Source organism: Lactuca sativa, chromosome 3 (assembly GCF_002870075.4).
Source record: "Lactuca sativa cultivar Salinas chromosome 3, Lsat_Salinas_v11, whole genome shotgun sequence".
Taxonomy (NCBI): Eukaryota; Viridiplantae; Streptophyta; class Magnoliopsida; order Asterales; family Asteraceae; genus Lactuca; species Lactuca sativa.
Window position 1 is genome coordinate 8,123,623 of NC_056625.2, and position 72,089 is coordinate 8,195,711.

General features: G+C 41.7%; 3 protein-coding genes across 3 annotated transcripts; 2 read left to right on the forward strand and 1 right to left on the reverse strand.

Moving 5' to 3' along the window:
• Positions 1-24,583: 24,583 nt before the first annotated feature.
• On the forward strand, positions 24,584-25,611 carry LOC128132715 (protein FAR1-RELATED SEQUENCE 5-like). Its single transcript, XM_052769631.1, has 2 exons — positions 24,584-25,513; positions 25,582-25,611. The coding sequence occupies exons 1-2, from the start codon at positions 24,584-24,586 to the stop codon at positions 25,609-25,611; spliced, it is 960 nt and encodes a 319-aa protein (XP_052625591.1).
• Positions 25,612-28,329: 2,718 nt separating this feature from the next.
• On the forward strand, positions 28,330-32,455 carry LOC111920779 (phospholipase D gamma 1). The gene is made up of 9 exons (XM_023916339.3): positions 28,330-29,900; positions 29,985-30,101; positions 30,182-30,376; positions 30,471-30,719; positions 30,812-30,880; positions 30,997-31,293; positions 31,376-31,555; positions 31,661-31,858; positions 31,952-32,455. Exons 1-9 carry the CDS (start codon positions 28,968-28,970, stop codon positions 32,243-32,245), a joined length of 2,532 nt encoding a protein of 843 aa, XP_023772107.1. The 5' UTR covers positions 28,330-28,967; the 3' UTR covers positions 32,246-32,455.
• A 1,669-nt stretch (positions 32,456-34,124) lies between these two features.
• Positions 34,125-37,707, reverse strand: LOC111920780 (hydroxymethylglutaryl-CoA synthase). Its single transcript, XM_023916340.3, has 9 exons — positions 37,452-37,707; positions 36,299-36,405; positions 36,027-36,159; positions 35,472-35,924; positions 35,298-35,353; positions 35,133-35,220; positions 34,908-35,048; positions 34,587-34,736; positions 34,125-34,509 (listed from the first exon to the last, which is right to left on the reverse strand). Exons 1-9 carry the CDS (start codon positions 37,515-37,517, stop codon positions 34,327-34,329), a joined length of 1,377 nt encoding a protein of 458 aa, XP_023772108.1. The 5' UTR covers positions 37,518-37,707; the 3' UTR covers positions 34,125-34,326.
• Between the last annotated feature and the right edge of the window lie 34,382 nt (positions 37,708-72,089).

Here is a 72,089-nt window from a genome sequence, read left to right on the forward strand (position 1 = left end):
ATGGTCATTTTACCCAAAGGTCAGTGAGCAGTGTTTGATTGGGTATATTGTGGGAATTGCAGCCGGAGGGTTTCCGGAGCAGCAGCAGCAGTAGTAGGTGATCAGTTCCCACGCAGACCAGCAGCTATTTCGAGGTGAGTTTCCTTCTCAGTAGGAACGGGTCTAGGGCACCAAGGCCGACCCGTGTAGACGAGATGCTAGTACTAGAGTGTGGGCCGAGCCCGTATCTCTGTTGTAGTTAAGTACGGTATATGTGTTAATAAGATAGTATTGCTTATACTTGTTGTCTGCGTGATACTTGTATGTTATGGGTTAGTGGTTGAGTGTGGGCAGGGCCCGTATCTCGCCAAGGTCGGAGTGTGGGCTAGGCCCGTATCTCCCAGATAGCGAAGTGTGGGCAAGGCCCGTATCTTCACGAGTGTGGGCGAGGCCCGTATCTCCCGGCTAGCGAAGTGTGGTCAGGGCCCGTATCTTCCCGAGTGTGGGCAAGGCCCGTAACTCCTAGCTGAATAGTGGTTGTTACTTGTTGCATGGTATGTGGTATTATGGGGGAACTCACTAAGCTTTGTGCTTACAGTTTTCAGTTTTGGTTTCAGGTATCTCCTCAGCTAGGGGAAAGGAGCCGGCGCGGTAGCGGCACGTCACGCACACACTCTCCGGTTTCCGCATTTACGAGCTTTTCTGGGATTTGTACTCTGATATTTTAATTGAATGTATGAATTGGCTTTTAGACATGATTCACTGGTGTGATATTCTGATCAGACAATGTTCTAGCCTTTTATATTTTCTAAAAGTAATGTTCTTTTAAAACGAAATTTTTGGTCATGAAAATTGGGTCGTTACTAGTTGGTATCAGAGCCCTGGTTTGAGGGATTCGGACACACCTTCGGGGGTGTCTGAACTCAAATCGAGGGATTAAAAGATTTTCTGAAAGAAAATGTTTTTGAAAAGTGAGAAAAGAATTTTGAGAAAGAACGAAGTGTGTGTGATGTGCGCGACCGGCCGAGCTCGAGTAAGTATTCCCCAAAGTACCCATACAAGTTTATGTTATGTTTATCAGCTTTCGTAGAACAGCATGCTAGAATAGGACTAAGGATCTAGGAGTGATACCTTATGTGCCTGCTATTTGTGTTTTAGTTGTATGAAAATTGCATGCTAGTTTCGGGTAGACAGTAAGTAGGATAGCCTGATTAGGTTATGCCTGGTAGTATGAGCTTAGCACTTTATGCTAGCTCAGTTCCTGAAGTTGATGGAGTTAGTTGAGATTGTTACCCTTTATCTGAATGCTGCTTGCTTTGTGCTTCGTGGGGCTCTGAATAATGGGAGTTAGCCATTAGGCGAATGCGTCACGCCACGTGTGACAAGGGTTGAATAATCTTAGAGTGCCGGATTTGATCCTACTGCGCAGCTCTTGTTTGAGTCCAACCGTTGTAGGGACGAGTCGGATACTCGAAGAATTATTTGGGCCTCGTCACATGTGATGGTATTCGGGTAATGGCTAACTGGCATTACAAGGAGGCCTGTAGCAGCTGAGGACTGGTTAGAGTGGAACTAGAGATTTCCCTAGGGCAAGCCTAGGATGAGTATAGCAGTGATCAGCGATAGTGAAAGGGATCTGGTGGAGTCGAGGCAATCCTTGAAGAAGGTACGGATAGATGTGGAAGGTAGTATGGGCCCGTACTACTGAAAGCAGAGGATCTGTACCCGAACCAAGGATGGCCAAGATAAGACCAGGGAACTTGTAAGTAGATGTGATCCCTCAGGGAGTATCAGTATCACTAATGATTGTTGTGATGTATTGCAGAATGGTGGTACTCCGATCGAGGCCGGTAGATGGCGGCTCAGGAGAGGGGTCAGGTTCGGGATCAGGTTCCGAGCCAATTGATGAGGGGCTACGTGAGTTCATCGCGTCAGAGATCACCAGGGGTATCCTTGAGTCGACTCCCATTATCTTTGGGTTGATCAAGGAAGGGATCATGGAGTTGATGGAGGATCGCCTTCGGGCATTCAGGAGTGATATGGCATCTAGCCAGTCAGGATCTCGCACGCTGTCCTTCAAGGACTTCAGGGGCAGCGGTGCGCCGGATTTCCATGGGGTGAAAGACCCCATTGTTGCCAGGCGATGGATTGCAGACATCGAGTCTGCCCAGTTGACCAGCTTCTGCCCCGAGGGGTCGAAGGTGAGGTATGCAGCGAGATGTCTACGGGACCGAGCCCGGGATTGGTGGGAGTCAGTGGGTGACTCGTTGGGAGCCTCAGCTATCGAGGCTATGACCTGGTCGGACTTTGTGACCAGGTTCAGGGCAGAGTTCGCGCCGGCGGTCGAGCTTCAGCAGCTGGCCAGGGAGTTTCTTGACATGAGGCAGACGACGGAGGCTGTGGCGGAGATCACCGCCAAGTTCAGGGAGAGGGCTTTGTTGGTGCCCCAGTATGCCGGTGACGAGGACATGAGGAGGACTCGTTACCATGATATGCTACGAGCTGACATCCGGGAGCATGTTAGCTTTTCGGCTTGCCCTACCCTGGACTCCATGATTGCCAGGGCAAGGGAGAGGGAGATAGATTTGGAGCACATCCGGAAACGGAAGCTAGAGGAGGGTCAGGCAGGAGGGGCTTCGGGGAAGAAGCCCAAGGGATCAGATGGTAGGCCGAAAGGTCAGTCAGGACCGAGCCGCTGCGGGAAATGCGGCAGGTCGCATGTGGGGGCATGTAGGATGGGTTCAGTAGGCTGCTACAAGTGCGGCAAGGCAGGGCACTTTAGCAGGGATTGTACTGCTCCAGTTTCAGCTATTCAGACATCAGAGTTGCTATGTTTTCACTGCAATCAGTGGGGCCACAAGAAGGCCAATTGCCCCCAGTTGACAGTTTCAGCGCCAGTGAAGGCGCCAGCTCCAGCGACCCTGCGGATCACGGATGGTCGGCAGGGCAAGGTAGAGGCTCCAGTGGTGAGAAGCCGGGCATTTCAGCTGACTACCGAGGAGGCACGCGCCGCACCCGATGTGGTGACGGGTATGATTCTTTCCTTCTGTCTTATTTTTATGATGTTATGATATTGATATGTGCTCTGTATGCTTTAGGATCGTTCCATGTGAACGGCATCCCAGTTCAGGTATTGTTTGATTCGGGTGCATCCCGATCGTTTGTTTCTCTTGCGCTTAGCAAGAGGTTTCATGAGGCTTCAGGAGAGTTAGATTGTCCTTTAGAAGTAGAGATTGCTGATGATCGTTCGGTGCGAGCATCGATGGTATTCCGAGATTGCGTTCTGCGGTTGTTCGAGGAGCGTTACTTGGTAGACTTGGTTCCCATACCGTTGCGTGGGAACAAGGTGATTATTGGCATGGATTGGTTGAGCCCTAATGGGGCGGTGATAGATTGCGCGCAGCAGCTAGTGCGGGTCAGGACCCCAAGTGGGGGAGAGTTGGTGATTCATGGAGAAAGGCCGCAGTGTGGACCCGCTGTATGTTCAGCAGCGAGGGCTAGGCGCTATCTCCAGCAGGGATGCGCAGGTTATGTCGCGTATGTGATGGATACCCGAAAGGCGGGTAATGCATCGATGAGCGAGGTTCCGGTGGTTCGGGACTTTGTAGACGTCTTCCCAGAGGAGCTTCCTGGGATACCTCCGGAGCGACAAGTGGAGTTCAGGATCGACCTTGTTCCTGGTGCGGCTCCGATAGCCAAAGCGCCGTATCGGTTGGCTCCTCCCGAGATGCAGGAGTTGTCTACGCAGCTGCAGGAGTTGCTAGACAAGGGGTTCATTCGTCCGAGCAGTTCGCCCTGGGGAGCCCCGATTCTGTTTGTGAAGAAGAAGGACGGGTCGCATCAGATGTGTATAGATTATCGGGAGCTGAATAAGGTAACGGTGAAGAACCGTTACCCGCTTCCGAGGATTGATGACCTCTTTGACCAGCTTCAGGGCGCATCTTGGTTCTCCAAGATTGATTTGCGTTCGGGTTATCATCAGATGAGGGTCAGAGAGGAGGATATGCAGAAGACCGCGTTTCGGACGCGCTATGGCCATTATGAGTTCGTGGTGATGCCGTTTGGGCTCACCAATGCTCCTGCCGCGTTCACGGACCTCATGAACCGTGTATGCAGACCGATGCTGGACCGGTCTGTGATAGTCTTTATCGACGATATCTTGGTTTATTCCAAGACCCGGGAAGAACATGAGGAGCATCTGAGAGAGGTGTTAGAGACCCTGAGGAGGGAGAGCTTGTATGCCAAGTTCTCCAAGTGTGAGTTTTGGTTGCGCGAGGTGCAATTTCTGGGACACCTCGTCAACCAGAACGGGATTCTGGTCGATCCGGCCAAGGTCGAGGCCGTGATGAGATGGGAGGTTCCGAAGTCTCCATCTGAGATTCGGAGTTTCCTGGGATTGGCAGGCTACTATCGGAGATTTATTCAGGATTTCTCCAAGATAGCCGTGCCCCTGACGCGGCTGACAAGGAAAGCCGCGGTCTTTCGGTGGGGACCCGAGCAGCAGGCTGCATTTGAGACGCTGAGACAGAGATTGTGTGAGGCGCCGATCTTAGCCCTGCCAGAGGGCGTAGAGGATTTTGTGGTTTATTGTGATGCGTCCATTTCTGGGTTGGGCGCGGTGCTGATGCAAAGGGGGCATGTCATTGCTTACGCTTCGAGGCAGCTCAAGCCTCACGAGGCGAACTACCCGACGCACGATTTGGAGTTGGGGGCGGTGGTATTTGCCCTCAAGATTTGGCGACATTACCTCTATGGGGTTCGGTGTACCGTCTACACGGACCACAAGAGCTTGAGGTACCTCATGGATCAGCCGAATCTGAACATGAGGCAGCGTCGGTGGTTGGATGTGGTGAAGGATTATGATTGCGAGATCCTTTACCATCCGGGGAAGGCCAATGTGGTGGCCGATGCGCTTAGCCGCAAGGCGGCGCCGATCAGGGACGTTTGCATGCGGATGACCGTGGTGACTCCCCTGTTGGAGCAGATTCGGGAGGCTCAACAGGAGGCTATCAAGGAGGAGCATCGGAAGAGCGAGCGGGTAGTAGGTCAGGTTTCCTCCTTCGATTATGATAGCCGAGAGTTATTGACACTACACCATAGGGTGTGGGTGCCGTATCGCGGAGGCGTGCGCCAGATTTTGATGGAGGAGGCGCACAAGTCCCGATTCTCTATTCATCCCGGGGCGACGAAGATGTATAGGGATCTTCGTCTAGACTATTGGTGGCCCTGCATGAAGCGGGATGTGGCATGGTATGTCGAGCGATGTTTGACCTGCAGGAAGGTCAAGGCCGAACATCAGAGACCGCATGGCAAGATGCAGCCGTTGGATATTCCACTGTGGAAATGGGAAGATATCACGATGGATTTTATCACGAAGCTTCCCAGGACCGCACGTGGAGTGGATTCGATTTGGGTCATCGTGGATAGATTGACCAAGAGTGCTCACTTTATTCCGATTCAGGAGAGCATATCGGCCGAGAAATTGGCCGAGATCTATATCAGGGAGATTGTGGCACGGCATGGGGTGCCAGTATCGGTGATCTCGGACAGGGATGTGCGTTTCACTTCCAGGTTTTGGAAGAGATTCCATGACGAGTTGGGCACTCGTCTGCATTTTAGCACTGCCTTTCACCCGCAGACGGATGGGCAGAGCGAGCGGACCATCCAGACTCTGGAGGATATGCTGCGGGCGTGTGTGCTAGATTTCGGTGGTAGCTGGGATACCTATCTTCCCCTGGCCGAGTTCTCTTACAACAACAACTATCACGCGAGTATCGACCGCCCTCCCTTCGAGATGTTGTACGGACGGAGGTGTAGGACCCCGATATGCTGGGGTGAGGTTGGCCAGAGAGTCATGGGAAGCACCGAAGTGGTGCTCAAGACGACTGAGAGGATCCAGCAGGTCCGGAGCAGGCTTCAGACTGCTCAGAGTCGGCAGAAAAGTTATGCCGACAAGCGTCGATCCGATTTAGAGTTCCAGGTCGGGGATATGGTCCTCCTGAAGGTGTCGTCGTGGAAAGGCGTCATCCGATTCAGGAAGCGGGGCAAGTTGGGCCCGCGATTTATCGGACCGTTCAGGGTCTTAGCCCGGGTGGGCAAGGTAGCATATAGGCTGGATCTGCCAGCTGAGCTTAGCCAGATCCACAGCACTTTCCATGTTTCGCAGTTGCGAAAGTGCCTCGTGGACGATTCTGCAGTAGTTCCCTTGGAGGATATTCAGGTGGATGACAGCCTGAACTACATTGAGCGCCCAGTCGCAATCCTCGACAGGAAGTCGAAGGATTTGAGGAACAAGAGGGTGGAGCTGGTGAAGGTGCAATGGCAGCACCGCAAGGGTTCGGAGTGGACTTGGGAGCCGGTTGATGAGATGATGGAGCATTATCCCGAGCTGTTTCAGGATCGAGCAGCAGACTTCGAGGACGAAGTCTAAAATAAGTGGGGGAGATTTGTAGCACCCGGTTCCTGGTACGTAAATGTTATTTGAGTATTTCCTTTCTTTTAGCCTTGGACTCGGCGAGTCATAGGTCCGACTCGCCGAGTGGATGCGGGACCCGGGACACGTTTAAGTTGTTGACTCGGCGAGTCCATATCCTGGACTCGGCGAGTCACAGCTGTTGGATGAAACCCTAAGTTTCAGGGGTTTGCACCCTATTTAAGCAGCTTATCTGCCCAAGGCCAGCCCCCATTCTCTCCCCAGAGCTCCCAACCCTCGTTTGTGCTTGTTCTTTGAAGATTGAAGTTTTGTTGTGTACTTTTGAAGGCTTTGAAGGAAGGAAGGAAGTAGATCCAGAAGATAGAAAGCCATCCAAGCATTATTTGTGTCCTTCCAGCAGTTCCTTTGAGGTATAACCCGTTTTCCCCTTGATTCTATGCTTAAAACTTCATTTGGGTCCTTCTTGGTCATTTCCCCAAGTTTGTATGTGCATTATATGTCGTAATAAGGCGTTTGGCCTTTGGATCTATGCAAGATTGAGCTCCAAGAGCTCAGATCTGTTAGCTTTTTGGCCCCATGTGGCTTGTTAGCCCTAGATCTACCCTTTTGAGACATTTTGAGCCCTATAATCCATATTGGTGAATATCCACACGTAAAGTTGGAAACTTTACGTGTGATTCGTGTCCTAGGAGTCCAGATCTATGAATGGCATGGACTGGAATCGAGCAAATCGGTATATTTTAGGAGTGCATGGCAGCGACTCGGCGAGTCTGCTCGCGAGTCTTCGAGTTTGTCCCCTTTCCGTAGTGTCGAGTGAGCAGTGAGTCACAGGGTGTGACTCAGTGAGTCGGAAGCTTAACCCATCTATGGAGGTACTCGGCGAGTCAATGCCCTGACTCGGCGAGTTCAAGGCAATCTCCTTAGATCAAGAACAGACTCGACGAGTTGTTCATACAACTCGGCGAGTCTTAGCATGGGTGTTCTTCGGATGAAGATGGACTCGACGAGTTGTTCATACAACTCGGCGAGTAGGATGAACGACTTGAGTATTGGTCTTGAAGTCGAACCCGTCGAGTCGTCGCCTAACTCGACGGGTAGGATCGGGATTCAGGGCAGTCGTTTGCGTAGGGACTCGGCGAGTCGGAAAGCCAACTCGGCGAGTCGAGGTCAACTGAAAGTTGACTCTGACTTTGGCTTGGGGCAAGGTCAGGGGTAAAATGGTCATTTTACCCAAAGGTCAGTGAGCAGTGTTTGATTGGGTATATTGTGGGAATTGCAGCCGGAGGGTTTCCGGAGCAGCAGCAGCAGTAGTAGGTGATCAGTTCCCACGCAGACCAGCAGCTATTTCGAGGTGAGTTTCCTTCTCAGTAGGAACGGGTCTAGGGCACCAAGGCCGACCCGTGTAGACGAGATGCTAGTACTAGAGTGTGGGCCGAGCCCGTATCTCTGTTGTAGTTAAGTACGGTATATGTGTTAATAAGATAGTATTGCTTATACTTGTTGTCTGCGTGATACTTGTATGTTATGGGTTAGTGGTTGAGTGTGGGCAGGGCCCGTATCTCGCCAAGGTCGGAGTGTGGGCTAGGCCCGTATCTCCCAGATAGCGAAGTGTGGGCAAGGCCCGTATCTTCACGAGTGTGGGCGAGGCCCGTATCTCCCGGCTAGCGAAGTGTGGTCAGGGCCCGTATCTTCCCGAGTGTGGGCAAGGCCCGTAACTCCTAGCTGAATAGTGGTTGTTACTTGTTGCATGGTATGTGGTATTATGGGGGAACTCACTAAGCTTTGTGCTTACAGTTTTTAGTTTTGGTTTCAGGTATCTCCTCAGCTAGGGGAAAGGAGCCGGCGCGGTAGCGGCACGTCACGCACACACTCTCCGGTTTCCGCATTTACGAGCTTTTCTGGGATTTGTACTCTGATATTTTAATTGAATGTATGAATTGGCTTTTAGACATGATTCACTGGTGTGATATTCTGATCAGACAATGTTCTAGCCTTTTATATTTTCTAAAAGTAATGTTCTTTTAAAACGAAATTTTTGGTCATGAAAATTGGGTCGTTACTAGTTGGTATCAGAGCCCTGGTTTGAGGGATTCGGACACACCTTCGGGGGTGTCTGAACTCAAATCGAGGGATTAAAAGATTTTCTGAAAGAAAATGTTTTTGAAAAGTGAGAAAAGAATTTTGAGAAAGAACGAAGTGTGTGTGATGTGCGCGACCGGCCGAGCTCGAGTAAGTATTCCCCAAAGTACCCATACAAGTTTATGTTATGTTTATCAGCTTTCGTAGAACAGCATGCTAGAATAGGACTAAGGATCTAGGAGTGATACCTTATGTGCCTGCTATTTGTGTTTTAGTTGTATGAAAATTGCATGCTAGTTTCGGGTAGACAGTAAGTAGGATAGCCTGATTAGGTTATGCCTGGTAGTATGAGCTTAGCACTTTATGCTAGCTCAGTTCCTGAAGTTGATGGAGTTAGTTGAGATTGTTACCCTTTATCTGAATGCTGCTTGCTTTGTGCTTCGTGGGGCTCTGAATAATGGGAGTTAGCCATTAGGCGAATGCGTCACGCCACGTGTGACAAGGGTTGAATAATCTTAGAGTGCCGGATTTGATCCTACTGCGCAGCTCTTGTTTGAGTCCAACCGTTGTAGGGACGAGTCGGATACTCGAAGAATTATTTGGGCCTCGTCACATGTGATGGTATTCGGGTAATGGCTAACTGGCATTACAAGGAGGCCTGTAGCAGCTGAGGACTGGTTAGAGTGGAACTAGAGATTTCCCTAGGGCAAGCCTAGGATGAGTATAGCAGTGATCAGCGATAGTGAAAGGGATCTGGTGGAGTCGAGGCAATCCTTGAAGAAGGTACGGATAGATGTGGAAGGTAGTATGGGCCCGTACTACTGAAAGCAGAGGATCTGTACCCGAACCAAGGATGGCCAAGATAAGACCAGGGAACTTGTAAGTAGATGTGATCCCTCAGGGAGTATCAGTATCACTAATGATTGTTGTGATGTATTGCAGAATGGTGGTACTCCGATCGAGGCCGGTAGATGGCGGCTCAGGAGAGGGGTCAGGTTCGGGATCAGGTTCCGAGCCAATTGATGAGGGGCTACGTGAGTTCATCGCGTCAGAGATCACCAGGGGTATCCTTGAGTCGACTCCCATTATCTTTGGGTTGATCAAGGAAGGGATCATGGAGTTGATGGAGGATCGCCTTCGGGCATTCAGGAGTGATATGGCATCTAGCCAGTCAGGATCTCGCACGCTGTCCTTCAAGGACTTCAGGGGCAGCGGTGCGCCGGATTTCCATGGGGTGAAAGACCCCATTGTTGCCAGGCGATGGATTGCAGACATCGAGTCTGCCCAGTTGACCAGCTTCTGCCCCGAGGGGTCGAAGGTGAGGTATGCAGCGAGATGTCTACGGGACCGAGCCCGGGATTGGTGGGAGTCAGTGGGTGACTCGTTGGGAGCCTCAGCTATCGAGGCTATGACCTGGTCGGACTTTGTGACCAGGTTCAGGGCAGAGTTCGCGCCGGCGGTCGAGCTTCAGCAGCTGGCCAGGGAGTTTCTTGACATGAGGCAGACGACGGAGGCTGTGGCGGAGATCACCGCCAAGTTCAGGGAGAGGGCTTTGTTGGTGCCCCAGTATGCCGGTGACGAGGACATGAGGAGGACTCGTTACCATGATATGCTACGAGCTGACATCCGGGAGCATGTTAGCTTTTCGGCTTGCCCTACCCTGGACTCCATGATTGCCAGGGCAAGGGAGAGGGAGATAGATTTGGAGCACATCCGGAAACGGAAGCTAGAGGAGGGTCAGGCAGGAGGGGCTTCGGGGAAGAAGCCCAAGGGATCAGATGGTAGGCCGAAAGGTCAGTCAGGACCGAGCCGCTGCGGGAAATGCGGCAGGTCGCATGTGGGGGCATGTAGGATGGGTTCAGTAGGCTGCTACAAGTGCGGCAAGGCAGGGCACTTTAGCAGGGATTGTACTGCTCCAGTTTCAGCTATTCAGACATCAGAGTTGCTATGTTTTCACTGCAATCAGTGGGGCCACAAGAAGGCCAATTGCCCCCAGTTGACAGTTTCAGCGCCAGTGAAGGCGCCAGCTCCAGCGACCCTGCGGATCACGGATGGTCGGCAGGGCAAGGTAGAGGCTCCAGTGGTGAGAAGCCGGGCATTTCAGCTGACTACCGAGGAGGCACGCGCCGCACCCGATGTGGTGACGGGTATGATTCTTTCCTTCTGTCTTATTTTTATGATGTTATGATATTGATATGTGCTCTGTATGCTTTAGGATCGTTCCATGTGAACGGCATCCCAGTTCAGGTATTGTTTGATTCGGGTGCATCCCGATCGTTTGTTTCTCTTGCGCTTAGCAAGAGGTTTCATGAGGCTTCAGGAGAGTTAGATTGTCCTTTAGAAGTAGAGATTGCTGATGATCGTTCGGTGCGAGCATCGATGGTATTCCGAGATTGCGTTCTGCGGTTGTTCGAGGAGCGTTACTTGGTAGACTTGGTTCCCATACCGTTGCGTGGGAACAAGGTGATTATTGGCATGGATTGGTTGAGCCCTAATGGGGCGGTGATAGATTGCGCGCAGCAGCTAGTGCGGGTCAGGACCCCAAGTGGGGGAGAGTTGGTGATTCATGGAGAAAGGCCGCAGTGTGGACCCGCTGTATGTTCAGCAGCGAGGGCTAGGCGCTATCTCCAGCAGGGATGCGCAGGTTATGTCGCGTATGTGATGGATACCCGAAAGGCGGGTAATGCATCGATGAGCGAGGTTCCGGTGGTTCGGGACTTTGTAGACGTCTTCCCAGAGGAGCTTCCTGGGATACCTCCGGAGCGACAAGTGGAGTTCAGGATCGACCTTGTTCCTGGTGCGGCTCCGATAGCCAAAGCGCCGTATCGGTTGGCTCCTCCCGAGATGCAGGAGTTGTCTACGCAGCTGCAGGAGTTGCTAGACAAGGGGTTCATTCGTCCGAGCAGTTCGCCCTGGGGAGCCCCGATTCTGTTTGTGAAGAAGAAGGACGGGTCACATCAGATGTGTATAGATTATCGGGAGCTGAATAAGGTAACGGTGAAGAACCGTTACCCGCTTCCGAGGATTGATGACCTCTTTGACCAGCTTCAGGGCGCATCTTGGTTCTCCAAGATTGATTTGCGTTCGGGTTATCATCAGATGAGGGTCAGAGAGGAGGATATGCAGAAGACCGCGTTTCGGACGCGCTATGGCCATTATGAGTTCGTGGTGATGCCGTTTGGGCTCACCAATGCTCCTGCCGCGTTCACGGACCTCATGAACCGTGTATGCAGACCGATGCTGGACCGGTCTGTGATAGTCTTTATCGACGATATCTTGGTTTATTCCAAGACCCGGGAAGAACATGAGGAGCATCTGAGAGAGGTGTTAGAGACCCTGAGGAGGGAGAGCTTGTATGCCAAGTTCTCCAAGTGTGAGTTTTGGTTGCGCGAGGTGCAATTTCTGGGACACCTCGTCAACCAGAACGGGATTCTGGTCGATCCGGCCAAGGTCGAGGCCGTGATGAGATGGGAGGTTCCGAAGTCTCCATCTGAGATTCGGAGTTTCCTGGGATTGGCAGGCTACTATCGGAGATTTATTCAGGATTTCTCCAAGATAGCCGTGCCCCTGACGCGGCTGACAAGGAAAGTCGCGGTCTTTCGGTGGGGACCCGAGCAGCAGGCTGCATTTGAGACGCTGAGACAGAGATTGTGTGAGGCGCCGATCTTAGCCCTGCCAGAGGGCGTAGAGGATTTTGTGGTTTATTGTGATGCGTCCATTTCTGGGTTGGGCGCGGTGCTGATGCAAAGGGGGCATGTCATTGCTTACGCTTCGAGGCAGCTCAAGCCTCACGAGGCGAACTACCCGACGCACGATTTGGAGTTGGGGGCGGTGGTATTTGCCCTCAAGATTTGGCGACATTACCTCTATGGGGTTCGGTGTACCGTCTACACGGACCACAAGAGCTTGAGGTACCTCATGGATCAGCCGAATCTGAACATGAGGCAGCGTCGGTGGTTGGATGTGGTGAAGGATTATGATTGCGAGATCCTTTACCATCCGGGGAAGGCCAATGTGGTGGCCGATGCGCTTAGCCGCAAGGCGGCGCCGATCAGGGACGTTTGCATGCGGATGACCGTGGTGACTCCCCTGTTGGAGCAGATTCGGGAGGCTCAACAGGAGGCTATCAAGGAGGAGCATCGGAAGAGCGAGCGGGTAGTAGGTCAGGTTTCCTCCTTCGATTATGATAGCCGAGAGTTATTGACACTACACCATAGGGTGTGGGTGCCGTATCGCGGAGGCGTGCGCCAGATTTTGATGGAGGAGGCGCACAAGTCCCGATTCTCTATTCATCCCGGGGCGACGAAGATGTATAGGGATCTTCGTCTAGACTATTGGTGGCCCTGCATGAAGCGGGATGTGGCATGGTATGTCGAGCGATGTTTGACCTGCAGGAAGGTCAAGGCCGAACATCAGAGACCGCATGGCAAGATGCAGCCGTTGGATATTCCACTGTGGAAATGGGAAGATATCACGATGGATTTTATCACGAAGCTTCCCAGGACCGCACGTGGAGTGGATTCGATTTGGGTCATCGTGGATAGATTGACCAAGAGTGCTCACTTTATTCCGATTCAGGAGAGCATATCGGCCGAGAAATTGGCCGAGATCTATATCAGGGAGATTGTGGCACGGCATGGGGTGCCAGTATCGGTGATCTCGGACAGGGATGTGCGTTTCACTTCCAGGTTTTGGAAGAGATTCCATGACGAGTTGGGCACTCGTCTGCATTTTAGCACTGCCTTTCACCCGCAGACGGATGGGCAGAGCGAGCGGACCATCCAGACTCTGGAGGATATGCTGCGGGCGTGTGTGCTAGATTTCGGTGGTAGCTGGGATACCTATCTTCCCCTGGCCGAGTTCTCTTACAACAACAACTATCACGCGAGTATCGACCGCCCTCCCTTCGAGATGTTGTACGGACGGAGGTGTAGGACCCCGATATGCTGGGGTGAGGTTGGCCAGAGAGTCATGGGAAGCACCGAAGTGGTGCTCAAGACGACTGAGAGGATCCAGCAGGTCCGGAGCAGGCTTCAGACTGCTCAGAGTCGGCAGAAAAGTTATGCCGACAAGCGTCGATCCGATTTAGAGTTCCAGGTCGGGGATATGGTCCTCCTGAAGGTGTCGTCGTGGAAAGGCGTCATCCGATTCAGGAAGCGGGGCAAGTTGGGCCCGCGATTTATCGGACCGTTCAGGGTCTTAGCCCGGGTGGGCAAGGTAGCATATAGGCTGGATCTGCCAGCTGAGCTTAGCCAGATCCACAGCACTTTCCATGTTTCGCAGTTGCGAAAGTGCCTCGTGGACGATTCTGCAGTAGTTCCCTTGGAGGATATTCAGGTGGATGACAGCCTGAACTACATTGAGCGCCCAGTCGCAATCCTCGACAGGAAGTCGAAGGATTTGAGGAACAAGAGGGTGGAGCTGGTGAAGGTGCAATGGCAGCACCGCAAGGGTTCGGAGTGGACTTGGGAGCCGGTTGATGAGATGATGGAGCATTATCCCGAGCTGTTTCAGGATCGAGCAGCAGACTTCGAGGACGAAGTCTAAAATAAGTGGGGGAGATTTGTAGCACCCGGTTCCTGGTACGTAAATGTTATTTGAGTATTTCCTTTCTTTTAGCCTTGGACTCGGCGAGTCATAGGTCCGACTCGCCGAGTGGATGCGGGACCCGGGACACGTTTAAGTTGTTGACTCGGCGAGTCCATATCCTGGACTCGGCGAGTCACAGCTGTTGGATGAAACCCTAAGTTTCAGGGGTTTGCACCCTATTTAAGCAGCTTATCTGCCCAAGGCCAGCCCCCATTCTCTCCCCAGAGCTCCCAACCCTCGTTTGTGCTTGTTCTTTGAAGATTGAAGTTTTGTTGTGTACTTTTGAAGGCTTTGAAGGAAGGAAGGAAGTAGATCCAGAAGATAGAAAGCCATCCAAGCATTATTTGTGTCCTTCCAGCAGTTCCTTTGAGGTATAACCCGTTTTCCCCTTGATTCTATGCTTAAAACTTCATTTGGGTCCTTCTTGGTCATTTCCCCAAGTTTGTATGTGCATTATATGTCGTAATAAGGCGTTTGGCCTTTGGATCTATGCAAGATTGAGCTCCAAGAGCTCAGATCTGTTAGCTTTTTGGCCCCATGTGGCTTGTTAGCCCTAGATCTACCCTTTTGAGACATTTTGAGCCCTATAATCCATATTGGTGAATATCCACACGTAAAGTTGGAAACTTTACGTGTGATTCGTGTCCTAGGAGTCCAGATCTATGAATGGCATGGACTGGAATCGAGCAAATCGGTATATTTTAGGAGTGCATGGCAGCGACTCGGCGAGTCTGCTCGCGAGTCTTCGAGTTTGTCCCCTTTCCGTAGTGTCGAGTGAGCAGTGAGTCACAGGGTGTGACTCAGTGAGTCGGAAGCTTAACCCATCTATGGAGGTACTCGGCGAGTCAATGCCCTGACTCGGCGAGTTCAAGGCAATCTCCTTAGATCAAGAACAGACTCGACGAGTTGTTCATACAACTCGGCGAGTCTTAGCATGGGTGTTCTTCGGATGAAGATGGACTCGACGAGTTGTTCATACAACTCGGCGAGTAGGATGAACGACTTGAGTATTGGTCTTGAAGTCGAACCCGTCGAGTCGTCGCCTAACTCGACGGGTAGGATCGGGATTCAGGGCAGTCGTTTGCGTAGGGACTCGGCGAGTCGGAAAGCCAACTCGGCGAGTCGAGGTCAACTGAAAGTTGACTCTGACTTTGGCTTGGGGCAAGGTCAGGGGTAAAATGGTCATTTTACCCAAAGGTCAGTGAGCAGTGTTTGATTGGGTATATTGTGGGAATTGCAGCCGGAGGGTTTCCGGAGCAGCAGCAGCAGTAGTAGGTGATCAGTTCCCACGCAGACCAGCAGCTATTTCGAGGTGAGTTTCCTTCTCAGTAGGAACGGGTCTAGGGCACCAAGGCCGACCCGTGTAGACGAGATGCTAGTACTAGAGTGTGGGCCGAGCCCGTATCTCTGTTGTAGTTAAGTACGGTATATGTGTTAATAAGATAGTATTGCTTATACTTGTTGTCTGCGTGATACTTGTATGTTATGGGTTAGTGGTTGAGTGTGGGCAGGGCCCGTATCTCGCCAAGGTCGGAGTGTGGGCTAGGCCCGTATCTCCCAGATAGCGAAGTGTGGGCAGGGCCCGTATCTTCACGAGTGTGGGCGAGGCCCGTATCTCCCGGCTAGCGAAGTGTGGGCAGGGCCCGTATCTTCCCGAGTGTGGGCAAGGCCCGTAACTCCTAGCTGAATAGTGGTTGTTACTTGTTGCATGGTATGTGGTATTATGGGGGAACTCACTAAGCTTTGTGCTTACAGTTTTCAGTTTTGGTTTCAGGTATCTCCTCAGCTAGGGGAAAGGAGCCGGCGCGGTAGCGGCACGTCACGCACACACTCTCCGGTTTCCGCATTTACGAGCTTTTCTGGGATTTGTACTCTGATATTTTAATTGAATGTATGAATTGGCTTTTAGACATGATTCACTGGTGTGATATTCTGATCAGACAATGTTCTAGCCTTTTATATTTTCTAAAAGTAATGTTCTTTTAAAACGAAATTTTTGGTCATGAAAATTGGGTCGTTACTAGTTGGTATCAGAGCCCTGGTTTGAGGGATTCGGACACACCTTCGGGGGTGTCTGAACTCAAATCGAGGGATTAAAAGATTTTCTGAAAGAAAATGTTTTTGAAAAGTGAGAAAAGAATTTTGAGAAAGAACGAAGTGTGTGTGATGTGCGCGACCGGCCGAGCTCGAGTAAGTATTCCCCAAAGTACCCATACAAGTTTATGTTATGTTTATCAGCTTTCGTAGAACAACATGCTAGAATAGGACTAAGGATCTAGGAGTGATACCTTATGTGCCTGCTATTTGTGTTTTAGTTGTATGAAAATTGCATGCTAGTTTCGGGTAGACAGTAAGTAGGATAGCCTGATTAGGTTATGCCTGGTAGTATGAGCTTAGCACTTTATGCTAGCTCAGTTCCTGAAGTTGATGGAGTTAGTTGAGATTGTTACCCTTTATCTGAATGCTGCTTGCTTTGTGCTTCGTGGGGCTCTGAATAATGGGAGTTAGCCATTAGGCGAATGCGTCACGCCACGTGTGACAAGGGTTGAATAATCTTAGAGTGCCGGATTTGATCCTACTGCGCAGCTCTTGTTTGAGTCCAACCGTTGTAGGGACGAGTCGGATACTCGAAGAATTATTTGGGCCTCGTCACATGTGATGGTATTCGGGTAATGGCTAACTGGCATTACAAGGAGGCCTGTAGCAGCTGAGGACTGGTTAGAGTGGAACTAGAGATTTCCCTAGGGCAAGCCTAGGATGAGTATAGCAGTGATCAGCGATAGTGAAAGGGATCTGGTGGAGTCGAGGCAATCCTTGAAGAAGGTACGGATAGATGTGGAAGGTAGTATGGGCCCGTACTACTGAAAGCAGAGGATCTGTACCCGAACCAAGGATGGCCAAGATAAGACCAGGGAACTTGTAAGTAGATGTGATCCCTCAGGGAGTATCAGTATCACTAATGATTGTTGTGATGTATTGCAGAATGGTGGTACTCCGATCGAGGCCGGTAGATGGCGGCTCAGGAGAGGGGTCAGGTTCGGGATCAGGTTCCGAGCCAATTGATGAGGGGCTACGTGAGTTCATCGCGTCAGAGATCACCAGGGGTATCCTTGAGTCGACTCCCATTATCTTTGGGTTGATCAAGGAAGGGATCATGGAGTTGATGGAGGATCGCCTTCGGGCATTCAGGAGTGATATGGCATCTAGCCAGTCAGGATCTCGCACGCTGTCCTTCAAGGACTTCAGGGGCAGCGGTGCGCCGGATTTCCATGGGGTGAAAGACCCCATTGTTGCCAGGCGATGGATTGCAGACATCGAGTCTGCCCAGTTGACCAGCTTCTGCCCCGAGGGGTCGAAGGTGAGGTATGCAGCGAGATGTCTACGGGACCGAGCCCGGGATTGGTGGGAGTCAGTGGGTGACTCGTTGGGAGCCTCAGCTATCGAGGCTATGACCTGGTCGGACTTTGTGACCAGGTTCAGGGCAGAGTTCGCGCCGGCGGTCGAGCTTCAGCAGCTGGCCAGGGAGTTTCTTGACACGGAGGCTGTGGCGGAGATCACCGCCAAGTTCAGGGAGAGGGCTTTGTTGGTGCCCCAGTATGCCGGTGACGAGGACATGAGGAGGACTCGTTACCATGATATGCTACGAGCTGACATCCGGGAGCATGTTAGCTTTTCGGCTTGCCCTACCCTGGACTCCATGATTGCCAGGGCAAGGGAGAGGGAGATAGATTTGGAGCACATCCGGAAACGGAAGCTAGAGGAGGGTCAGGCAGGAGGGGCTTCGGGGAAGAAGCCCAAGGGATCAGATGGTAGGCCGAAAGGTCAGTCAGGACCGAGCCGCTGCGGGAAATGCGGCAGGTCGCATGTGGGGGCATGTAGGATGGGTTCAGTAGGCTGCTACAAGTGCGGCAAGGCAGGGCACTTTAGCAGGGATTGTACTGCTCCAGTTTCAGCTATTCAGACATCAGAGTTGCTATGTTTTCACTGCAGTCAGTGGGGCCACAAGAAGGCCAATTGCCCCCAGTTGACAGTTTCAGCGCCAGTGAAGGCGCCAGCTCCAGCGACCCTGCGGATCACGGATGGTCGGCAGGGCAAGGTAGAGGCTCCAGTGGTGAGAAGCCGGGCATTTCAGCTGACTACCGAGGAGGCACGCGCCGCACCCGATGTGGTGACGGGTATGATTCTTTCCTTCTGTCTTATTTTTATGATGTTATGATATTGATATGTGCTCTGTATGCTTTAGGATCGTTCCATGTGAACGGCATCCCAGTTCAGGTATTGTTTGATTCGGGTGCATCCCGATCGTTTGTTTCTCTTGCGCTTAGCAAGAGGTTTCATGAGGCTTCAGGAGAGTTAGATTGTCCTTTAGAAGTAGAGATTGCTGATGATCGTTCGGTGCGAGCATCGATGGTATTCCGAGATTGCGTTCTGCGGTTGTTCGAGGAGCGTTACTTGGTAGACTTGGTTCCCATACCGTTGCGTGGGAACAAGGTGATTATTGGCATGGATTGGTTGAGCCCTAATGGGGCGGTGATAGATTGCGCGCAGCAGCTAGTGCGGGTCAGGACCCCAAGTGGGGGAGAGTTGGTGATTCATGGAGAAAGGCCGCAGTGTGGACCCGCTGTATGTTCAGCAGCGAGGGCTAGGCGCTATCTCCAGCAGGGATGCGCAGGTTATGTCGCGTATGTGATGGATACCCGAAAGGCGGGTAATGCATCGATGAGCGAGGTTCCGGTGGTTCGGGACTTTGTAGACGTCTTCCCAGAGGAGCTTCCTGGGATACCTCCGGAGCGACAAGTGGAGTTCAGGATCGACCTTGTTCCTGGTGCGGCTCCGATAGCCAAAGCGCCGTATCGGTTGGCTCCTCCCGAGATGCAGGAGTTGTCTACGCAGCTGCAGGAGTTGCTAGACAAGGGGTTCATTCGTCCGAGCAGTTCGCCCTGGGGAGCCCCGATTCTGTTTGTGAAGAAGAAGGACGGGTCGCATCAGATGTGTATAGATTATCGGGAGCTGAATAAGGTAACGGTGAAGAACCGTTACCCGCTTCCGAGGATTGATGACCTCTTTGACCAGCTTCAGGGCGCATCTTGGTTCTCCAAGATTGATTTGCGTTCGGGTTATCATCAGATGAGGGTCAGAGAGGAGGATATGCAGAAGACCGCGTTTCGGACGCGCTATGGCCATTATGAGTTCGTGGTGATGCCGTTTGGGCTCACCAATGCTCCTGCCGCGTTCACGGACCTCATGAACCGTGTATGCAGACCGATGCTGGACCGGTCTGTGATAGTCTTTATCGACGATATCTTGGTTTATTCCAAGACCCGGGAAGAACATGAGGAGCATCTGAGAGAGGTGTTAGAGACCCTGAGGAGGGAGAGCTTGTATGCCAAGTTCTCCAAGTGTGAGTTTTGGTTGCGCGAGGTGCAATTTCTGGGACACCTCGTCAACCAGAACGGGATTCTGGTCGATCCGGCCAAGGTCGAGGCCGTGATGAGATGGGAGGTTCCGAAGTCTCCATCTGAGATTCGGAGTTTCCTGGGATTGGCAGGCTACTATCGGAGATTTATTCAGGATTTCTCCAAGATAGCCGTGCCCCTGACGCGGCTGACAAGGAAAGCCGCGGTCTTTCGGTGGGGACCCGAGCAGCAGGCTGCATTTGAGACGCTGAGACAGAGATTGTGTGAGGCGCCGATCTTAGCCCTGCCAGAGGGCGTAGAGGATTTTGTGGTTTATTGTGATGCGTCCATTTCTGGGTTGGGCGCGGTGCTGATGCAAAGGGGGCATGTCATTGCTTACGCTTCGAGGCAGCTCAAGCCTCACGAGGCGAACTACCCGACGCACGATTTGGAGTTGGGGGCGGTGGTATTTGCCCTCAAGATTTGGCGACATTACCTCTATGGGGTTCGGTGTACCGTCTACACGGACCACAAGAGCTTGAGGTACCTCATGGATCAGCCGAATCTGAACATGAGGCAGCGTCGGTGGTTGGATGTGGTGAAGGATTATGATTGCGAGATCCTTTACCATCCGGGGAAGGCCAATGTGGTGGCCGATGCGCTTAGCCGCAAGGCGGCGCCGATCAGGGACGTTTGCATGCGGATGACCGTGGTGACTCCCCTGTTGGAGCAGATTCGGGAGGCTCAACAGGAGGCTATCAAGGAGGAGCATCGGAAGAGCGAGCGGGTAGTAGGTCAGGTTTCCTCCTTCGATTATGATAGCCGAGAGTTATTGACACTACACCATAGGGTGTGGGTGCCGTATCGCGGAGGCGTGCGCCAGATTTTGATGGAGGAGGCGCACAAGTCCCGATTCTCTATTCATCCCGGGGCGACGAAGATGTATAGGGATCTTCGTCTAGACTGTTGGTGGCCCTGCATGAAGCGGGATGTGGCATGGTATGTCGAGCGATGTTTGACCTGCAGGAAGGTCAAGGCCGAACATCAGAGACCGCATGGCAAGATGCAGCCGTTGGATATTCCACTGTGGAAATGGGAAGATATCACGATGGATTTTATCACGAAGCTTCCCAGGACCGCACGTGGAGTGGATTCGATTTGGGTCATCGTGGATAGATTGACCAAGAGTGCTCACTTTATTCCGATTCAGGAGAGCATATCGGCCGAGAAATTGGCCGAGATCTATATCAGGGAGATTGTGGCACGGCATGGGGTGCCAGTATCGGTGATCTCGGACAGGGATGTGCGTTTCACTTCCAGGTTTTGGAAGAGATTCCATGACGAGTTGGGCACTCGTCTGCATTTTAGCACTGCCTTTCACCCGCAGACGGATGGGCAGAGCGAGCGGACCATCCAGACTCTGGAGGATATGCTGCGGGCGTGTGTGCTAGATTTCGGTGGTAGCTGGGATACCTATCTTCCCCTGGCCGAGTTCTCTTACAACAACAACTATCACGCGAGTATCGACCGCCCTCCCTTCGAGATGTTGTACGGACGGAGGTGTAGGACCCCGATATGCTGGGGTGAGGTTGGCCAGAGAGTCATGGGAAGCACCGAAGTGGTGCTCAAGACGACTGAGAGGATCCAGCAGGTCCGGAGCAGGCTTCAGACTGCTCAGAGTCGGCAGAAAAGTTATGCCGACAAGCGTCGATCCGATTTAGAGTTCCAGGTCGGGGATATGGTCCTCCTGAAGGTGTCGTCGTGGAAAGGCGTCATCCGATTCAGGAAGCGGGGCAAGTTGGGCCCGCGATTTATCGGACCGTTCAGGGTCTTAGCCCGGGTGGGCAAGGTAGCATATAGGCTGGATCTGCCAGCTGAGCTTAGCCAGATCCACAGCACTTTCCATGTTTCGCAGTTGCGAAAGTGCCTCGTGGACGATTCTGCAGTAGTTCCCTTGGAGGATATTCAGGTGGATGACAGCCTGAACTACATTGAGCGCCCAGTCGCAATCCTCGACAGGAAGTCGAAGGATTTGAGGAACAAGAGGGTGGAGCTGGTGAAGGTGCAATGGCAGCACCGCAAGGGTTCGGAGTGGACTTGGGAGCCGGTTGATGAGATGATGGAGCATTATCCCGAGCTGTTTCAGGATCGAGCAGCAGACTTCGAGGACGAAGTCTAAAATAAGTGGGGGAGATTTGTAGCACCCGGTTCCTGGTACGTAAATGTTATTTGAGTATTTCCTTTCTTTTAGCCTTGGACTCGGCGAGTCATAGGTCCGACTCGCCGAGTGGATGCGGGACCCGGGACACGTTTAAGTTGTTGACTCGGCGAGTCCATATCCTGGACTCGGCGAGTCACAGCTGTTGGATGAAACCCTAAGTTTCAGGGGTTTGCACCCTATTTAAGCAGCTTATCTGCCCAAGGCCAGCCCCCATTCTCTCCCCAGAGCTCCCAACCCTCGTTTGTGCTTGTTCTTTGAAGATTGAAGTTTTGTTGTGTACTTTTGAAGGCTTTGAAGGAAGGAAGGAAGTAGATCCAGAAGATAGAAAGCCATCCAAGCATTATTTGTGTCCTTCCAGCAGTTCCTTTGAGGTATAACCCGTTTTCCCCTTGATTCTATGCTTAAAACTTCATTTGGGTCCTTCTTGGTCATTTCCCCAAGTTTGTATGTGCATTATATGTCGTAATAAGGCGTTTGGCCTTTGGATCTATGCAAGATTGAGCTCCAAGAGCTCAGATCTGTTAGCTTTTTGGCCCCATGTGGCTTGTTAGCCCTAGATCTACCCTTTTGAGACATTTTGAGCCCTATAATCCATATTGGTGAATATCCACACGTAAAGTTGGAAACTTTACGTGTGATTCGTGTCCTAGGAGTCCAGATCTATGAATGGCATGGACTGGAATCGAGCAAATCGGTATATTTTAGGAGTGCATGGCAGCGACTCGGCGAGTCTGCTCGCGAGTCTTCGAGTTTGTCCCCTTTCCGTAGTGTCGAGTGAGCAGTGAGTCACAGGGTGTGACTCAGTGAGTCGGAAGCTTAACCCATCTATGGAGGTACTCGGCGAGTCAATGCCCTGACTCGGCGAGTTCAAGGCAATCTCCTTAGATCAAGAACAGACTCGACGAGTTGTTCATACAACTCGGCGAGTCTTAGCATGGGTGTTCTTCGGATGAAGATGGACTCGACGAGTTGTTCATACAACTCGGCGAGTAGGATGAACGACTTGAGTATTGGTCTTGAAGTCGAACCCGTCGAGTCGTCGCCTAACTCGACGGGTAGGATCGGGATTCAGGGCAGTCGTTTGCGTAGGGACTCGGCGAGTCGGAAAGCCAACTCGGCGAGTCGAGGTCAACTGAAAGTTGACTCTGACTTTGGCTTGGGGCAAGGTCAGGGGTAAAATGGTCATTTTACCCAAAGGTCAGTGAGCAGTGTTTGATTGGGTATATTGTGGGAATTGCAGCCGGAGGGTTTCCGGAGCAGCAGCAGCAGTAGTAGGTGATCAGTTCCCACGCAGACCAGCAGCTATTTCGAGGTGAGTTTCCTTCTCAGTAGGAACGGGTCTAGGGCACCAAGGCCGACCCGTGTAGACGAGATGCTAGTACTAGAGTGTGGGCCGAGCCCGTATCTCTGTTGTAGTTAAGTACGGTATATGTGTTAATAAGATAGTATTGCTTATACTTGTTGTCTGCGTGATACTTGTATGTTATGGGTTAGTGGTTGAGTGTGGGCAGGGCCCGTATCTCGCCAAGGTCGGAGTGTGGGCTAGGCCCGTATCTCCCAGATAGCGAAGTGTGGGCAGGGCCCGTATCTTCACGAGTGTGGGCGAGGCCCGTATCTCCCGGCTAGCGAAGTGTGGGCAGGGCCCGTATCTTCCCGAGTGTGGGCAAGGCCCGTAACTCCTAGCTGAATAGTGGTTGTTACTTGTTGCATGGTATGTGGTATTATGGGGGAACTCACTAAGCTTTGTGCTTACAGTTTTCAGTTTTGGTTTCAGGTATCTCCTCAGCTAGGGGAAAGGAGCCGGCGCGGTAGCGGCACGTCACGCACACACTCTCCGGTTTCCGCATTTACGAGCTTTTCTGGGATTTGTACTCTGATATTTTAATTGAATGTATGAATTGGCTTTTAGACATGATTCACTGGTGTGATATTCTGATCAGACAATGTTCTAGCCTTTTATATTTTCTAAAAGTAATGTTCTTTTAAAACGAAATTTTTGGTCATGAAAATTGGGTCGTTACATACACCTACAAAAGTAATGAAGCATCGTTCTCATGGGAAGCTTCATCGTTCATTGGCATGTAAATCTCTTATGTTGGAGCTTGGTCAATCAGGATTAAAGCATTCCCAAATAAAAAAGGCTGTTAATGCAATGAAAACTCCACAGGATCTTGATGTTACTTCAAAACAATGTGTGGATATATTATCTGAGCAACGAAGACAATACAAAGGTAAAGAGTTTTACGGGCTTATCAAACATTTCCAAGATAAAGCATTAGTAGATGATAACCAGTATTTTGTTGTGGATTTATTTGAGGACGGGTCTCCTCGAAATATTTTTTGGGCCGATGGAAGATCAAGGGATGCCTATACTAAATTCGGAGATGTTGTTGTCTTTGATGTTACATATATGACAAACAAATTTAAGATGCCATTTTCTCCATTTGTTGGGGTGAATCATCATGGTCAAACCATACTATTTGGTGGTGCATTGCTAGAAAATGAAAAGGAAGAAACTTTTTGTTGGTTATTTGAGCATTTTTTAAAGTGCATGTTCAACAAGCACCCATCTGCAATGATAACCGATCAAGATAAAGCAATCGGTAATGCAATAAAAAAGTGTTTCCAAACACTCAACATCGCTACTGTGCATGGCATATTAAGAAGCATGAGCTTGAACATCTCCGACCGCTTGTAGCCCATTATAGTGATTTTAAGGAGTCTTATAGATGGTGGGTAAAAAGTGATACAATTGAAGAATTTGAAACAGAGTGGGAAGTTATGCGTGGTAAGTATAACCTTGAAAATTGTTGTTGGATCATCGATATGTATAACCAACGAAAACATTGGGTCAAAGCCTACTTAAAGGATGTTTTTTTTGCCGGCATGACAACCAGTGGACGAAGCGAGAGCATTCATTCCTTTTTTGATGGATTTGTAAATTCCAAGACAATGTTGAATGAGTTTGTAGTTCAATATGATAAAGCAGTTGAATCTCGAAGAGCCGTTGAAGAAGATGAAGACTTTAAGACTATGAACTCAAAGCCAATTCTATCTTCTGTTCATCCAATAGAAGCAAAAGCAGGTGAATGTTATACCAAAAAGATTTTTGACATTTTTAAAATAGAATGGATAGAAGCTACACAAAATTTAACTCATGAAACATTAAGCAAATGTACAGAAGAAATCAAATATAGAGTTGGCCAAGTGGATATTGATAAAGCGCATTGGAGATTTGTTAGTTATCGTTTCACGAATCAAGTGGATGTCAGATGTTCGTGTGCTAAGTTTGAAACATATGGCATATTATGCAAACATAGTCTATACGTGATCAAGAAGAGAAATGTTCAAACCCTTCCTGACCATTATATTTTACCTAGGTGGACACTTGATGCAAGGTTTAGGTTGGGTAGTCATAGCGTCGGAATGCATGAGATCAATACCGAAAAGGAAGTTAGTGCCTTAACCCTATGGTATGTCCGTGCAAACTGTAACAAAGCAATCGAACATGCAAAAGACTCCCCTTCAAAGATAAAAAAGTTCAACAATTTAGTGATAAAGTTTTTAGAAGATGAAATTATTCAGAAAAAGCCAAATGGACCTCAAAACGTACCTCAAGATTCTTGTGTAGGAATTTCCCAGTTAGACATGATGCCTCATATATCTATTCAAGATCCAATTTTTCTTACTAACACGAAAGGGCGTCCTAAAAATGCAAACATGATTAAATCTTCTTTGGAGCTGGCAAAGAAAAAGAGAACTTGTTCTCATTGCAAGGGTCTGGGTCATTATGCTACTGGTTGTCCAAGCAGAAAGGTATTTTTTTTTAAGCTTTATGATTTTTGTAATCTAATGCTCATTTTTTATTTTTCTTTTTGGTATAGGCAGAGGAGGCTTTACAAGAGAAACAATGAAGCTATTTTTTTAAAGTTATTCTAAGGGTGGTATAGAATAAGAGAACTAGCTGAATTTTTTTTATTTGATTTACATAAACCAATGAAATTGGTTATTTGAGAGTTTTCATTACTATAATAAAATAACAAAATTGGTTATTTGATACTTGAGTTTTCTCCACTCACAATGTACTTTATACTGTTTATTTTAATTAGTGATTTAGTATCATGGGCTCTCATTTCTTATTGGTATTTACTGTTTAATAATTGTTTCATGTTTGTGTATAAGATCCGATCACCAGTCTTTGATTCTGTTATTATAATATATTTTATGCACCAAGTGTACCTTCTATGATACAATGCACTAATGAAACAAAGTGTAAGTACAATGCAATAATAGAAAAAAAAAATAGAAAGTAAAATGCTATAATAAGAAAAAAATTACTATAAATCATTACTTTAATATAGTCATAATCAATTTAAAAAATAAATTTACAACAAGAATTTTTCTTGACATCAAGTCTAATAATTGGCATTTGCAATCGGATGCAAAGTCTGACATTTGCAATTGAATGTGGGCGTCCTGAATAAAGATAGAGAGCAAGCAATAACAAAAGCATTGATGACCCTTTAATAAAAATTAGTTGCATAAATTGCAATATATACTATTATATATTGTAGCTTTGTTGTTGGTTTGTGAACTAAGCCATATTAGATGCATCCATGTTGATCTGTGTACACAAAACCAAAAAACCAAAAAGAAAGGCTTAAAAAGGTTTTAAAGTAAACATGATGTATCAACCAGCATGCCATCCCACTCTTGTACCTTTACCACTCTTATTTGATATATTTGACATCAAAAAATATGCAAATCTGTAAAGGTTAGAATATGTGCTCAATAATTCTGATGCTCTTGCTGACAACACTAGAGTTCCTGGAACATCATGCCTCTGTTGAGTAAAAAAACTACATACTAACTTTGTTAAACATGTTTTTTTGAATCAATATCAAATAATTAGTTATAATATCAAATGTGTGTATGCAGATTAATATGAATTTATGACTTAAGCTTTCAACCATAAACATGCTGATCTCATGAAGAAACTATAATTTGGTTTTTTTTTCCAACTGGTTTCCGGTACATCTAACGTGAAAAGATATACATCAAATTGAACTAATGAATTAGACTTACAACAATTTGGAATACTATCATACTAAATCCCAAACCTCAAATCGGTAAAAAAGAGAATTAAGAAAATCCCAACAGGATTAAATTGAGAAATCAAACCTGAAATTCTACTGTGATCAAGCACTGACAGCTTATACTGAACAAAATAGAAATACCCACCAACTAGATGACCTAAATACGTAGTGAACAGTGTAGTTCAATTAGTGGGAAACAACACGAAATTGACGACTTTAAGACACTGGGTACGTCTCTGTATTGTATGGCTTTGCTAAAATTCGATAGAGAAAGGGAATTTAGGATAAAAAGTAAGCCTATTTCAGTTCTGATCGTCTTCAATCTGTAATATGTTCGTCGTATTTGACTCTTCGGTAAGAAAGGTTCCGACAAAATTCTTCATATTCAATTTTTTTTGCCTATCCCAATGATTGGAGTAAAACGATAAGGAAGAAGGAAGAAGCACGAGAATGGAATTAACGGACAATCTGGGAGGTGTAGATCGATACGTCAGAAAATGATCACATGAGTATTTGAGGAAGAAAATCAGCTGAAAACGGTGGTGGGTCTATTTTTATATGAAACGACAGGGTTTTGGAGGTTCTATGCGTAAAGTTGGCTATATAACAGCCATATATTCCCAAAGCCATATATATATATATATATATATATATATATATATATATATATATATATATATATATATATATATATATATATATATATATATATATATATATATATATTAGGGCCCATCTTTTAATTTTGGCACAGGGCACTCAAAATCAATGGACTGACGACCCTATTTGTCCCAATGCCTCTTTTCTACTATTAGACTCTTGAAATTTCTTTTAGGAAAGTAGATTTCATTAGGTTTTGAAGGATTCATTTTCTATCTTGAAAAATTGCTTAATGTGAAGTGTAGTGACGTCTCAAAGCCTATTATGTTAGTTTGCTCATGCTGCTTTTGGTAATGATGCAAGGATCAATGTGTATGTTGATCGTCACAATGAACCGATGCCTTACTAGATTCAGGAAGATGTATGATCCCAATTGAACGACAAACAAGTGCAAAATAATAAATATCATGAAGTTTATCTGATAATAAAACTAATAAAGAACTATGAGTAATATAATAGTTTCATAGATAGAAAGAGAGATTTTCAGTGATGACAACGTTTCCGGATAGAAAAAAATGACGTTGATCATAGTGGTTTGAATGGTTTCGGAAAGAAAAAGGAGGTTGATAACTAGGCGGTGAGTTTTTAGGGAATTGGTGGATTATTTTCTAACAATTAAAAAAAAAAAAAAAAAAAAAAAAAAAAAAAAAAAAAAAACATGAGTAAAATGGAGAATTTTGATAAACTGAAACAAAATGAAACCAATATGCAACAAATTGAAAAGGCGGAGGCTAACAAAGAAAAGATAAAGCGTTGACGCCCACGACTAAATAAATATTTATTCTTTCACCTGTTTTGCTTCTTTTTAGATTCTTTTATCTCATATTCTCACTATCCATATTCATTATTCAAGGACGGAGTTCTCGTACTTTTTAGATTTTTTACGCCCGAATTTCGATTCTTCGGACAAGTCACAAGAAAGAAATATTTTTTTATTAATTTGATCGGAAGGGTTCAATTTCGATACGCGTCAACCACATTGTTTCAATCTCCCCCAATTTCTTTCTTTGCGTTCTCTTACCAGTCATACACGTTGTTTTCAGCAGCCTGCATTTTAAATTTTTTAATTGGGCAGCCTTGGACTTCAAGACTTGAATAGGATTCGTTTTTTTTATAATTACTGAATGGAAGTGGATAATTTTACCTTCCCCATTATTGTAATCCGATTTCTCCATCTTCTCCTGCATTTCGCAAGTCCCATTTCTTTTACCAGTTCAAATCTTGTGGGTTTATCAGCACATCCTATTGAACCTATTCTTTCAAGTCGTCGATCCATTAGAGCTCTCCATAGATCAAATTCCTCAAACGGATAGTTTTTGATTTGCCATTTTAAGCTTCCAATTTCTCAGATATAAGTTGACCCACCATTTGTTTGATCTAATGTCTCTGTGAAATCAAGACTTGGAAAAACTTGATCTTTCACAATCTTGAGAAGTGGGTATCCATCACAGTTCTTTGATCTATAATTCCTCTCCAACCTCTCCATAAAATTGAAGCCTGATCTTCTTTTTAAGATGGCCGAAACACCTTACGACGGATCGCAACATGGACAAAGTGTACAGATCATCCCATTCAAGACCTCCAATGCATCTCTCAGAGTTCTATTACTACACGGGAACCTAGATATATGGGTAAAAGAGGCGAAAAACTTGCCAAACATGGATATGTTTCACAACAGATTAGGTCAAATGTTTGGGAGGTTGCCATCTCTCACCGGAGGAAAGACCAAGACCGAGGATGGTAGACCGGAAAAGGTCACCAGTGACCCATACGTCACCGTTTCGATAGCTAATGCTGTAATCGCAAGAACCTTCGTCATAAGCAACAGCGAGAACCCTGTGTGGATGCAGCACTTTTATGTCCCTGTCGCACATTATTCCGCTGAAGTACAATTTGTAGTCAAGGACAGTGATGTCGTAGGTTCCCAACTCATAGGGGCAGTTGGTGTCCCAGTTGAACAGTTAATTTCTGGTGCAGTTGTCGAAGGCACCTTCCCAGTTCTTAACGAAAGTGGGAAGCCATGTAAACCTGGAGCTGTATTGACTCTTTATCTTCAATACATACCAATGTCAAGAGTACCCTTAGACCTAGAGTTTAATGGTGTTTTAGGCACATATTTTCCTCTAAGAAGAGGAGGCAAAGTTACCCTTTATCAAGATGCTCATGTGGATGATGGTTACCTTCCAAATATGCAACTGGATGGAGGTTTGATGTATGGAAATGGAGATTGTTGGCATGATATTTGTGAAGCTATCAAGAATGCACGCAAGTTGATTTACATTACAGGGTGGTCTGTGGTTCATAGTGTTCAACTTGTTCGCAATGGTGAAGGTGGAAAAGATAGCATATTGGGTGATCTTTTGAAAGCTAAGTCTTCAGAAGGTGTTAGAGTGCTTCTTCTTATATGGGATGATCCTACTTCTAGAAGCATTTTGGGAATCAAAACTGTAAGTGTGTTTATTTTATTTTTCACTACATCACAATAACACTTACATATTACACCTATTATTAAGGTAACATTTTTTTTATAGCAAGGTGTCATGGGAACTAACGATGAAGAAACTCGGAGGTTTTTTAAGCATTCTTCTGTGAAAGTACTACTTTGCCCCCGTTCTGCTGGGAAGGGTCATAGTTGGGCCAAGAAACAGGTATTAACTGAATTCATATATAATTAATCTTTTATCATTTTCTAGTATTTTGTATTGAATGTGTGTTACAACTTACACAGGAGGTTGAAACCATATATACACATCATCAGAAAACAGTGATAGTGGATGCTGATGCTGGAAACTACAGAAGAAGAATAATGGCATTTGTTGGAGGTCTTGATTTATGTAATGGGCGTTATGATACACCTGGACATCCACTTTTCAGCACTTTACAAACTTTGCATAAAGATGACTATCACCAACCTAATTACACTGTAACAATCTCTTAAATCATTTCATTTTTATTTTCTTTGAATTTAGAGTGTTTATATAAGGATTAAGGAGGAGGTTTGATTTGATGTGAAACAGGGACCTACTTCTGGTTGTCCAAGAGAGCCATGGCATGATTTGCATAGCAGAATTGAAGGTCCAGCAGCATATGATGTGCTCAAGAACTTTGAGGAAAGATGGTTGAGAGCTTCAACGCCACATGGGATTAGCAGAATCAAGAAATCTTCAGATGATTCGTTACTTCAAATTGATAGGATTCCTGATATAGTAAGAATTGATGAAGCCCATTGCACAAATGAATGGGATCCAGAGGGCTGGCATGTCCAGGTATAAATATATATCTTCTTCTTCATCAACTTCAAAACTTAAGGCCTGTGTTTTTCCTTTTTCATCATTTTAAATGTTTGAATGATGTGTAGGTGTTTCGTTCAATTGACTCCAACTCTGTTAAAGGCTTTCCTGATGACCCCAAAGATGCCACAAGCATGGTATATGATAATAGGAAGAAATTATATTTATTTATAATTATAATAAACAAATCAATGAAAGTAAATTCCTATTTCTTTGATTTAACATTTTTTTTTATTTTGCTACACTGAAACAGAACCTGGTATGCGGGAAGAATGTGCTGATAGACATGAGCATACATACAGCATATGTGAAGGCAATTCGTGCAGCTCAACATTTCATATATATTGAAAACCAATACTTTCTTGGATCTTCATTTAATTGGAGTAATTACAAAACTTTGGGTGCAAACAATTTAATACCAATGGAAATCGCTCTAAAAATTGCAAATAAAATTAGAGCAAACGAGAGATTTGCTGTATATGTCGTCATTCCAATGTGGCCAGAAGGTAGCCCTACAAGTACAGCTGTTCAAAGAATTCTTTTTTGGCAGGTAAGATAGGTTTTTAAACTTTATACTTATCAAAATTAAGTAAATATGGAGTATAATAATAATAATAAACATTTTGTTACAGAATAAAACAATGCAAATGATGTATGAAGTAATCTACAAGGCTTTACAAGAAGTTGGACTCGATAATGTCTACGAGCCTCAAGATTACTTGAACTTTTTCTGTCTTGGCACTCGTGAGTCCTCCAATGGCGTCGAACCAATTTCGGAAGAAAAAGGGTCAAATTCCGCAAACACCCCTCAAGTACATTCCTTTAATCTTTGTCGTGTCACTTTTTCTTGATTTTTTTATTTGTGACAACTGATAATATATTTTTTTTTATTTGTACAAAAAAAAAAAAAAAAAAAGTCGCTTAGTAGGAAGAGTCGGCGATTTATGATATATGTACATTCGAAAGGAATGATAGTGGACGATGAGTATGTGATATTGGGATCTGCAAACATTAATCAACGGTCATTAGAAGGTTCTAGAGACACTGAAATCGCAATGGGTGCGTATCAGCCTTACCATACATGGGCTCACAGACGATCCAGCCCACATGGCCAGGTAACTAAACGTTTCTTTATTTTCATGAAAATCAGAATATGAAGAAGAGACGAGTTGTGAAAAATAAAATGTTTTTTTGTTTTGTTGTTGCAGGTATTTGGATACAGGATGTCGCTTTGGGCAGAGCATGTGGGTGGATTGGAGAGTGGTTTTGAGAGACCAGAGAGCATCGAGTGTGTTCGGAGGGTGAGAATGTTGAGTGAATTGAACTGGAAACAATATGCGGCGGATGAAGTGAGTGATATGAAGGCTCACCTTCTCAAATATCCGGTTGAAGTTGATCGGACCGGCCAGGTCAACCCGCTTCCCGGTTGCCCAACTTTCCCTGATTTGGGTGGTAATATTGTCGGCACTTTTTTCGCCATTCAAGAAAACCTCACCATTTGAATCTCGTGAAAAAAAAAACCCCTCACTTTTTTTTTTGTTGTATATCTGTACTCTCATATAGTAATAAAATAATCTTGGCCATTAGATTTAGCTAGTTTTGGTGGTTCTTGAAATTCTATATGGAAGGATTAGAATTTTGGATATGTGTGATGTTTCTTAAAGATTTGGATTATATGATTATGAGTAGTAATCTTTTTAACTTTTTTGATATTTTTATTTTGTGAGCTTGATGTTATATGTAGTTCTTAAAGTTTTGGTGACTCTTGATATGTGTGAATTCTTAAAAATTTGGATTATGTGCAAAGCTACAATTAGGGATGAGCTATGGATTGGGGAACCGGCCGGAACCGGTACTGGAACCCAATGGAATCAGTCGGGCCGGGACCGGAACGTTATTTTTGTGGATTTTTGGAACCGGGAACCGGTAGAAACCGGAACCGATATAACCGGAACCGGTAGAACCGGCAAAAACTGGAACCGTATGATGCTATTTTTCAATGACCGGTTCTAACATTTGATGACACGACAAGAACCGGTAGAACCGCCGGGTCGGTTCAGTTCTTGATTTGGCCGTAGCCGGTTCCCGGATCCGGTCCGGTTCGGGCCAGTTCGGTCCTTTTGTTCATCCTTAGCTAAAATCAATGACTTCCACTAATTATACCCTGCTCATGAGAGCAAACATGAGTTTCTTGGAATGCTAGCATCAACTGTATGCATTAGCCTTGAGCATTATGCCTTTATGCATGTTGTGTTTAATACATACGAGGTGATCATAAATAACCAACCGTATATTAAATATACGGTGTGTAATTATGTAAGGAATTTAAAATTTAAAGGGTATCTAATTGAAATTAGATGAGATACATAATATTTTGTCATATTAATATAGTTATATATGCATGTAATCATTCAAGATTTTCAAAGCACTACAGCAAAATACTTTTTGATTTTCATTTTTTTAACAATTTGCTTTCTGTTATACCATGCAATCATTCAAGATGGGATACAGACTTTCTTAAAATAGTTATATGCACACGATCATTAAAGTATTTTCTATTTTTCCTTTTTATCGTGTAACATATTTTATTATTTTCGTTTTTTTTTATTGCAACGTACTTTTTGTTTTACACTTTATACCAACATATATTTTTTAAAATTTATGGTTAACTGATATTAACCATTAACCAATTAAAATCGTTAACCAAAACCAATAGTAACCGATACCCAATGGATACTAAATCTATTAACCAACTATATGGTGCAGTTTTTAATAGTGTGAAACACTAAGGCGGTTTTGAAAAAACACATATGGTTTGGTTTTTTGTTTTTAGAAAACCATTTTTTTACAGACGGATTTATGAAATTATAATCATGTTTGATGAAAGTCATTTGCTCACATATGTTACATTGTGTGACATGTTATATAAGCATTTTTTGTACATAATGATTTTATCGTGTTTCATGAAATGCATGTTTTACAGATTATTAATGCAATATTTTCCTATAACAGAAAAAGAAACCAATGAACCAACCAAGTATAAAGCTATCTCCACATGTATCTCAGGAAGCTTCTAAATCTGTGATGCAATGAGAAGGTGTAAAAAACCTTCAAAGAGTATTTAGTCGAGTTTTAAGAGTACATAGTTATTACTTTGAAATTGTTCAATTCAGACTTGTACACTTTTAATATTATGTATATATCATTTAGTTATGACTTCCACTTTTTAATTTCATTGTTTATGAATGCCGGATTTGTACTAAAATGTAATATGTATTGGGGATTTTTGGGAGTGACTAGATTCAATTAGTCCGTACCACTGCACAGCCTTAGGTTTTATCTTTAAAATAAATAACTCGTTTAACATTCCTCAGTCAAATATGAATACCAATAATCATAAACTTTTATTAATAAGATAGATTAAAAATACATTCCTTAAGAATTGACATTAGTTCTCAAGTAACAAACTTAAATAAATAGAAGCAGATTATTATGTGCTCTTACAACATCACCCCTTACCAAAACCATACTTGTAGAGCTAAAAGCTTTCAATAATAACTGACTCCGTGTCGGTTCTCACTCTTCAGTGACCATTAGCCAACTCGGTTGTCTTCTTGGCATAAAATCTCCTGTACTTGGAGTCAACTTCAGTCAAATAGTAAGTGCCTGGAGCCAAATGACTAGTGTCCTTGCTTGTCACAAAGTCCTTCCCACCATATCTGTGCTCCATCAAGTGCATCAATTCGACAAATTTTTCTGGCACAACCTGCACATATAATGATTTAGTTACAACCAAAACAGAACAGAACAGAACAGAACAGGATACAGTGTTTAATAGCATACCTCTGTCCTGGTCTTTAACTTATGGTCAATATTCAGGACCTTTGCGATGTTTGATAAACTAAAAGGTCCTTTTCCCTCGCTAAGATGTAGCGAAAACATTGTAGCGGATAATCCACTCCCGTATGAGAACATCATTACACGGTTTCCATCCTGAAAATTAGAAAGAAAAAAAAATATACACTTTAAGTATTTGATTCTTTTGTTTTCTTCTCTTGTTTTTGAGTGTAGAAAAGGAAAATGGCCTCAGAGATTTTTTAACAGAAAAAAATTTGAAATCCGTAAATAAAAGCATTTAGCAAGAAGTGTAAAAGCAATGCATACCAGAGAGTCACTCTTGTTGTGAATGAGTGAAGCAAAAGCAGCATAAATAGATGCAGTGTACATGTTTCCCAGTTGCTTGGGGATCAAAGTTGCTGGCTTCACTTTTTTATCATAATCTGGTTTTGCCACTTGCTGGGCTGCCTGTAGATCATCATAAACCTCCTTGATTATTTGTTTTTTTTTTTTTTTTTTTTTTTAATTTATTTATTAAAAATAAAATGTTACCTTTTCAAGATCACGGCTTTGGTAGCTCTCGTCGCCCTTTAGAGACGTGAATTGACCTAACTTCTCTTTAGCAGACTCATCAACAGAGCTGAAAATATAAATAATTATTAAGAAATAAAAATAGTATTAATAATAGTGGTTTAAAAGAGCAAATTCGTTAATCACCTGACATTTCTGGCAACATCATCGAACACCAAACGAGCAAAACTCTTCTGTACAAGCTGCATAGATTCAAATAAAACATTTTAATTCAAACACACCAAATGACCATTTTACCCTTGCAATCCAAAAAAAAAAAAAACAAATTTCAGAATTATGTTCAAGAACTAATCTACCTACCTTGTTATACGGACTGTGAAACACAAAATAATCAGCATCCACCATTGAAAATTGTTTCCCTTGAAGTTTCTCATACTTTTGACAGTATCCTTTGTAGCAAGAATCAAGAGCCATGAGATAACAAGTTTGGGACAATTTTCCATCAACAACTGGATATTCACTTGCAAGGTCGGGTTTGTAAAAGTCATAAACATGTGACATATGACTTGCCCTAAATTTGCTTTCGAATGCGATTGGTGCATCGGGTCCAATCAGCATGGCAACAGCACCTGCCCCTCCTGTTGGTCGGGCAGCCCCCTCGGCATAAACCGCACTGTCTGTGGAGACAACTAATCCATACCTTCCATCCCATGAACTGCTTTCCACCCAATTCACACAGTTGAATAATGCTGCAGTTCCACCATAGCATGCATTGGTTGAATCCACACCTTCAATGTCTGTGTTTCCACATTCCTGTATAAAAATATCTTATTATTTTAGTATAATCACTATAATCCAAAAAAGATAATGATATATTATCAGTTATGTAACGAGTTTTTGAAGATATATGAATACCTCAAAGATTTGCATCAAGAAGGTCTTGATGGATTTGCTCTTGTCTATTACAGTTTCACTACCGACTTCAAGGCGACCGATTTGTTTTGGGTCGATTTCATACTTCTCTAGTAGTGATGTGACAGCTGTCAATCTGAAAATTAATGTGATGTTTATTGTCATGCTACTGATGATAAAAGCACTACACATGAGTAAGGAGTGAGTTTCTTTTTTTTTTTTTTTTTTTTTTTTGTATGTGGAAAAGCATAGATATTGAAGAAAAAGGTACTAACCCCATAGAGATGACATCTTCAACCTCTGAACAAAATGCCATGCAATCTTGTCCGAGTCCAATGGTGTATTTTCCTTTACTAACACCATCAAAATCTTCTAGGGTATCCTGTAAATTAGTTACCCAATAAGAATTAAACCACAGATAAGAGGAAAACACAAATACAGTGTATAAAGTGAAAACAGGTCAAGTAGAAGTCTAGAAGATAGATTTATTAACATGCTCTGGTTTGTCACCTTAGCAACTTTAACTCTGTCATTGAAATAATTTTAAGCTTCAAGTAGCAAAAACATACTAGCATAGAAGAAATTTTTTGATGCAAAAATGAGCACAAGGTTTCATATTTCCTCATGCTAGCTATGATTAAGTTTATATCTAGGGTTATAGCTGTGAATACTTATTGAGTCCTCCAATACTCTAGTAATGCTTCAGTTGTACATTAATGGAAACAACACTCTAGTATCATATCCCATGTTCTTCTATACTCTCTCGGACACTCTTGTATCTTATGGAAACTTTATGATGTTCGTAGTGGTCTTGCAGATAATGTGCTAAGACCTAGAAGCAGAACCTTCATATAATGAGAAACTAATACAAGTGTTGCGTGTAATACGTATGTGATTCTAAGCAAAAACAGTCCAGAACTCAAAAAAAGTTCCAACTTTCTTCCCAAAAGCTCAGAATATGGATCTATATTGTTGGATCCAGTCATCAAGTTTCTTGGAGGTCAAATAGAATAAAGTCAAACTTAGTACAGATAAGGCTACATAGATACCAACCATTTATGTCAAACAATGGTGCATATGACTACCAGAAAACAACAATATTCATGAGCTTATAGTATTATATTTGATAAATAGATTACGCATGTCCAATCCAACCGCCGATCTTCACTCTATTTCCATTTAACTCGTAGTGAAATAGAACTTCGTGTATCCCAAAATGTGTGGTTCTTTGCATAATCCCAACACAAACAATAAATTTGCCAATAACAATAAAGATTCATAGCTATTATGGTGTATGGAAACAGCAGGTAAACTTATTGAAGAACGAGTTTAAACCGCTCGAAGAACACAGGCTTTTAGTTGTGCCGTACAAGCGTACCGATGTATAATAGATCATCAAAGTAAAAAAGAAAAGAAGAACAACCGTACCTGTTTGATACAAGTAGGAGGGAAGTAGATTTCCATGGCGAGAATTCCAACATTTTGAGGAGCCATCTCTGTTTCAAACTCTTCTTCGATCTTCAATACAGTTTTAATCAGAGATTAACTGAATCACAAACACAACTACGATAATCAGCAGATCGAAAGTCGAAAGGATGAATTAACGATCTCAACTTCTGTTATCAATTGCTGATTTCACGCCGTTAGAATCTTTTCTCGGAAAGTCGAGAGAGAGGGATGAGGAGGCGTTACATGCTGATGCTACATATTTATAGCAATCACAAGAATTTGCTGACTATGGATCTCACTGCCACTTTACCCTCACTCTTTCGTTAATTTACATTTTTTGCCATTACGAAAAAAATACAATAATTTGGTGCTTAAACCGCTTAAAAACAACATAAAGGTCCCCTGCATAATTAATAGTATTCACCTAATTAAAGAATTCCGATTTTTGTCGAATGTTAAAAACTTAAGAAAACCTATTAAATATAGTAATATAAAATTATTTATAGCTTTAAAATTTTAAATAAATATCATTGGTTTTATACAATGGTCAATTACGTGATTTTTGGAATAAAACTAATAATGGCACGTAGTAAATGATGGTCCACATCATCATTAACTTATTGTATAACAACTTTTATAATGATATCTGATACGTTACTAATTTCTACAAATTTAAACATGAATTAGTTTTTGATATTTTATTCGAAGCACAGTTTTTATTATTTAAATGTAAAAAATATGGATCCATGTAAGGTCCACAGAGGTATGCTGGTCCAACATAGTCAAATGTGGCATGCAATGCAGTAGGAGCCGAAGAGTGCTGAGGTGGCCTAAAAGACTTCGCCATCATGACATACCACTCGGCACTCGACACCGGTGACATGGGAGACTCTTTTGTTACACATTTTAGTTTTAATATATTATATAAGTCGGTTTATAATAAAATTTTATAGATATAACGATGAGACATATAATTTATTCAAATAACTTAACTTAGGGTTAATAAACATGTAGTTATGTTTTATTTTGAGTATGTTTTTTCCCTAAATGATAGGACTCTAGTGTTTGATATGGAAACTTTCAGACACGGAAAATCCAAAATATTATTGTTGTTCTTTGATTTACCCTTTTTGTAGACTATCAGATGATACTGTTTTTCATATTTTATGGGTAAGTTTGGCAACTGGTTTTTAAGTAAAGTTTTTAACTTTCAAGAAAAACGTTGAATTTAAACTATATAATAAAAATAAAAAAAAAAACTTTTTGTTTGGGAGTATGAACATAAAGTTTTTATTTTAGAACAAAAGGTTTATAATTCAAAAACTACCGCAAATAACAGCTAACGATAACTAGCTAATTTTGTCCAACATAATATATCTACTGCAGTTTGGCATTGTTTAGTGCTTCTATTATATTTTAACAAGTATAATGACCACATTATCCTAAATTTATAAGAAAATTATCATAGTAATTTTCATAAATTGTCAAACATATTTAATAGTTAATTGCATAATTGATGTGGTATTTTTTTTTTCTGGAACGCATTCTAAGTTCTTTGTTTCATATTTAGATTTTTAGTTTTTTATACAAAAAAAATCTTTTAAGGTAAGATTTAAAAAAAAAAAAAAAAAAAAAAAAAAAAAAAAACCTTAATAGATAAAAGAGCTATATATTGTGAATATTCAATCATTCAATGCCCACTATGAGAGTGTAATTATTTTAGTGCGTGTGGTTGTATTAAGGTGGCCATAATTGACTTGAATCTACAATACTTGGATACCTTTTCTTCGAGTTTAAATTTTATTATACTGGTTTTCAAAAAAAAAATATTATTACTTTGTTCATGTATCACAAAATGTTATTTTACTTTGATAATTTGATAAAAAATCTAAAACAATTTCAATTTATATTACTTTACAATAATAAAAAAGTTAATGGTATATGTTGAGTGATAGTTGCAAAAGGATTATATTATTTATTTCGTATTTTGTATTTGAAACATATTGTGATTATAAGTCCTTCTGATATGGTCATCACGAGAGCTTTCGTGGTCTATGTGGCCACTAACCACAAATGTGAACACCATCCCATAGTGTTAGTGGTGGCTAGTGGTGGAACACTTTCGTGGTCATATGTGGTGAGGAGCACGGATCACCACACCCAATCAACTTCATTCTCTCTCTATTCCTCTCTATCTCTCTCTACCTTTTTCCATCTCTCTCTACAATTTAATTAATTAAAATATATATATTTTTTATTTTAATAATCAAAAAATAAGAGGGATATAATGGTGAGTATCCCAACCTTTTAGTGGTAGCTAGTGGTGATGATGCGGCACCCACCACTATAATGGTTAGTGGTGGGTATAACGGATGGTCTAAGATCAAGTGGTATAATTATAACTCGTGGTCCATGTGGCCATGAATAACAATTATGAACACCACAATATCCTTAGTGGTAGAAAAATTTGTGGTCAATTGTTGGGAGGACGAACCACCATGACTAATGAATTTTTTTCTTTCTCTATATTTCTCTATCTCTCTCTACATATTAATTAATTAAAAAATATATATTTTTTATTTTAATAATGAAAAAAAAATAAAAAGAATACAGTGGTAGATATCCCAATCTTTTAATGATTGAATGTGATAATGAGTTAGGCACCTATCAATGGTTAGTGTTGGGTACCATCAAGATACACCGGAGATAGTGAATACATGATATAATTCTTACATGTTTTGTTATTTTAATAATATAGTTTAGACATTATTTAGAATAGAATTAAACAACTATTTTTTGTACTGCTCGTTCTTGAATTTGTGACCACTTGTGTGTGGCACACCCTTTGCTTTGCCCAATTTTATGGACTAGTTAAATAATATAAAACTAAAATAATAAAAAGTAATTTATAACTGCAACGTCGTTGAGTGGAGATTCTTAATACAATCATTTTTTATTTATCTATCTTTTGGGAATCATAATACAAGCTAAATACACTCACGTGGGAAGTTGCCTTTTCCTTTTTTTATATATATAATAAAAATAAATTATTTTTTAATTACTTTTTTATTTTGTCTAAAGTGAATATTGAGACACTAAAGTTAACATATAATTAACTATTTATAACTAGCTTTTTCGGAAAACAATGCAATTTCAACCAATAAAAATATTTCAAAAACTAAGTAGGGCGTCTATACGGTAAAATATGATATCTTTTTGGTCAACCCTTATAACTTAGGGAAATGACACTGTAATCCTACAATCCAGGATCCTCAATATAACTCTGTCTCGTATGTACAATCAAGTCGGTGCCTTCCCGTGATCCTGAGAAGTACATGAAACACATAACACGGTAAGCACAAAGTTTAGTGAGTTCCCCAAAATACCACACATAACTCATTAGCCTTTCATGGCTATATCTCAAATAAGACCCTCTGGTCGATGTGTCTCATTGGAACCCTCTGGTCCCATAACTTGGGTGGACCCTCCGGTCCTAACTCAGTAAAGCTCAACATAATACACATCATAAATCACAAAGACATAATGCAAGATATCATAATACTCAATATAAGCACACAAGACCCTTCGTTCACACGAAATTACCACTCAAGGTAAGTATAGTGAGAAGACTCGCCTCGTAAACAAGCAAATACACCTCGTACACGAATCACTGATCTAGCCTCCGCCTGACACATATGATAATTATCTCTAATTAACACTCCAATCACAATTATAAATAAACCAAGGGATATTCTCTATCTCTCTCTCTCTCTAACTCTTGGAATGGGTAAAATACCATTCTACCCCTCCATGGTCTCCATAATCCTTGTCTTGACTAAACCCTAAAGTCAAATGAAGTCAACACTCGAGTCAACAGTCCATGTTGAACTGACTCGTCGAGTGCATCTATATGACTCGTCGAGTCCCCTCGTTCCTTCAGAAAAGTCGTGAAAACCCATCTCAACTCGTCGAGTTGTCTCATCAACTCACCGAATTACTCATGTCCAGACTCGTTGGGGAAAACCCTCACCGAATCGTCGAGTTGGCTCATCAACTCAACGAGTCCCTTAAGTCTCTTCTCTCATTCAGACGTTTTAAGGCAGATTCACAACCCTAAACTCTAGACCTAGCCTCTCACGGCTGAGATACTATGTAAAGCTACAACCTTTACATATATGCATGGCACTTGGGACATAAAATGCAAAAACAATCTCCATTTAGGGTCTTAAGCATAAAAGCTCCTCTATAGATGGATAAAGTTGGGACCTTTGGACTCTAGGGACCTCACAAGGTCCAGATTTGAAGTCTCAATCACTGGGTAAGTTCAACACACTCAAAGTCTCAAGGAAAGATGGAAAAAGCCCTAAAACTCCATGAAAACGAGATCTAATCACAATAATGAGCAAGGTGAGGATTTTTTACCTTCAACAGAAGCTTTAGATGAAATAACACCAGATCTAACACCCTCTTCTCATTCCTTGCTTTGATACTCTCTTAGCTAAATATAGACGATTAGGGTTTCACATAGGGGAGTAAGGTGGCTGGTGAGGCGGAAATTAGGACTTAAGGTCCTTTAAATAGGACCCAACCCCGAAGATTTAGGGTTTCCTCTCACAACGCCAACTCGCCGAGTTGGTCTCTCCGACTCGTCGAGTTGGTCATAAAACCCACGTGGTCAATCCGCCTCTACTCGACGAGTTGGGGCATCCAACTCGTCAAGTTGCTCTAACAACTCATAAATATATAAATATTATACATGGGAGTCGGGATGTGATAAATTGGTATATACTTGAATTAATAGTAGCACAATCCTTTTGGGTTGCCCTCAAAACTAGCAACTAGACAGGATGACTTTTGGAAAGAGAGGTTGAATTTATTACTTGATTAATAAATTGAAATAAATAATCTTTTAATATAATATGGAAATAATATATTAATTAGATATAACAATATTTAATCAATATTTAATCAGAAAATAATTTGGATTAATTTTTGGATTAAAAGAATTAATTAAAAGTGCAGGGTCTAAAGTGCAATTGTACAATAGTTGAGCAAGAAGTTCCAGAACCTTCCAAGGGAAGGAGGTGGACATTTTTCATATGTATAATCTAGGGTTTATAGATTATCCCATGTAGATAAATAAGGAGCTGGATAATTGCCGATTTGAAATATTAATATTATATTCAGATTAGGGTTATCCAGGACATCCTTGTTGGACTATAAATAGACCCTTACCCCTTAGGAATTTTTTCCACCTGAAACCTTAGAGTGATAGCAGAATTCTCAAGCTCCCTTCTCTTCTCTCCTCTCTCATCCTCTTGTTAGTGTTGGGTGTGATCTACTAGAGGCACGACATTTGTGGTGTTTTCTCTTTAAGCTTCTACAACACAAGGGTTTCTTATTATTCTTCAATAACAATCAAAGGTATGTATTCTAACCCTATTAATTAACTTTGAAATTAGTATATGCTTCCTAGGGTTTTCTATTTGATGTTCAAAAGTTGTATGTTCAACTAAAGAAAACATAGGTCAAGAATTAGGGTTGTATGCACACATAGGTTTTTGTTTGTTATGCTCAAAACTCATTAGTGGTATCAAAGCCTTGGTTTGTTTTCTATTGAATGGATTGCAATTGTTTGAATTTGATCAATTAGGGTTATGGCAATTAAACCCTTTTGGACTTAGGGATTTCGATTTTGGGGTTTTCTTGAACCCTAAGTTTCGAAAATAAGGAAAGGGTTTTAACCCTTTTCCTTACCCTACAATTTTCGAAGTAGGGTTTCCTTAAGTCTCAGTATTTCGAAAATGGAAAGGATTGAAATCCTTGCCTTCCTCCCCAAGATAAGCTATTTTCGAAAATCATAGGGTTGTGGTTGGGTTTTTCTTATTTTTGGTAATTATCTATTTACTTGTTTAATTTGATAATTATAAAAATTGTTTTATCCCTCCCATGATTTTCGAAAATTAAGGGAGAGGATTAGGGTTAAATTATATTGATTAATTTAATTGGATAGTCCTCAAAGTGATTTACTAAATTAATTAAATGGTTAATTAATGAATAATTATTAAATCATATGGTTTAATTTTAAATTTAAATTAAATGTTTTAGTTTTCGAAATTTAGTAATTAAACCTAGTATTTTGAAATGTTTAAAATACATCTTATACTATATGTTAAATAAATGTTTGATATTTACTATATATAAGACTTAGTCAGTTGAACTGTGACAACCCGAAAAAATTTGCTTTAAAAGCCATTCAATTCAATCAAAGTCAGACTCTCTCCTGCTCTCTTTTAGCACTGTTTAGAGTCTGTTTGAGTGTTATGAGCCCAACACATTTAAGGAATGAGTGTTAAGAAGTACTGCTAGAACCACAGTATAACATGCAAGCCTTAAACTCCATCAAGAGGAGTTTACGGTCAAGATACCAAGAGTTTACGGCCGTAAACTCAAGGTGGCCGTAAACTCACCTCTATATAAGAAACAATAAGCCATTTCTTTCATTCTTTCCTTTCCTTGGCCGAAATCTCCCATTCTCTCTCAAGTATCATCGAGTTTTCACCCCAGATCTTCATATATGTAAGTGTTCTATCCCTTGATTAGTTGATACCCCTTCTTAACTATCTTCACCCATGGAAATCATCTTTTGACTAGATCTTCAACTTTCACCAAGAACACACACTTGTTCTTTGGCCTGAAATCAACTCTTTGAGCTTCCATATCGTAAGTATCCTTTCATTATACTCCATATCTATTAGGAAGCCTTGGTTTACACCATTGAAACGTGCATTTCCCAAGAACACCATGAGTTTACGGCCCAAGATCCTTCTTGGCCGTAAACTCTATGTTATGACATGTTTTGACTTTAAACTCTTCCAATAAGCAAGCCTTAGACCTTGAACCCTTAATAGATATTGAAGGATCTTAAAACACACACATATACATGTTTGACCATGAGTTTACGTCCGTAAACTCCCTTGGCCGTAAACCATGGCTGTAAACACCTCTTAGTGCCGTGTCACTTTCCTTTAATGAATCACATGTGATTCAAAACTTCTTGTCAATGTTCCTTAGTCCCTTAGGTTATTTCCCTTCACGATTAGTTGTATTATACACTAATTATACACATATATGTACCAATATATGTCATTAGGACTCGTTTGTGTATCGGGACTTCATTAGTGGAACTTCTCATCCTTACTTGAATCATTTGGAAACACCAATCATAAGGTGAGTTCATACCCCTACATTTTATCACTTTTCACTATTTTAGGGGGGGGGGGGATACAAGTTTAAACACAAGAAATTGTGTTTATTATAAATAAAACTCTTTTAATTATTGCAAAATGCTTTTAAATGATTATTAAACTGTTTTAAATTTTAGGAAATGCTTTTAAATGTTTTATTAAATCTTTTAACTTATATTTGTGTATAATTGATATCTATGTGGATATAGTTATATAAGTAGTGTTTAAAGGACTTAGGACTGACTACTAGCTTTATTTCCTTTTCCTTGTTTGGATGTGGACTTAGAGTACGGTTGTTTGTCCGAATGTCGTTTAAATATTAGTTATATATTATGTATATGTATGTAGATATAAAAGTTCTAGAAGTCGGTTCAATACATTGGGTAGCAAGGGTATTCTTTCAGGAGAAGTCAGTTCAATACCTTGGGTAGCAAGGGTATTCTTTCAGGATCATTCAGTCAATTATAGAGAACTTACTAGTAAACTATAATGGGTATAGTTTAGAGAGTCAATGCTTATTACTTGGTAGATCATTGAAGTCATAGCAATACTTAGAGAACTAATACTTGTTAGTCTTATATATTCAGAAAGTACGAACAGTAATACAAACTAAATTAAGGAACTCAAAAGGTATATCTTTCATTGTACCAAAAACCATATATATAAAAGGGGTACCCGGGCACGGTACTGTACCTCCGATTAACATGGGTACGTGCGCATAGCACCAAAACCCAAACATAAAATGAACATAGTTAGTAGTTTCTGTGATTGCCTAGTATATACACTGAAGTTATGTACATTGAGAAACTGATAGATGGTTGAATGTTTGAACTTAGTTTTGCTTTCGTTTTCCTTGTTTGGATGTGGGGGTACGACAGGATCGCACAATCAATTGTCCGTCCGTTTTTGATTATGTATAATAAGTATGTACTGTGTGAATCACAGGATAGTCTTTTCAAAAAGTATTCAGAGTACAATTCAGAGCACTATTCAGAGGAACACAATGATCATACTATAGTCCTTTCATAGTATATCTATTAAACTATGAACTGAGACTGAACTTGCTATTACATAGCATAATATCCAATACAAAGAATGGTTTTATGAGATATAAAACTAAGTATCTATTCCATAGTATATTTATACATTTGTTAAGTCGCACTTTTGGAAAGTTAAATCTAACTATTCCATATCACAGTACGCCAACATTTAGTAGAACGACTTTAGGGGATAAACCCACAGTTGAATAACAGTTAGGGAATATGGGATTTCCTAGGTTCAATGGTAACATTTTCTAGGTATTCTAGTAACATCTACTAGGTATTCTAGTTCATTATAAAGGATTCGTAAGAAGGTTAATATCATGATTTCCTCGCTTATACATTCCTGAGTTATATATAACGAAGATCTGGTAGACCATAGAATTTGAGATTTCTAACTTAGTTTCTTTTCCTTGTTTGGATGTGAATCTAGGGTAGAACCCCCACAATTTATTATCCGCCCAATCTTGATTATATCATAACGTTTATAAGCTAAGTTTTCATGTGTGACATGCCCAATTTCACAGCCAGAAAAGACCGATTTGTTTATGTTTTGTTTTATAAATCAGAGTAATCGTTTAAAGAAAACGGTTGCGGAATTTGTTCCCAAAACAATATATGATAATAACTTATCAACACATTTCTCAAAGAGAATGTATTTTTTATTTAATAATAAAACCTCGGGATATCATGTTCCGATACAGACCAAAAGCATAAACAATATAAAATAGACCTTACAACAGTTATTTATAACTACTGATCTATAATCCAAAATCTCTCGTCAAGTCCATCAACTTATACCCTTGTGCCATTACCTGTAATGCAAAGTAAACTGAGTGGGTCAGGCTTGGGAGCCTGGTGAGCATATAGGGTTTTCAACCCACAATAATACATAATATATTATATTCAATCATCAAACAATCAACCCAAATACCCATCCCCATTATCTCCTTTATTTCTTAAGGTTTTACCCTAAGAACCGATTATCATTCATTCATTCATTCCTAAGGATTTACCTAAGGAATTGGCACGAGTCCATTGCTGCCAAAGTTTATCTATCAGATACTAAATCCATAGCTATCAGGCGCTAACTCCATAGTCACCAAGGTTTACTCAACAGGCACGAAGTCACATCGTCACCAAGGTTTATCAAATAGGCACTAACTCCATAGTCACCAAGGTTTATACAATAGACGCTAACTCCATAGTCACCAAGGTTTATACAATAGGCGCTAACTCCATAGTCACCAAGGTTTATACAATAGGCACTATGTCTCATAGTTGACACTATTTCATCTAACCATGTTCTACCCAACATATTTTGTAGATATAAAATACATATATAGTTTGAATCATTTAACACCCGTATAAAAACATCAATTCCAAGCCCATCTCAAATAGACAAATATATAACACATAACACGTATTTCATAGCCAATACTTTATATTTATGTGTTAGAAGAAAGTAAACACACACTCACTTGATTAGAAGATGATCGGACAACACTACGACTCTTGAAATAATCTTCTGCGATGAAATCGGGATGTTTCTTTCAAAACCGAGCTTCATGTGGGCAGAGCTTCGGCTCGAAAATTATTTTTCTCTGGATCTTCGGGCTTTGGGACTTGCTTTGGGTCTCGGGAATGATACCGGGCCTTCGGGGGTATAAAATGCCAAGAAGAAAGAAGTTTAGGGCAAAGAAGTGTAAAAATTTACACCAAAGCCGGAGGCCTCGCTGCCCTTTTATAGGGGCTGAACCTCGCACGTACGTTGGGCGTACGAGGCACTACGCGGGGCGTAGTTCGGATCATCATTCCACATGTCGAGATTCGGATGGTGGATCGTGGCCTCCTCTGGACCGCGAAAGATCGAAGTATGCGGGGCGTACACCTAGGTACGCTGGGCGTACCCTTTGGATTGGATCGGTGACTCCTCGGATTCGGATATTATCCGAAATAATAATTAAATAAATATATTTTAATTATTTTAGAAACTTCAGAAACTCATATCTTCCTCATACGAACTCCGTTTTTGACATTCTTTATATCCCCGCGTAGGTGAGACTACGCTCTACAACTTTCGTTTAGACTCCGTCGGCTAATTTTTAAATTATTCTTATTATTTATTTTTAGTAGGCCTGGACAGGAAAACTTCGTTATAAATTCATAACTTCTTCCTCTAACGTCCGTTTTCGTCTGTCTTTTTACCGTTGGACTACTATCAACGAGATCTTCTATTCTCGTTTAGATTGTTTCGACCAACAACCACTCGATCTCGAATCGAGTATTCGGGTTGCATACCGCTAAGTCGAAACTTAGAAAAATCATAACTTCCTCATACGAAGTCAAATTTGGACATTATTTTTATGCACAATATCGATTTAACGAACTCTACGACTTTCGTTTAGATCACTAAGGCTAAATATCGCTCTAACGTAAATTAACTTTTTACGTCATTCAGCGTCGTGCCAGTCCTGTCGCGAAACTTCGACAGATCATAACTTCTTCGTTATAACTCAGATTTCGGTGTTCTTTATATGTACAGAATCCTTGTAACATATACTACAACTTAGTTAAGATTATTCATCCTAAATAATCTTCTACCAAAAATTCATTTTTGACGCTTAACATCTCTAAAATTCACTAGCCCTGATCTATGGGCGTTACATCATGGATATTAACTCATCACTTAGTTAGAATCAGTATAACATAGATTACTTTTAATTAGAATATAATCCTTTAGTATATATGTAAGGTTATATATAATGAAGACCAGATAGATTGGAGAATGTGTGAACACAATTTTACTTTCCTTTTCCTTGTTTGGATGTGGGGGTACGACCGAATCACACAACCGCCGATCCGTCTCGTAATGATTATATGTAATTAGTATAAACTAAATGATTATAGAGGGAATTGGTTCAATATTAATTTACTCTAAGGAAACATGGGGTTTTCTTTTCGATCTTTCAAACTTGTCCAATTGTCAAAGAAGTTTCTTACTTTAAACTAAATCTTATGCACTCACCAGCTTTATAGCTGATACTCGCTTTCAAAATACTTGTATTCTCAAGAATATATTAAGACATGTATTCGCACAGGAGTTCATGAAGACGGAGCTGTATTTTCTCGTCTTATCTTTTGATACTATTATACTATAACAACATGTAACGTTTTGAACTCGATGTAAACACTTTTACATCTATATTAAAGAATGTTGTTGCTTTGATTACTATCATTCAATTTTTGTGATACTACATATGACGTCCTCCACCCCCGAACATTTCCGTCGTTCCGGTTTTGGGGCGTGACAGATTAGTATCAGAGCATTGTTTATAGTGAACTAAGTATATCAACCTATAATAGATATACAACTATAAATACAATGGGGCCGAAGTGCTCTGTCTAAAAGTATACTTATAAATATATCAGTATTATCCAAAAGTATACATGCTCACACACACACACACACACACACATATATATATATATATATATATATATATACACATACTAGAACAAGTATCACAAGTAGAACAGAACAAAAGTATTTAATTGTTGGACACAACAGTCAAACCTGGGCAATTATGTAATCGTATATGGGATGAATATAGCATGATCAACTATATTTATTTGAGATACGGTGAACGTGTGTTCGGGAATGATAGTGGTGTTGCAACGAACCTAAAACTTACCAAATTCTAGGTCCAAAGATTTCTTTAGAACAAAACATAAAGTAAAAATACTATAGGAGTATTTTAAGATACTATCCAATAACAATACTAAAAGTGTACAATAACAAGAAACTTAAGAATCAAACCCAAAACAGAGATACTATAGGAGTGTCTTCAATAACTATAAATAATTATGTGAGAATTAAAAGACCCTTATTGATCGGTATATAAGTGCAGAGTGTATACATCCTAAAGTTATATATAATAAAGATCTCATAGACTTTGAATGTGTGGTTTCGCTTTACTCCCTTTTCCTTGTTTGGATGTGGATTTAGAGTAGTATCACATATTCGAATGTCTATTAGATCCGAGTTATATATAATTTGTATACACTATGTGATTATAGAAGGACTTAGTAAGGATCTCAAGTTAAAATTTAGTACTAGAAATAGATTAAGTATTCTCATAGATTCTTTAGACATTCCCATTCTCGCACCGACATCTTAGCTAGAGACACTACTTCACTAGGATAGTCAACAAAGGAGTCAAGGAGGAACAGAGAGGAAGCCACAGAGAGAACTTCGAAAAGGGATCATACGAGGAGTACGAAACTAGAGGAATGCCAGGAGATATCGTGGGGAAATAAGAGGACATTGGATTTCTATAGTCGGGAGTAAGACATGGAACAAAGGAAACCACTCGTGAGTCATGCGAGGTGGCAGAAAACCTTACGCGTCGCTCTAATAGCTAACAGGCCAAATAAGACCTAGTGAGTTAGTGAATACACTACTCACACTATGTGGTAGGATTAAAGTCTTTATAATTACAACCCGTTAATTCCAGTAAATCAGATCATAGGATTTCAGTTAGGGATAACCACAACTATAAATTCATAAGTCTATCGACCTCTATTATGAATTGTTTACAGAACCACTTTGAAAACATGAAGCACTTAGTTCGGAGAACATTTGACTTGACTTCATTCCTGGAAACTTATCCCTATTTTATCTTTTCATCTATTTAGATAAAAGATGCCTCCTAGAAGAAATCCTAGACGCTTTAACACCCCTACCGCACAAACTCCACTGCCACCACGACCACAATTCGATGCTGCAATATTACAGGCAGCAGTCACTGCTGTAGTATCCGCAGCCATGGAACGCTACAACGCAACAATTATCAACGAGATGGGTGACGGTATCATTACCCATAACCATGTGCATCAGAAAGGATGTTCCTATAAGGAATTTAGGTATTGGAACCCCAAAGCTTTCGATGGAACTGGAGGAGTCCTTACTATGATGTAATGGTTTGAGAAGACAGAATCAGTCTTTGAGATATACAAATGTCCGGAAAGAAGCAGAGTAAAATTCGTTGCTTGCACCTTGACAGAAAGAGCCCTCACATGGTGGAATGGCCTGTGAAGTCACTGGGTCTGACAGTGGCAAATTCAATGGGTTGGGAGAACATGAAGGAGCTGATGAGGGAAGAATACTGCCCCAGAGGCGAAATACAAAAGCTAGAGGAAGAGCTTTGGAATCTCACAATGGTTGGGTCTGATATAGTGACGTACACTAATAGATTTAGTGATCTAGCGGAACTATGCCCAGAGATGGTTACTCCCGAGAGTAAAAAGATATAGAGATACATCTAGGGATTATCTCCTCCGACGCAAGGAGATGTTTTATCATGCAATCCAATCACTTTCGATAGTGTCAAACGCTTGGCACAGAGGCTTGTTGAACATGAGGTTGGTCAAGGCATGGTTACCCCTATCTCTGAGTCATCAAAAGGGGATGCCTGCAAGCGAAGGTCTTGGAATGATAAAAAAGGAAATCAACACAGAAGGCGAAGATTAATGCTGCTACAACTCCTGTCAACCCAACAACTGCCAATAATTATGCTGGAACACTTCCGAAGTGTGACAGGTGCTCATTTAATCACACCGGAGCATGCCATGAGATGCACTGTAAAATTGCAATAGAAAGGGGGATACTGCTCGTTTTTGTAGAGCGTCGGCACAACCTATCTCCCAAGTCCCTGGCACTGGATTTAGCCAGGCTTACTACGGGTGTGGCGAAATGGGGCACATGAATAGGGATTTCCCAATAACAAAGAACACTGGTGCTGATGGAAGGATACTAATGATCACCGCCGCAGGAAAGACTACTCCGGGTCCACTTTGAAATGCTGGTACATTCCGTAGCAATAATGTTAGACTTATAAACTTTTAAAAACTAGTGCAACTCGAGTCATATCATTCTGCGAGATCCCATCAGTTCTTGGGACTCTCATGCTACTTGTACTTGCTTTTTGCAGTATACCTTATTCGTAGCAGTAGTATCATAGATGAAACTAAAGTACTAAAACTCTTTCATAGGTTGCACCGTCGTGTTTTTGTAACACCTTTCTGAACTAGCCTAACGCCGATTATTCCGAGCATTCAGACATTGTCATTTGACTTGAGTCGATTCGATCCTCACAGTTCCAGTTTCGTGCAAAAATTCTTTTCCCCGTAATCGATTTTCCAACGAAGTCGTCGTTCCAAAACTCCGAGGTACTCATTCGTAGAGTGCCTTATGTCTCGTAACTTTCCCGAAGTAACCTCAACAAACCTCCTCGGAAAACCACTCATACAGTACATCAAGTTCAATACCAAGGACCCATACGGTTAACCTATCGCAGAAGAATGTATACACAACGGTGGTACATAATCAAGGTTCTACAGGCATAGAATTGGCGATTCCGATTTAACTTCTTTTCCTTGTTTGGATGTGATCTTAGAGAAGAATCATTTATTCAACTGCCTTTTCAATCTTAGTTATATACGACTCGTATACACGAGGCTGCGATTGATGAACCCAGCATGAGTTCTATTATGAACTTCAGGATGGAGACTGCTCAAGACTACGAGTGATCGTGTTGCCATGTGAATAAACCTAGAAGCCAAACTAAGACCTTCCCACCGATCAGGACAAGATATGCATAAGGAAAAGAAGTACCTATCATTTCCATGATTCGTGAGTATTCACTTTCGAATCTGAATTTCGGGACGAAATTCCCTTTAACAGGGGGATGATGTGACAACCCGGAAATTTTTGCTTTAAAATCCATTCAATTCAATCAAAGTCAGAATCGCTCCTGCTATCTTTTAGCACTATTTAGTGTCTGTTTGAGTGTTATGAGCCCAATACATTCAAGGAATGAGTGTTAGGAAGTACCTGCTAGAACCACAATATAACATTCAAGCCTTAAACTCCATCAAAAGGAGTGTACGGCCAAGATACCAAGAGTTTACCGCCGTAAACTCAAGGTGGCCGTAAACTCACCTTTATATAAGAAACACTAAGCCATTTCTTTCATTCTTTCCTTTCCTTGGCCGATATCTCCCATTCTCTCTCAAGTATCATCATGTTTTCATCCTAGATCTTCATATATGTAAATGTTCTATCCCTTGATTAGTTGGTACCCCTTCTTAACTAGCTAAACCCATTGATTTCATCCATGGAAATCATCTTTTGACTAGATCTTCAATTTTCACCAAGAACACACACTTGTTCTTTGGCCTGAAATCAACTCTTTTAGCTTCCATATTGTAAGTATCCTTTCATTATACTTCATATCTATTAGGAAGCCTTGATTTACACCATTGAAACGTGCATTTCCCAAGAACACCATGAGTTTACAGCCCAAGATCCTTCTTGGCCGTAAACTCTATGTTATGGTATGTTTTGATTTTAAACTCTTCCAATAAGCAAGCCTTAGACCTTGAACCCTTAATGGATGTTGAAGGATCTTAAAACACACACATATACATGTTTGACCATGAGTTTACGGCCGTAAACTCCCTTGGCCGTAAAGCTATGGTCGTAAACACCTCTTAGTGTCGTGTTACTTTCCTTTAATGAATCACATGTGATTCAACACTTCATGTCAATTTTCCTTAGTCCCTTAGGTTATTTCCCTTCACGATTAGTTGTATTATACACTAATTATACACATATATGTACCAATATATGTCATTAGGACTCATTTGTGTATCGGGGCTTCATTAGTGGAACTTCTCATCCTTACTTGAATCATTTGGAATCACCAATCATAAGGTGAGTTCATACCCCTACATTTTATCACTTTTCACTATTTTAGGGGGGGGGGATACAAGTTTAAACACAAAAAATTGTGTTTATTATAAATAAACTCTTTTAATTATTACAAAATGCTTTTAAATGGTTATTAAACTGTTTTACATTGTAGGAAATGCTTTTAAATGTTTTATAAAATCTTTTAACTTATATTTGTGTATAATTGATATCTATGTGATGGGTTTTATGCATAAGAAACATTCCTATGTGCTCATACAAACCCTAATGCTTGGATCTAGATTTCTCTATTGAACATGCTTTGATTCCAAGACTTACAAACCCTAATCTAGCATACAAATAACAAAAATAACATATAGAATCAGATCTAGATGTTTACCTCTTCACTTGTTGGCTTAGATCTTCTCTTTCTTCTTCTCTTGAGCTTAGAGTCACATATGCAACTCCTCTAATGGTTCACAAACCCCACAAGTAAGAAGGCAATATGAGAGAGGGAGAGAGAGGCTAGAAATAGGCCTAGGGATCTCTTAGAATCAAGTGGTAGCCGAATTCAATGCCCTAGGGGTCATATTTATACTTACAGGTTACTAGGGTTTCAGTCTAAACCCTAATGGACAGCTTAGCCACCAAGCAGCCCAAGGAACCTTCTGGAATAAGGCCTTGGATGAAAATATGATGGATACCCATCATAATTTCGTTCCCCCTTAAGCCCATTAGGTTACCTTAACCCAAAACTCAACTATCATACATTTGACAGTTTATACCCCTTTATTCAGTTAATCTCTTTTGATCACCAAATTAATTTATGACGAATACTAATTAAATAAATATGATTTCTCCTTAAATATATTATTCTTATAATATATTAATAAATCATAATACTCTCCCTTTCTCCTTAAATTACCTTGTCAAGTTGCTTTGGAGAAGGCAACCCAAAAGGACCATGCACAACCGGGTCAAGTACATATCAAATATAGTTACGGGCTTAGACACTAAGCCAACAGTCTCCCACTTGGATAAGTCTAATAACTACATCTCACATATGACTTCAGAATCCGATTAGCAATCGTAGCTCTTATACTTCGCTGTCAACTCTGATCAACTTGTCCTTTAGATAAGGGATCGTATAATCCTCTGTTCTGGATATCATGCTGACAATGCTTATTGTCCAGCAGTAGTTCCTCGATTTCTGATTTGTTTGACATAGAATTTAGTTAAACACATCAACTTCATTCTGACCGGGCCCGGCACATAAGTCAAACCAAATCATCAAGTGGCCAATATATCACTTTTATTCTCATAGAATACACAATAATGGGATTTATAACATCAAGTTACTGATGCGTTTACACATTATCAATGTATAACCAACCAGTAAACAACAACCATATCTCTAAGTTTTAAGACTATATGATGTTATCGCTTTGCGATCACTTAAGGTAAAACACCACGAAGTGATACAGAAAACTCGGATTTAATCCAATGCTCAACTCATATTCATAAGCACTCATAAACTTTGTAGCAAATCTTTGCTATGTCTAAACCTTTTAGACAATCTACAAATAATTCATGACAGTCTTCATTCATATCTACTTCCAAAATATGACCGACTGCGGACCTTTTTGAATAATCCTATCATTCAGGAAGTCAAAACATGCAAAAAAAAAATGGAAACAATAGATAAATAACCAACACAAGATAGTAGCTTTACTCATAAATAACACTTTTTATTTATTCATCGAATGTCAAGTACAAACTATCTATTACACATTTCCTATCTAATCCAAACTTATATCATCTTTCATCCCAATGCTCCTAGCGTGCTACAAGTGTTTGACCCTACTCAGTCCCTTCGTAAGGGGATCTGCTGGGTTTTCTTCTGATGATACCCTCTTCACAACGAGGAGTCCCTCTTCTACCCGATGTCTGATGAAATGGTATATTCTAGTCAATATGTCGAGATCTGCCTTGATCTCTCGGTTCCTTGGTTAAGGCAACCGCTCCTTCATTATCACAGAAAATTTCCATCGGCTCTTTTATGTATGGCACAACTCCAAGGTCTCCAATGAAGTTCTTCAACCATATAGCCTCCTTTGACGCTTCGCTCGCCGCAATATACTCAGACTCGCACGTTGAATCAGCTACGGTCTCTTGCTTGGAACTTTTCCAAGTCACTGCTCCTCCATTTAGGGTAAAGACCCAGCCCGACTACGATCGGAAGTTATCCCGATCCATCTGAAAACTAGCGTCACTGTACCCTCGTACCCTTAAGTCATCACTCCCACCGATGACTAGAAACCATTTGTTGGTCCTCCGAAGTTACTTAAGAATATTCTTAACTGCAATCCAATGAGCTCTACCAGGATTCCCTTGATATCTGCTGACCATGCTCAAAGCGAAGGCCACATCAGGGCGAGTACAAGTCATAGCGTACATGATAGAGCCTACTGTGGAAGCTTAAGGTACTCGGCTCATATCAACTATCTCTGCCTCTGTACTCGGGCTCTGAGTCTTACTCAGCTTGGTATTGCTTTGGATTGGCAACTCCCCTTTCTTGGAATTTTCCATACTAAAATGCTTTAGTACCTTGTCCAAGTATGTATCCTGACTGAGTCCTATCAGTCTCTTTTCCCTGTTTCTTACTATTCTTATTCCCAGAATATAAGCAGCCTCTCCGAGGTCCTTCATAGCGAAACATTTCCCAAGCCAGGACTTGACCTCCTGCAAGGTTGGGACATCGTTTCCTATGAGTAGTATGTCGTCGACATATAATACGAGGAAGCTCACTATACTCCCACTTGCTTTGACATACACACAAGATTCATCTTCGCTTCGTAGAAAGCCAAACTCTTTAACCTTCTCGTCAAAACAAAGATTCCATCTGCGAGACACTTGTTTCAATCCATAAATGGATTTCTCAAGCTTGCATACTCTATTTGGATGCTTCGCTTCGACAAAACCCTCTGGCTGATTCATGTAGACATCCTCAGCTAACTTTCCATTAAGGAAAGCGGTTTTCACGTCCATCTGCCATATTTCATAATCATGAAATGCAGCTATGGCAAGCATCACCCTAATAGACTTTATCTTCGCAACTGGTGAGAATGTCTCATCATAGTCAACTCCGGGAGTTTGAGTAAAGCCCTTCACAACCAATCGCGCTTTATAAGTATGCACTTTCCCATCCATGTCCATCTTCTTCTTGAAGATCGAATTGCACCCGACTGTCTTACGACCCGGTACATTATCAACCAAATTCCAGACTTGGTTGTCGTACATGGACTGAATCTCGCTGTCCATCGCCTCTTTCCATTTCGTAGACTCTGGGCCTGCCATGGCTTCCTTATAGCTGCTAGGTTCATCCAAATTTACTAGTGTACTATCATTAATAAATGTATCCCCTTCAGTAGTGATATGAAAACCATAAAACTGGCGTGGAACACTAGCCCTAGTGGAACGTCGAAGAGGTAAGGACTCGTCAACAGGTTCAACATGAGTTTCTCCTCAAGTTAAGTGCCAGTGTCATAGGTTCCTTCATCATTTTGATCTTGAATCTCTTCAAGTTCAATTTGCCTCCCACTGTCTTCTTGGCTTATCAATTCCCTTTCTTGGAAAACTCCTCTTCTAGCAACGAAGACAACATTGTCACTCGGTCTATAGAAAAGGTAGCCAAAAGACTTCTGTGGATAGCTGATGAAATAGCACTTCTCACTTCGAGGTTCTAGCTTGTCGTGAGTCTCTTGTCTTACGAAAGCCTCGCAACCCCAAACCTTGATATGTGCCAACGAGGGAGCCTTCCCTGTCCACATCTCGTGAGGAGTCTTGGAAACCTTCTTGGTGGGAACTAAGTTAAGTATGTGGGAGGAAGTCTCTAAGGCATACCCCCAGAAAGCTATTGGCAACGAAGTCCGAATCATCATAGAATGAACCATGTCCAACAAGGTTCGATTACGTCTCTCAGCCACACCATTCAATTGTGGCGTTCTTGGAGGCGTCAATTGCGAAACGATCCCGCATTCTTTTAGATAGTCGTGAAACTCAAGACTTAGGTACTCTCCTCCTCGGTCTGACCGAAGCATTTTGATTTTCCTGCCCAGTTGATTCTCCACTTCATTCTTAAACTCTTTGAACTTTTCAAAGGTTTCCGACGTTTGCTTGATTAAGTAGATATATCCATATCTGCTATAATCATCTGTAAAAGTCACGTAGAAGCGGCAAGCATCCCTTGTGGTGGATCTAAAGGGCCCACATACATCGGTGTGTATGAGATCCAATAAACCCTCACCCCTTTCACAAGTGCCAGTAAAGGGTGACTTGGCCATCTTCCCAAGTAAACAAGATTCACACGTGTCATCATCCCTAAGGTCGAATGACTCCAACACTCCATCCTTTTGGAGTTGGGCTATGCGTTTCTTGTTGACATGGCCAAGGAGACAATGCCACAAGCATGCTTTGTCTAGACTAGTAGACGAATCAATATTTAAAACATTATTTCCTAAATTATCAACAATCATCACAAATTCATAAATCCCATTACAAGGTAATGCATTGAAATAAAAGACACCATTCAAATAAACGTTAATAGAACCATTACTATTATCAAAAGAATATCTGAAACCTTGTCTAAACAACCCGTGAAAAGAAATAGTGTTTCTTTCCATATCTGGCGAATAACAACAATTCTCTAAATCTATCCCTAACCCATTACTTAACACTAAAGAATAAACACCGACTTTGGTCACAGACGACGATCTTCTGTTTCCCATAATCAGGTTCATTTTCCCATGTTCCATCTCCCTACTTCTTTTTAGGCCCTGCATATCAGAACAAATGTGATAAGCACACCCTGTATCAAGAACCCATGAAGTAGCAAATGATGAGTTATTAGATTTAATAGAATACTGTAACGACCCAAAAATCATGACTAAAAATTTCTTTTTAAAACATTACTAAAACCAGATTTATAACAACATATCATACGTCATAACATAACTTTCGAGTAATAAATTCAAAACATAATCTCATTATCAGAGTCAAACATTCCCAGGCTAACTGTCTATGGTGTGTGCACTGCAATCTTCCCGAGCTCCTCTTTTGAAAATTGAGTACCTGAAACCAAAACTGAAAACCGTAAGCACGAAGCTTAGTGAGCTTCCCCAATCTACCACATACCATGCAATAACATATAAAGCACGTACTGGGCCTTGCCTAATGCATCGGACCGTGGTCCGGACTAACTGGGGCCTTGCCCCCTGCATCGGACCGAAGTCCGGAAACTGACTGGGACCTTGTCCCCTGCATCGGACCGAAGTCCGGACTAACTGGGGCCTTACCCCCTGCATCGGACCGAAGTTCGGACTAACTGACTGGGACCTTGTCCCCTGCATCGGACCGAAGTCCGGACTAACTGGGGCCTTGCCCCCTGCATCGAGCCAAAGTCCGGACTAACTGGGGCCTTGCCCCCGGCATCGGACCGAAGTCCAGAACTAACTGAACAGAACATAACATAAACATATCAACTAGCAGGAACACACATATACTGCATACTACATCGGGCCGTAGCCCGGAACACATAACACATAAATCCTGTCTGAGCCACGAAGGCATCAAACATACTAACTACTGCATCGGATCAAAATCCAGAAACTACTACTAGCTAAACGGGCCGGCATTGTGGCCTTAGACCCGTTCCTACTGAAAGGAAACTCACCTGAACTGCTGAGCTCTGCCGATAATTCTCTGGCTGCTGATCGACAATCCCCCGAGCCGCTGCTCCTTCAGCTCTCCGAGCTACCAATACCAGTATGACACTTAGTATGACAGTCCTCTAAAAGTCAACTAAGTCAACTCTGGTCAAAGTCAAAATCTTGGTCAAAGTCAACCTTCCAGGTCAACCCTACTCGCCGAGTCCACCTAATGACTCGCCGAGTTCATATGCTCAGGGTCTTTCTATTCGCGACCTGACTCGCCGAGTCCAAGAACAGACTCGCCGAGCCCAAGGCAATCTTCAACCAACTCGTCGAGTTGTTCTTCCAACTCGCCGAGTTCATGCCTAACTTCATCCGACTCGACAAGTTGTTCATCCCACTCGTCGAGTTCCTCCTCATCTTCATGCTACTCGCCGAGTCCACTCGAAGGACTCGTCGAGTCCATTCAGATCTACATACATGCAGAGGACTTTTGAGTCATGCATGGACTCCAAACTGTAGATCCATTCTTCAAAAGCCTATTCCTTACGTAAAGTGGCAAACTTTACGTGTTGCTAACGAGATCTAGGCTCAAAACACTATAAACTAGGGTTTGAGACAAAGGGGCTTAACAATCAACCCATAGACTGATGCTTTATGATTCTCTAGGCCAAGATACACATAGATCTGAAGTAGCAACTTCAGATCTGGGCTTCTAACTCGAAATAGTTCATAAACTTGTCCTAAGAGTTCCAAATCCCAAGATAAAGGTTGATCTATATGCAAAAGAGGGAAGGTAGCGACTCATTACCTTCAAATGCTCTGGAGGACCTCACAAACTCTGGATCTACTGCCAATTCTTGAATCCCCAATGAGTGCCTTCTTCCTTCTTCCTTCAAATCACCCAAAATGGCAAGAAAGCTTGAATGAGCAACAATGGAGGCTTAGGGTTTCTGGTTCTGGACTATAGGGCCGCAAATGAGCCCTAGGGAAGAGAATAAGATGCTTAAATAGGGTACCAAGTCCCGGAATTAGGGTTTCCTCGATCAGACCCAACTCGTCGAGTTCACGAGCCGACTCGCCAAGTTGGTCACTTACTCGATCCCCCGGATCCCGCTCTGACTCGTCGAGTTCCTCCCCGGGCTCGACGAGTCCACTCCTTGACTTAGGTTTCTTTCTTTTTCTTGGCCTTTCTGATCTTGGGTGTTACAAATACATACCTGCAAAGGTGGGCTTGATCTTCCCATCTCTTATGTCCTGCAGATATTGTGGGCAGCTTCACTTCCAGTGGCCCTTTTGGTGGCAATAGAAGCACTCTGCTTCTTTTGGATCGGAAGAGGGTTTAGCAGGGCCTACTTTGGTCCCACTTGAGGACGAACCATCACAGGGTTTCCCTTATGGTGGCTCTTACATGGAGCCTTCCTCTTTTTACCCTTTCCTTGACCTATTGCCATCACAGGAGTGGCCACAGCAGGGGATGGTGCAACGGATTTGTCTTTGAGGTTGCTCTCAGCAGTCATCAAAAGTCCTTGGAGCTTGCTCAAGGAGACCTCCTCTTTGTTCATGTGGTAGGTCATCCTAAACTGAATATAGCAGGAGGGCAAGGAGTGGAGGATTATGTAGATAGCCAAATCCTCATCAAACTTAACATTAAGTTTGAGAAGACGATCAACATACCTCTGCATTTTCTGCAAATTAGAGGTTAGGGATTCTCCACTCCCCTTCTTAGAGGTGATCATGTTAGTAATGATCTCATAGCGCTCTTGCCTTGTGCTCTGGTGATACCTGTCCAGCAAATCCTGATGCATCTCATACGGATACATGTCCTCATAGGACTTTTGGAGTTCGAGGTTCATGGTGGCCAGCATGATGTAGTGAACTTTCGTGGCATCACGCTCATGGGCCTCAAAGGCGGCCAATTCTTTAGGAGTAGCAACATCTGGGATGATCTTCTCAAGCTTTTCATCGAGGACATATTCTTTGTCCTCGTAGCGTGTGATCATGCGAATATACCTCATCCGCTCGTTGAAGTTTGAACCATCAAATGTCACTTTCTGACACAAGTTCATCAACGAGAATGACCCAGAAGCGTTGTTGTTGTTGTTTGCAGACATCTAAAAAAGAAGGGAACAAAGTTTGATTAGAAATGAATCCCTAATTAAACACCCAAATGAGAAATTAGGGCTAGGATCCAACAACATTGTTTACAACTTAGAAAGGGATGCCGTACTCTAAAAGTAAATAATTTGAAGGTAAGTGAATGACGATTCACTAATTCTCACCATGAATAACGAAAAAGCAATTTAGGTTTTAAATGTATTGAAAACTCCTAGATCTTTGAGATTCATTGAACTTTTCAATGACATGTTTAAATCTCGATATGCATTTCAAATTTGTGACTGGGATGCCGAGGATCGCAAACAAATTTGTGAATAACCATGCGAATCTACGTGGTGCACTCAATGTCTCTATCACCTAATCAATGTGCCAGTAAACCACACGCGCTCCATTGATCTATGACAAGCATCGAGTCACCCTTCGCTACCAATGTCATCCCCAAATTGATGTGTCGATTAACCACACGCGCTCCATCAACGTTTGACAAGGGTACGAAGTGTAATTCCATGGATTAACATCATTTTCACATTTTACCCTAAAGTAACTAGGAATGGGAATTTATAAAACGTGTAGTTACTTTATATTTAACATTATACTTTTAATGAGGAGAGGGTTGCACTATCCTACCCGTTCGGCTAACGACCCTCCACCAGTCAAGCAAGCGGTAGGTGTGAGTGTACACCCATTAAGCGCCATTTTATAGGCACTAACCTTATACCCACCTTATAGACCGACTTCGTGAATGAGGCCTACTAACGGTAAGACTAGCATTTTTAAGTTATACATACATACATATATATATATATATATATATATATATATATATATATTAATTAAACTTGTAATAATATATAATAGTATAGGGTTGAATTTTAAACTTGTAAAATTCTAAGGGTTTGAAATTTAAATTACTCAAAATTAAACTTTTAATCATAAATTTAAATTTCAAGACTTGAGGGCAAGAATTGAACTTTTCAAAACACAAGGGATCAAATAACAAATAATTCAAATTAACCAATTAATTTCATAATTATCTATATTTGACCTAATCTTAATTTTAGTCATTAGATAATTACCAAATAATTTTAAATAATCCATATTTATCACATAAACAACTAATATTAAAAGATTTGAAATTATCTATTGTTTTGGCAAGGATAATCACTTGATTAAGATAAAATTCGGATTTTAACTTCATAAAACAATTTAAGCATCAAATCCAAGACAAAACAGCAGCTAAAACCCAAAATACCCTCTGCCTGACGCAATGACTCGCCGAGTCAGACCTGGACTCGCCGAGTAGGGGTCAACTCGCCGAGTCCAGATACTGACTCGCCGAGTTGAGTCGGGCAGAGGCCAAAAACTCGATTTTCAGCAACCAAAACAGTTAAGCATCACATACAACTGAAACCAATCATGGCTCTGATACCACTGATGGGTTTTACGCATTAGAAACATTCATATGTGCTCATACAAACCCTAATGCTTGGATCTAGGTTTCTCTATTGAACATGCATTGATTCCAAGACTTACAAACCCTAATCTAGCATACAAATAACAAAAATAACATATAGAATCAGATCTAGATGTTTACCTCTTCACTTGTTGGCTTAGATCTTCTCTTTCTTCTTCTCTTGAGCTTAGAGTCACAAATGCAACTCCTCTAATGGTTCACAAACCCCACAAGCAAGAAGGCGATATGAGAGAGGGAGAGAGAGGCTAGAAATCGGCCTAGGGATCTCTTAGAATCAAGTGGTAGCCGAATTCAATGCCCTAGGGGTCATATTTATACTTACAGGTTACTAGGGTTTCAGTCTAAACCCTAATGGATAGCTTAGCCACCAAGCAGCCCAAGGAACCTTCTGGAATAAGGCCTTGGACGAAAATATGATGAATACCCATCATAATTTCGTTCCCCCTTAAGCCCAGTAGGTTTCCTTAACCCAAAACTCAACTATCATACATTTAACAGTTTATACCCCTTTATTCAACTAATCTCTTTTGATCACCAAATTAATTCCTAATTAATTTATGACGAATACTAATTAAATAAATATGATTTCTCCTTAAATATATTATTCTTATAATATATTAATAAATCATAATACTCTCCCTTTCTCCTTAAATTACCTTGTCAAGTTGCTTTGGAGAAGGCAACCCAAAAGGACCATGCACAACCGGGTCAAGTACATATCAAATATAGTTACGGGCTTAGACACTAAGCCAACAGTCTCCCACTTGGATAAGTCTAATAACTACATCTCACATATGACTTCAGAATCCGATTAGCAATCGTAGCTCTTATACTTCGCTGTCAACTCTGATCAACATGTCCTTTAGATAAGGGATCGTATAATCCTTTGTTCTGGATATCATGCTGGCAATGCTTATTGTCCAGCAGTAGTTCCTCGATTTCCGATTTGTTTGACATAGACTTTTCATAAAGTATTCAAAGTACAATTCAGAGCACTATTCAGAGGAACACAATGATCATACTATAGTCCTTTCATAGTATATCTATTAAACTATGAACTGAGACTGAACTTGCTATTACATAGCATAATATACAATACGAAGAATGGTTTTATGAGATATAAAACTAAGTATACTATTCCATAGTATATTTATACATTTGCTAAGTTTCACTTTTCGAAAGTTAAATCTAACTATTCCATATCACAGTACGCCAACATTTAGTAGAACGACTTTAGGGGATTAAACCACAATTCAATAACAATTAGGGAATATGGGATTTCCTAGGTTCAATGGTAACATTTTCTAGGTATTCTAGTAACATTTACTAGGTATTCTAGTTCATTATAAAGGATTCGTAAGAAGGTTAATATCATGATTTCCTCGCTTATACATTCCTGAGTTATATATAACGAAGATCTGGTAGACAATAGAATGTGAGATTTCTAACTTAGTTTCTTTTCCTTGTTTGGATGTGAATCTAGGGTAGAACCCCCACAATTTATTATCCGCCCAATCTTGATTATATCATAACGTGTAAAAGCTAAGTTTTCTTGGATATTAACTCATCACTTAGTTAGAATCAGTATAACATAGATTACTTTTAATTAGAACTATAATCCTTTAGTTTATATGTAAAGTTACATATAATGAAGAAAATATAGATTGGAGAATGTGTGAACATAGTTTTACTTTCCTTTTCCTTGTTTGGATGTGGGGGTATGACTGAATCACACAACCGACTATCTGTCTCGTATTGATTATATGTAATTAGTATAAACTAAATGATTATAGAAGGAATTGGTTCAGTATTACTTTACTTTAAGGAAACATAGGGTTTTCTTGTCGATCTTACAAACTTGTTCAATTGTCAAAGAAGTTTCTTACTTTAAACTAAATCTTATGCACTCACCAGCTTTATAGTTGATACTCGCTTTTCAAAATGCTTGTATTCTCAGGAATATATTAAGACAGGTATCCGCACCAGAGTTTATGAATACGGAGCTATAGTTTCTCATCTTTTCTTTTGATACTATTATAGTATAACAACATGTAACGTTTTGAACTCAATGTAAACACTTTTACATCTATATTAAAGAATGTTGTTACTTTGATTACTATTATTCAATTTTTGTGATACTACATATGACGTCCTCCACCCCCGAACGTTTCCGCCGTTACGGTTTTGGGGTGTGACAGAACCACTAGTACGCCTCATTCTCGAAGCCGATCTATAAGAGGGTATAAGGAAACTGCCTATAAAATTGTAGTTGAATGGGTGTCCACTCTAACCCACCGCTTCCTTGACTGGTGGAGGGTCGTTAGTCGAACGGGTTTGATAGGACATATAATTCTCATTAATAAGTATAATGAATCACTAAGTAACTAAATTCTTTTTATTAAATTCTCTATCTAAGTTACTTTAGGAAAAATGTGAATTTGTATGCTAAGCCATGAAATTGCATATTGCACTTTATAAGTCATTAGTGGAGCATGTGTGGTTAACTGACACACTAATAAGGACTAATAAAGAGTGGCAATAGGTGTCTTGTAAATTATCATTGATTAATGGAGTGCGTGTAGGTAACCAGCACATTAAAATGAAATGATATATGACATCAAGAGTACCAAACTAATTTCCATGGTTATTCACATCTTGTTTGTGATCCTCGGTATCCCTGTCATAAATAGAAGAGCATAATCGAGATTAAACATGCCATTGAATAGTTCAATGAATCTCAAAAGATCTAGGAATTTCATTAAAACCCTAATTCGTTCAAAATTTCGTTTTTGTGGTGAAATTGGTAAATCGTCATTTACCTACCTTTATATAATTTACAATTAGATTACGACATCCCTTTTCTAAGTTGTGAGTATTTTAGTTAGATCATAGCCTTAATATTTCATTTGGGTGTTATATTGAGGATTATTCTTATCAAACCAAAACTATATTTCTTCTCTTTTAGATGTCTACTCCAAATGATGCTTTCGGTTCCTCCTCCAACAACTTCTCACTATTAAACATCTGCTCGAGGGTAACTTTTGATGGCACCAATTATAACGATTGGATGCAAAACATCAAAATGGATATACGTTTCGAGGACAAGGAGTATGTGCTCGACAAAGAACTTTTCGAGATTGATAAAACCAAAGCTACTGCTGCAGAACTAACTGAGTATAGGAAACACTATAATGATGTAACAAAAGTTGCTTGCATCATGGTGACAACTATAACTCCTGAGCTATAAAGGTTCTACAAGGATTACTGGTTATACGAGATGAACAAGGACTTTATGAAAAAGTATCATCAACGAGCTTGTCAAGAAAAGTATGAGGTGGTAAAGTCCCTTATCACTAGCAAGATGAAAGATGGAGAGTCCGCTAGAAGCCACGTGCAAAGAATGCAACGATACGTGGAACGCTTGCTAAAGCTCAATGTGAACTTTGATGAGGAATTGGCTATTGATATAGTCTTGCACTCATTTCACAGTTGTTATGATCAGTTTATGTTGACTTATCATCTGAACAACCAATAGACCACATTGGCTCAACTTCAAAACCTCCTGTGAACTACTGAAGCATGAATGAAGGGAAAAAGTGTTGCCTCCACCCCTGCTGCCGCTCCAGTATTGGCCATTGGGTAAGGAAAAGGGAAGAAGAGGAAAGGTTCTCCAAAGCATAATTGGAAGGAAAAGTCCCAAGTTGGATCATCAAGAAATGGACCCAAAGAAAAGGCCAGTTTTGACACTCCCCGTGCCTCCGATCACAAAGAGATTACTTGCTTTTACTGCCACAAGAAAGGACATTGGAAACGAAGCTGCCCAAAGTACTTGCAAGATATAAAGGACGGCAAGGTGAAGCCAACCTTGGTAGGTATTTACACTATCTTATCTAATAAGTCATCGTATTCTTATTCTTAGGTCCTTGATACAGGATGGTTTTCACATTTTTTCTGATTTGCAGGGGATAATAAAAATTGAGGATGTGGAGCATGGAAGGATAAACTTGATCATGGGCAATAGGCGATCTTCACCTATTACCAAGATTGGAGTTTACAAATTAGTGCTTAGTAATGGATTAGGTTTGGATTTGATAAATTGTTGCTACTTGCCATAGATGAGACGAAACATCATTTCATTTCATGCTTTATTTAAACAAGGTTTTATCTATTCTTTTGAGAATGAGAATGGATCTATTTCTTCTTTTGAAAATGGTGATTTTTATTTTGAAGCTTTACCTTGTGATGGTGTGTATGAAACTATGGTGATTGTAGACAATTTAGGAAATAGTGTTTTTCAAATTGATTCGTCTAATGGTATAGGCATAACATGTTTGTGGCATTGTCGTCTTAGACATGTTAACAAGAAACACATCACTCAACTCCAAAAGGATGGAGTGTTGGAATCATTTGACTTAAGGTCAGATGATACGTGCGAGTCTTATTTACTAGGAAATATGACAAAATCACCTTTCATTGGTTCTTGTGAAAGAGTTGAAGGATTGTTGGATCTCATATACACAGATGTGTGTGGGCCCTTCAGATCCACCACATGGGATGCAAATCGATTCTATCAAACTTTTACCAACGATTATAGCAAATATGGATATATCTACTTAATCAAGCAAAATTCATAAACCTTTGAAAAGTTCAAAGAGTTCAAACAAGAATTCGAGAATCAATTGGGCAGGTAGATCAAGATGCTTAGATCCGATAGAGGCGGTGAGTATCTTAGTATCGAGTTCCATGACTACCTCAAGGAATGTGGTATAGTTTCATAATTGACACCTCCTAGGACACCACAACTTAATGGTGTGGCTAAGAGGCGTAATCGAACCTTGTTAGACATGGTTCGTTCCATGATGAGTCGAGATTCACTTCTAATCTCATTCTAGGGGTATGCCTTAGAGACTACTGCCCACATTCTTAATCTTGTTCCAACTATGAAGGTTGCCAAAACACCTCACGAGATGTAGACAGGGAAGGTTCCCCCGTTAGCACATATCAAGGTTTGGGGTTGTGAAGCTTTCATTATGCGAGATACTAATGACAATCTTGAACCTCAAAGGAAGAGATGTATTTTCATCGGTTACCTAAAAAATTCCTTTCAATATTTGTTCTACAGACCTAGTGACAGTGTGATCTTCATAGCATGAAGGGGAGTTTTTCGCGTGAGATAGCTCATATGCAAAGAGTACAATGGGAGTACAATTGATATTGAAGAAATTCAAGAGTCAAAAGATGAAGGAATCTCTGAAAGTGCTAGGGCTCAACATGAGGAAGAAATTATAGTGAAACCAATTGATGAGTTGTTGCCTCTTAGGCATTCCAGTATGTAACGCCCGGGTTTCAGGGCTAAGCATTTTTTTCAATGTAATAGTCTAGGTCAACCATTGTAACTCTTTTTGAAGTAATAAAGATGAAATATTTGAGTATTATGTGAATTATGTGTTTATTATTTAATTATAAATATATAATTAATAAAGAATAAAAATAAGCGTCAAAATTAAAGTATGAGATAAGCCTGATATCTTTATATAAAGTTGTAGTGGTCGAAACAAGGATTTCGGGGATATAAGGAACGCCGAAATCCGAGTTATAACGAAGAAGTTATGACCCGTCGAAGTTTCGCGACAGAACCGACACGATACCGAGAAGTGTAAATAGTGAATTTACGATAGAACAAGATTTAGCCTTAAGATCTAAACGAAAGTCGTGGAATATGTTATACTAAGAACATCGATAAAAAGAACGCCCAAATCTGACTTCGTATGAAGAAGTTATGATTTTTCAAAGTTTCGGAATAACAGTGTACAACCCGAAATTCGAATATTAGATCGAGTGATTTTTAGCCGACACGACCTAAACGAGAATCGAAGATCTCGTTGAGAGTAGCGTAACGAGAAAAAGATGGGAGAAAACGGATGTCGGATGAAGAAGTTATGAGGATTTAACGGACCAATCATGTCCCGGTCTGTTAATAATATAAAATTAAAAATCGAGCCAAAATTAGCCGACGGAGTCTAAACGAAAATTGTAGAGTACGTTCCCACCTTCGTGTGGATATAAAGAACGTCAAAAACGGAGGTCGTACGCGAAAGCTACGAATTTTTGAAGTTGTAACTCGAAATTGCGAAGTCTGTTGCAAATCCGATGACGTGGCAACATTCGGACCCTCCATCGCTGATCAGACCTCGCTTCGGATCATGCCACGAAGCCTTCGCATTACGTCCCGCGTACGAGGTTCGGTACACCCCGCGTACCTTCGGTCTTATCCGGGTCCTGTCCGAGTGCGAGCCAGCTGGAGCACGCTTGTCTGCCTTATCTGAAGCTACGCCCCGCGTAGAGCTTCTGAACGCCCAGCGTAGCGAGGCCCTCGCGGCTATAAAAGGAGGTCGAGGCTGCCCACATTTTTCACACCAAAATCCTTTCTCTTTCTAATTTCTTTCTCTCTCTACAACCCCAAACCACCCCTAAACCCTAGATAAACTCCCTAGCACCCTAAGGAAGCCCCGAGGCTCCCGGAGTCCCGAGAAAAATGAGTCTTTCGGTTTCGAAACGCTGCTCCAATTAATTTCCGGTTTTCGATAAAATTCGCTGTAAGTGTGCTACGCTTACGCAATTTTTAATATAGCTTTCAAATAATTATAGGAATGTTATTAGGTCCTTAAAATAATTATTTGGGCTATTATTATGAGTTATATTGAGTGTTATTAACACTTATATAATAATAATAATAGCCAGACAATTAATTTGTCGCAGTTATCGTTAGACTAAACCCTAGTGGTATCTATACTAGGTTTATCGAAGGAATATCGCTTTAAGAGTATCGAAGCGTTGTCCAAGTGCTGAGTCACCACCTTTCAAGTGAGTGCATAGTTACTTTCAGCTTACACATAGATATGAAGTATTTTATATAAATTGCGTGTTGTGTGTGCACATTACCTGAATACTTGCTATCTATGCTGGATGAACATTTTTATACATGTTTTCAATGATTTAAACTGTATATGTATTTTATATCTACAAAAATGTTGGGGTAAAACATGGGTAGATGTATTAGTTACTGTGTGACAAATTAAAATAATGAGAGGCCTCGTTATAGATGTTATTGATGATCCAGTCATCTAGCGGAGTATAGATGACGACCACAGACTATTCTAGATAGTCCAGTGGAACACTAGCAGGCTCGCAACCTGTAGGTGTTTATTCGAACTGTGTGTTTATTTGAACTGTGTGCTCACCAGATATACTCCATCCCCCACATGGTTGCCTTAAGGACGTTTATTGCTGAGGAATCCCCTTAGCAGTAGTGTCCATCCCGATGATAGTCCTTAGACTAGGTCCCTTGTGTTAGATGTCTTAGGGATGTAAAGTGAGGATAACAGGAATGGGTAATCGGGTTTGTTTGGTTTGATAAAGTTAATAAACTTATTTATTGTGGGTTGAAAACCCTATGTGATCACCAGGCTCCCAAGCCTGACCTACTCAGTTTTTTTGTATTACAGGTAGTGGCGCATGAGCATAGATGTGATGTTTTGGACGAGGGATTACGGATATAGGCCTGTAGATATGAAATAATGTAGTAAGGCTTCACTGTATTGTTTATACTTATGTACTGTATCGAACATGACATCCCGAGTCTTTTAATGAAATACATTTCTAAGGAAATGCTTTTGATAAATCTTTATCATAATATTGTTTTGGGACAAATTCCGCAATTCTTTTATTAAAAGATTACTCTGATTTTGAAATAAAGTATAAACAAAACCGGTCTTTTTTTGCTGTGATTTTGGGGATGTCACAGTTGGTATCAGAGCATTAGTTTAAGCGAACTAGGAATTTGTAGGATTTCTAGACTTAAACTTAGAATTCTAAGCGATGATTGTGAGGTGTGAGCACTTGATTATTTTAGGGATTGTGCCTAAAATGCTTTTATGTGCTAAATGCTTTGTGCCTGACATGCTATTATTTGTTAGGATCTATGGTCTGTTGCCGACCGGATCTGGAAACCTTATGTGTTTAGGATTCTAAACGTATGACTACGATATTAGAACTAGCATGTAAACGTTTCGGAGTGATAAGGATGATTTAAACGTCTATCCTAAATAAAGATCTAAATTCACCTTATTCGGTGTATAGATCAAGATGGCAAGGACCCATAGCGGAAATGTGAATGCAAATGGAAACAGAAACCAACCCCTAGTGATTAAGCAAATACCGGTTGTGGAAGCCGCTGCTGAGCCAATAACGATGGCTGGAGGAAACTAGATGTTTGATCCAACAAAATCGAGAGGAAGCGACTATTTAGATCGAACAGCCCGAGTTGAACGAAGGGCAGACTGAGGAGGGAGACTACAGTGGAACTGTTGGTGAAGTCAACCCACCAATAGTTCAACAAAACAACCAAGATAACGGAGTTGAGAGAAATGGACGCAAGTACAAGGACTTTCTGACTTGCAAGCCATTGACTTTCACGGGAAAGGAAGATCCGATCAGAGTCATGGATTGGATCTCGGAGATGGAGTTAGCTTTCATGATGTGCGGTTGCAGAGGAAAGCTACAGACCACATTTGCAATGCGTCAGTTTCGAGGAGGCGCTGTACGTTGGTGGAATACCTTGGGGAAGACTTTAATCCCCAACAAGCCCCTGCAACTGACATGGGCAGAAATTCTGGTGCAATTCAAACGAAAGTACTGCTCAGCTCAAAACCTGCTCGAGTTAGAGAACCAGTTTCTAACTCTGAAGAAGGGAAACATGTCAATTGATGAATATACGAACAACTTCACAAAAAAGATGGAGTTTTCCTTGCGTCTTGTTCCGGATGAGCTGACGAAAATTGAAAAGTACGCTAAGGGACTCCCATGGGAGTACGCGGTGCCAGTGCGTCAGGCAGGAAATCAGTAGACAGGTGCCTCGGCAGACTTTTGAGAAGACGGAGCGTATAGAGTCTCGTCTATATTTTTGCTACTTTTGATGTATATAAATATGAAGCAAACAGATGTAAATACCTTTTTATATATTCAATGTAATGATTGTGTTTACTTTGATTATTATGATGTAATTGTTGTGATACTACATATGACGTCATCCACCCCCGAACGTTTTCGTCGTTCTGTTTTGGGGGTGTGACATCTGGAAGCTGAAGAAAACCCTGATCCCAATCTGGTGCCCTCGCCATAGATAATCAGTTCTCCCCCACTTGTGGTTCGAACTACCACCCGCTGACCCTCGCAGTCGATCATGGAACCGAAGCGACTAAGCCAGTCCAATCCCATA

What these genes read in the sequence shown, in the direction of transcription:
- LOC128132715 (XM_052769631.1), top strand. Translation starts at nt 24,584, where the DNA reads ATGACAACCAGTGGACGAAGCGAGAGCATTCATTCCTTTTTTGATGGA. An exon ending in CTGGTTGTCCAAGCAGAAAG is followed by an intron (nt 25,514 to 25,581) that starts GTATTTTTTTTT and finishes TTTTTGGTATAG; the next exon opens with GCAGAGGAGGCTTTACAAGA.
- LOC111920779 (XM_023916339.3), top strand. Translation starts at nt 28,968, where the DNA reads ATGGCCGAAACACCTTACGACGGATCGCAACATGGACAAAGTGTACAG. An exon ending in CCAAAGATGCCACAAGCATG is followed by an intron (nt 30,881 to 30,996) that starts GTATATGATAAT and finishes ACACTGAAACAG; the next exon opens with AACCTGGTATGCGGGAAGAA. An exon ending in ATTCCGCAAACACCCCTCAA is followed by an intron (nt 31,556 to 31,660) that starts GTACATTCCTTT and finishes AAAAAAAAAAAG; the next exon opens with TCGCTTAGTAGGAAGAGTCG.
- LOC111920780 (XM_023916340.3), bottom strand. Translation starts at nt 37,517, where the DNA reads ATGGCTCCTCAAAATGTTGGAATTCTCGCCATGGAAATCTACTTCCCT. An exon ending in CTCCTACTTGTATCAAACAG is followed by an intron (nt 36,406 to 37,451) that starts GTACGGTTGTTC and finishes ACTAATTTACAG; the next exon opens with GATACCCTAGAAGATTTTGA. An exon ending in TTCACAGTCCGTATAACAAG is followed by an intron (nt 35,354 to 35,471) that starts GTAGGTAGATTA and finishes GAATCTATGCAG; the next exon opens with CTTGTACAGAAGAGTTTTGC.